The sequence below is a fragment of the Leucopleurus acutus genome (assembly GCF_964270905.1).
Source record: "Leucopleurus acutus genome assembly, chromosome: 18".
Classification (NCBI taxonomy): Eukaryota; Metazoa; Chordata; class Mammalia; order Artiodactyla; family Delphinidae; genus Leucopleurus; species Leucopleurus acutus.
In genome coordinates, this window is record NC_139160.1 from 76,657,979 (window position 1) to 76,729,832 (window position 71,854).

The window sequence follows — 71,854 nt, forward strand, 5'->3', positions numbered from 1 at the left end:
CTACCTTCTACATGTACACAGAGTATAATGTATATTATCAACAACAAAATTATGGGCTCACTCACAAAGTCCCATTTTTAGAATGCATCTATATATGTAATACAAAATTAGAAAAACCAATTCTCTTTTGTGTAATGTGAGACAAGCAGAAAGCAGTCCTGATAGGTTATTTTTATGTGTTGCTACTTTCATCTCACTCTTTTTTTTTTTTTTTTTTTTTGCGGTACGCGGGCCTCTCACTGTCGTGGCCTCTCCCGTGGCGGAGCACAGGCTCCGGACGCACAGGCTCAGCAACCGTGGCTCACAGGCCCAGCTGCGGCATGTGGATCCTCCCGGACCGGGGCATGAACCCGTGTCTCCTGCTTCGGCAGCGGACTCTCAACCACTGCGCCACCAGGGAAGCCCCCTTTTATTTCTTTTTCTTATCTGATTGCTGTGGCTAAATCTTCTGAAACTATGTTGAATAACAGTGGTGATAGTGGGCAACCTTGTCTTGTTCCTGATCTTAGTGGAAATGGTTTCAGTTTTTCACCATTGAGAATGATGTTGGCTGTGGGTTTGTCATATATGGCCTTTATTATGTTAAGGTAAGTTCCCTCTATGCCTACTTTCTGGAAGGTTTTTTTTTTTATCATAAATGGGTGTTGAATTTTGTCAGAAGCTTTCTCTGCATCTATTGAAATGATCATATGGTCTTTCTCCTTCAATTTGTTAATTTGGTGTATCACATTGATTGATTTGCGTATATTGAAGAATCCTTGCATTCCTGGGATAAACCCCACTTGATCATGGTGTATGATCCGTTTAATGTGCTGTTGGATTCTGTTTGCTAGTATTTTGTTGAAGATTTTTGCATCTATGTTCATCAGTGATATTGGTCTATAGTTTTCTTTCTTTGTGACATCTTTGTCTGGTTTTGGTATCAGGGTGATGGTGGCCTTGTAGAATGAGTTTGGGAGTGTTCCTCCTTCTGCTATATTTTGGAAGAGTTTGAGAAGAATAGGTGTTAGCTCTTCTCTAAATGTTTGATAGAATTCGCCTGTGAAGCCATCTGGTCCTGGGCTTTTGTTTGTTGGAAGATTTTTAATCACAGTTTCAATTTCAGTGCTTGTGATTGGTCTGTTCATGTTTTCTATTTCTTCCTGGTTCAGTCTCGGAACGTTGTGCATTTCTAAGAATTTGTCCATTTCTTCCAGGTTGTCCATTTTATTGGCATAGAGTTGCTTGTAGTAATCTCTCATGATCCTTTGTATTTCTGCAGTGTCACTTGTTACTTCTCCGTTTTCATTTCTAATTCTATGATTTGAGTCTTCTCCGTTTTTTTCTTGATGAGTCTGGCTAATGGTTTATCAACTTTGTTTATCTTCTCAAAGAACCAGCTTTTAGTTTTATTGATCTTTGCTACAGTTTCCTTCATTTCTTTTTCATTTATTTCTGATCTGATCTTTATGATTTCTTTCCTTCTGCTAACTTTGGGGTTTTTTTGTTCTTCTTTCTCTAATTGCTTTTGGTGTAAGGTTAGGTTGTTTATTTGAGATGCTTCTTGTTTCTTAAGATAGGATTGTATTGCTATAAATTTCCCTCTTAGAACTTCTTTTGCTGCATCCCATAGGTTTTGGGTCATCATGTTTTCATTGTCATTTGTTTCTAGGTATTTTTTGATTTTCTCTTTGATTTATTCAGTGATCTCTTGGTTATTAAGTAGTGTATTGTTTAGCGTCCATGTGTTTGTACTTTTTACAGATCTTTTCCTGTAATTGATATCTAGTCTCATAGCGTTGTGGTCAGAAAAAATACTTGATACAATTTCAATTTTCTTTAATTTACCAAGGCTTGATTTGTGACCCAAGATATGATCTATCCTGGAGAATGTTCTATGAGCGCTTGAGAAGAAAGTGTATTCTGTTGTTTTTGGATAGAATGTCCTATCAATATCAATTAAGTCCATTTTGTTTAATGTGTCATTTAAAGCTTTTGTTTCCTTATTTATTTTCATTTTGGATGATCTGTCCGTTGGTGAAAGTGGGATGTTAAAGTCCCCTACTATTCTTGTGTTACTGTCAATTTCCCTATTTATGGTTGTTAGTATTTGCCTTATGTATTGAGGTGCTCCTATGTTGGGTGCATAAATATTTACAATTGTTATATCTTCTTCTTGGATTGATAATTATGTAGTGTCCTTCTTTGTCTCTTGTAATAGTCTTTGTTTTAAAGTCTACTTTGTCTGATATGAGACTTGCTGCTCCAGCTTTCTTTTGGTTTCCATTTGCATGGAGTATCTTTTTCCATCCCCTCACTTACAGTCTGTATGTGTCCCTAGGTCTGAAGTGGGTCTCTTGTAGACAGCATATATATGGGTCTCGTTTTTGTATCCATTCAGCCAGTCTATGTCTTTTGGTTGGAGCTTTTAATATATTTACATTTAAGGTAATTATCGATATGTATGTTCCTATTCCCATTTTCTAAATTGTTTTGGGTTCGTTATTGTAGGTCTTTTCCTTCTCTTGTGTTTCTTGCCTAGAGAAGTTCCTTTAGCAGTTGTTATAAAGCTGGTTTGGTGGTGCTGAACTCTCTCAGCTTTTGCTTGTCTGTAAAGGTTTTAATTTCTCCATCAAATCTGAATGAGATCCTTGCTGGGTAGAGTAATCTTGGTTGCAGGTTCTTCTCCTTCATCACTTTAAATATGTCCTGCCAGTCCCTTCTGGCTTGCAGAGTTTCTGCTGAAAGATCAGCTGTTAACCTTATGGGGATTCCCTTGTGTGTTATTTGTTGTTTTTCCCTTGCTGCTTTTAATATGTTTTCTTTGTATTTAATTTTTGACAGTTTGATTAATATGTGTCTTGGCGTATTTCTCCTTGGATTTATCCTGTATGGGACTCCCTGTGCTTCCTGGACTTGATTAACTATTTCCTTTCCCATATTAGGGAAGTTTTCAACTATGATCTCTTCAAATATTTTCTCAGTTCCTTTCTTTTTCTCTTCTTCTTCTGGGACCCCTATAATTCGAATGTTGGTGCGTTTAGTGTTGTCCCAGAGGTCTCTGAGACTGTCCTCAGTTCTTTTCATTCTTTTTTCTTTATTCTGCTCTGCAGTTGTTATTTCCACTATTTTATCTTCCAGGTCACTTATCTGTTCTTCTGCCTCAGTTATTTTGCTATTGATCCCTTCTAGAGAATTTTTAATTTCATTTATTGTGTTGTTCATTGTTGTTTGTTTGCTCTTTACTTCTTCTAGGTCTTTTTAAAATTTTTCTTGTATTTTCTCCATTCTATTTCCAAGATTTTGGATCATGTTTACTATCATTATTCTGAATTCTTTTTCAGGTAGACTGCCTATTTCCTCTTCATTTGTTAGATCTGGTGGGTTTTTATCTTGCTCCTTCATCTGCTGTGTGTTTTTCTGTCTTCTCATTTTGCTTATCTTACTGTGTTTGGGGTCTCCTTTTTGCAGGCTGCGGTTCGTAGTTCCCGTTGTTTTGGGTGTCTGTCCCTAAGGTTGGTTCAGTGGGTTGTGTAGGCTTCCTGGTGGAGGGGACTAGTGCCTGTGTTCTGGTGGATGAGGCTGGATCTTGTCTTTCTGGTGGGCAGGTCCACGTCTGGTGGTGTGTTTTGGGGTGTCTGTGGACTTATTATGATTTTAGGCAGCCTCTCTGCTAATGGGTGGGGTTGTGTTCCTGTCTTGCTAGTTGTTTGGCATGGGGTGTCCAGCACTGTAGCTTGCTGGTCGTTGAGTGAAGCTGGGTGCTGGTGTTGAGACAGAGATCTCTGGGAGATTTTCGCTGTTTGATATTATGTGGAGCTGGGAGGTCTCTTGTGGACCAGTGTCCTGAAGTTGTCTCTCCCAGCTCAGAGGCACAGCACTGACTCCTGGCTGCAGCACCAAGAGCCTTTCATCCACACGGCTCAGAATAAAAGGGAGAAAAAGTAGAAAGAAAGAATTAGTAGAAGTAGAAAGAAAGGACGAAGGGAGGGAGGGAGGGAGGAAGGAAGGAGGGAAGGAAGGAAAAAGAAAGAAAGAAGATAAAGTAAAATAAAATAAAATAAAGTTATTAAAATAAAAAAATAATTATTAAGAGAAAACAAACAAACAAAAAAAACGGACGGATAGAACCCTAGGACAAATGGTGGAAGCAAAGCTTTACAGACAAAATCTCACACAGAAGCTACACATACACACTCACAAAAAGAGGAAAAGGGGAAAAAATCATAAATCTTGCTCTCAAAGTCCACCTCCTCAATTTGGGATGGTTCATTGTCTATTCATGTATTCCACAGATGCAGGGACATCAAATTGATCGTGGAGCTTTAATCCGCTGCTTCTGAGGCTGCTGGGAGAGATTTCCCTTTCTCTTCTTTGTTCTCACAGTTCCCTGCGGCTCAGCTTTGGATTTGGCCCCACCTCTGCGTGTAGGTCGCCGGAGGGCGTCTGTTCTTTGCTCAGACAGGACGGGGTTAAAGGAGCCGCTGACTCGGGGGCTCTGGCTCACTCAGGCCGCGGGGAGGGAGGGGCATGGAGGGCGGGGCAGGCCTGCGGCGGCAGAGGCCGGAGTGATGTTGCACCAGCCTGAGGTGCGCCGTGCGTTCTCCCGGGGGAGGTGACCCTGCATCCCGGGACCCTGGCAGTGGCGGGCTGCACAGGCTCCCCGGAAGGGGGTGGTGGATAGTGACCTGTGCTCGCACACAGGCTTCCTGGTGGCGGGGTGGCGGCAGCAGCAGCCTTAGCGTCTCATGCCCGTCTCTGGGGTCCGCGCTGTTACCTGCGGCTCGCGCCCGTCTCTAGAGCTCGTTTAGGCGGCGCTCTCAATCCCCTCTCCTCGCGCACCCCAAAACAATGATCTCTTGTCTCTTCGGCAGGTCCAGACTTCTCCCTGGAGTCCCTCCTGGCCAGCTGTGGCGCACTAACCCCCTGCAGGCTGTGTTCACGCCGCCAACCCCAGTCCTCTCCCTGCGCTCCAACCGAAGCCCGAGCCTCAGCTGCCAGCTCCGCCCGCCCCGGCAGGTGAGCAGACAAGCCTCTCGGCCTGGTGAGTGCTGGTCGGCACCGATCCCCTGGGTGGGAATCTCTCTGCTTTGCCCCCCGCACCCCTGTTGCTGTGCTCTCCTCCGGGTCCCCGAAACTCCCCCCCTCTGCCACCTGCAGTCTCCGCCCGCGAAGGGGCTTCTAGTGTGTGGAAACCTCTCCTCCTTCACAGCTCCCTCCCGCTGGTGCAGGTACTGTCCCTATTCTTTTGTCTCTGTTTATTCTTTTTTCTTTTGCCCTACCCAGGTACGGGGGGGTTTCTTGCCTTTTGGGAGGTCTGCGGTCTTCTGCCAGCGTTCAGTAGGTGTTCTGTAGGGGTTGTTCCACGTGTAGATGTATTTCTGATGTACTTGTGGGGAGGAAGGTGATCTCCGCGTCTTACTCTTCTGCCATCTTGAATCCCCTTCCTTTGCCCATTTTAAAATCAGGTTATTTGTTTATTTGCTATTGAGTTGAAGGAGTTCCTGACATATTTTGGGAATTACCCCATATCAGATACGTGGTTTGCCAATATTTTCTCCCATTCCATAGGTTGTCTTTTCACTTGGTTGGTTGTTTCAGTAGATGTGTAGATTTTTAGTTACATGCAGTGACCCTTGTCTGTTTTTGCTTTTGTGCCTGTGCCTTTAGTGTCATATCCGAGAAATCACTGCTGAGACCAATGTCAAGAAGTTTTTCTCCATGTTTCCTTCTAGTTTTATGGTTTCAGATCTTACATTCAAGTCTCTAATCCATTTTGAGTTAATTTTTATGTATGGTATAAAATATGACTACAAAATTTAAAAGCCTTAACCAGGACTTCCCTGGTGGCGCGGTGGTTGAGAGTCCGCCTGCCGATGCAGGGGACACAGGTTCGTGCCCCGGTCCGGGAGGATCCCACGTACCGCGGAGCGGCTGGGCCCGTGGGCCATGGCCGCTGGGCCTGTGCGTCCGGAGCCTGTGCTCTGCAATGGGAGAGGCCGCGGCAGTGGGAGGCCCGCGTACCGCAAAAAAAAAAAAAAAAAGCCTTAACCAAAGAAGTATTCGGCTAGGAACATTCAGCAAGATGACTGGGTATGAGACAAATTTATGCAAAAAATTCTTTCATATTTACAGTATTGTTAGGAAATGAAAGGCCCCACCCGGCCTGGGGGGGGCGGCCTGGCCCAGTTTCACCCCCTCATCAGCCAGCACCGGCAACCGCCCCACCACTGGCTGCACTTACGCCCCCATCCGGAGCCTGTGCCTCCTCCCCCGAGGGTTTGCTGCCTGGATCACCCTGGCCCTTCACTCTGCTCGGGCTGTTTCACTGTTCACGGTGACTGTACCGTCTTGTCCCCGCGGTGCCTGACTAGCCGACGCCATCACCTCCATCAGAACTGCCCCCCGCCCCCACCACCCCCCTCCTCAGCTTAAATCCCAGCCACTCCAACCGCTGCTTTGTCCAGCTGGCTCAGCTGAACTGTAACGCGGTTCAGCTCAAAGTCCACTCGGCCCTTCTGCCCAGGGTCACCTATGGCTGCAGCCACAGGTTGGGATGCCAGTGTCTCTTGGAAGCCACCTGCCCAAGCTGGGGGCTCACAGTTCACCAGAAACGAGCGCCATCAGGGGACCCACCCCTTCTCACGTGCTCACCTGGGCCTCCAGCCTTCCCTCCTGTATCTTCCATCTTCAAACTCTCTCTTGATGTCACGTCCGCTTCTCCCTACAGCCTACTTCCTGGCTCCTCTTTTCAGGAAAACTCTTCAGAAAGGTTTCTAATTGTCTCCAATTAGTCTTCCTCCATTCTCTGTTGCTCTCAGTTAAAAAAATTCAATCTACAGAAAGGCCCAAAGAGCAATTCAAAGAACCCTGTCTAGATCCCAGCATTTATCCCTCAGTTGCTGAGGTCTCATCGGCCCAAACGCTAACGGCACAGTTGATCCAGCAGTTCTCAAACTGGGATGAGCAGACTCCCCAGGACCCGGGGACCATTTCAGGGACCCAAAAGGTCACAGCTATGTTATCAAGATGTGAGTTGCTTTCTCCTGTGTTGACAGTTGCAGTGGCTCAGAAGCAACGGTGAAGCCTCAGCAACGACTGTCCTGACTACCACTATGTTCTTCACTGCTGTGCAGTTAAAAAAGGCCAATTTCACTTAAAAATGTCCTTGATGAAGCAAAAAATACATATTACATCTCAACCACTGAGTACATGTCCTGTGATGAAATGGAAAGCACGTGGAACAAAGTACAATATTGCCTCCAGGGAAAGCACTTGCCTGGGTGGTTGTGTTACAACGTAACCAGTTGCTTTCTTTCTAGAAACATCATTTTTATTTAAAAATAATTGACAATGGTTATTAAGACTTTATATGACTTTTTATGTTTGGCAGATGTGATTTAAAAGAAGATTAACCAAGTGAGCCTGTCACTTCAAGGAAAACAAATGACAGTATATGTGGCGAATGAAGTCAGCTTCGGACTTTTATAGTTAGTGATATTAATGAGTTTTTCTAAATATTAAATGAAATGTTTCAACATCTGGAAGGTCTGCGGACCTCAGTTAAAGAATATTTTCTGGAATTCCCTGGCGGTCCAGTGGTTAGGACTCCGTGCTTCCACTGCAAGGGGCAGGGGTTCGATCCCTGGTCGGGGAACTAAGATCCCACTAGCTGTGCAGTGTAGCCAAAAAAAAAAAAAAAAAAAGGAAGATTAAAAAAAAAGAATATTTTCCAGATAGCTAAGGCATGATGTTATAAAATCATGCATGATTAGCCGTCCATTCAAAGTACAAAGATAAACAGATTTAATGTAACTGACTACAAGAAATTCATCCATATGGTTTCTGATTCAACATTGAACCTTTATGAAACCATTGCTGTAGAAACCACCTCTGCAGAGTTTTGATTTTGTATCTAATACCCATGATCAACTGCAAAGGCTATTAAAATACCTCTCCTTTCTCAATTACTACATACTTCCACACATTTATAGAGACCTTTCTCTCACAAGTGTTTTATAGTTTCCAGTGTAGAGGTCTAGAACACCTTTTAAGACATACTCCTAGGTATTTTATGGTTTTGACGTTACTGTAAGTGGACTTATTTATTTCACTTTCCAGCTGCTTGCCACTAGTATTTAATACAAGCACCTAAAAGGCTCTTCAGACCAAATGTTAAGAACCAGTGAACTACCGTGAGAGTTCAGCATGAAATGAATTTTGGTAAGTTGAGCAGAGCAAAATTTGAGCTTATTCTTGGTCAACGTCAAAATGATGTCTGCAGTTTTTAAAAGTATTAGAACATTTGTTTTCTTCTTAAAGTCCTAATCAGCTCAGCCCAGATCTTGTTTGAGTTTCGTCCCATTCACTCTCCAGTCCTACATTATTCTGAAGCAAATTCCAGGCAAGACAGAATTCCAGCGTAACAATCTTATGTATTTCTAAGCACTTTATGTCAGCGACTTTGAACCACAATGTATCATGCACCCACTGAATTACAGAGGTTGCCGAAATATAGATTCTATGCAATATTCTTATCCCCAAGAAGCAGTCATATTCTCCCCAATTCCATGGCTAACCAAATGTTCTGACCTTTAGCGTATTTTAAGAGATTCATTTAATGTTTTCCAGCAAATATTAGTTCACCAGGAAGTCTCTGAGATACCTTCAAATACAGTCCACGCAGGGAATGAGAGAACGGCATTAGGTTTCCTCTGTCTTGAAACTCAGCCACTTGGGTGGCTTCATGATCAGTCCCTTAAAAAGGTTTCCGAGGTCACCTGCGTCCGGGCGTGATGACTGACCCTGCACGGGAGAAGGCGGGGGTGACACGGCAGATGTTCTGACTTCTGCTCTCAGCACAGAGTAATTTTTGTGACAATTCCAAAGGCTCGTGCTCCTTCACTTGGTCTAGCAGGTTTTTCCATCACGTACAAAAATAAACGTTTTAAATAACATACTAGGCATGCCAGAATGGCTATTCTGTTGCCGTTATTAACTCTAATTTATATACTTAAAAGGCTTACATTTATTAATACGTGCCAGCCCAAAGAAGTTTAGGAAACTATGGTTGTGGTCTTTTATGAAAATAAGCATGCAGGGACAATACTGTTAGCTGACAGCAATTTATACCTCCCCCTACCCCCAAGAGAGATCCAGTGAGAGTGTTCATAAAATTAGAGCATGTGAACGAACCAAAAGCGGTGAAAAGGAGTACATGGGAGGATCAGAAGAGTAGATGGACTCTTACAAGCAAAATGAAAGGCAGCAGTAGAAGTCGACCTCTCCAGTTCCTCCCACGGGCCACCCTCACGCAGGGAAGCATACCCAGAGACACATCGGGCGTGAGCGTTTGTTTATTCCATGTGTAAAGGACAATTTAAAAACAAAATGTTAGTAACACTCTGAGAACATTGGTTTTGTTCATCTGACACATCCTCTATCTTCACCAATTTTTATTACAAAAATCAGAAAAGTAAAAATTCATGACAATATTTGCACAGTGTAACCACTAGTTGCCTAAACAAAAGCTAATTTCTATAAAACCATAAACTTAATGCAGCTTTATTAAGAGAGATTTAAAATTCCCTCAGTTAACTGGATATACATAGTGGTATATATTTTAAAGCAGAAAACCCCAAAAAACAAAAACAAGGAAAAAAGAAAATATATGTCAAAAGAATCAGTTAAATATTTTGACCTGACAGTCCCCTACAAAGAGTAACTTCCACTACATATAGGGGAAACCATTATCTGTGGTAAAAATCCTAGAGTCCGAGTAGGAAATGTGGAATAAAAACACATCAAATCAGAAGTCAGTCCCAGGCTGCAGGTGCTTTCAGTGAAATCCAGGGCAGTGAGCTACACCATTAAAGAAGGGACCACTCATGTCCCCAAACCAATACGTGTGCCTACAAGTAAGACCTTCACCACACGGCACGTAGCAAAGTTATCAATGAAAAGACTTTGAAAAAGACAAACGTTCTTTTCTTCATACAAATCACTGCAAGAAATCTTTGTAAGGCTGTACCTTGCATAGGGAAAGAGCTGTCTTCTGTCAAAAATTCTACTGGAAAGAGTAAAAGCAAGCTCTTCAAAATGATGCCCGCGTGCAAAGGGGTAAGTTACCAGGCACCTCATTCACTGTCTGCAATCTATCCTGATCAGATACGATTTAATTTGACGGAAGGAAAAATGGCGATTTACGGTGATGGTATTCAAGAGAAAATATTGAGATTGGCAGCAGAAAAATTAAATTTCAAAAGTGCACCGTGAGAGAGGCCCCCACTGTCCCACGGAGAGACACGTGTGTGCTAAATAAGCCTACCTGCGCTCATGCTAGGACTCAGCGAGAACCTGCCGAGTAGAGTGCACTTTCTCAGAAAGCTGAAGTGTAAGAAAATAGTACAAGTTGTGGCATTCCTTCAGGTTGATGCTACACTAGCATTCGGAGTTGGTTAGCAGGAGGCCTCATGTGTCCAAGCGGCGGCCTCGGCCCTAAGAGCCGTGGAACAGGTGCATGGTGCCCAGGACGGCGCTGTCGTGCCCCTCCTCCAGCTTCACGGAGTTGGAGTGCTCTATCACACTGCTCAGCTCAGGGATGCTTTCGGCAGTGTCTCCAAACCCGTGGTAGTGTCCGTAGTGCAGGTTCTCCCCGATATCTTCCACCCAGGAAGGCCTGCTGGCTATGCAGCTACTTGGACTCCCGTTCAGGTGCAGAGAGCCGCACATCTCGGGGTTAACGCTCGTGCCCTTTTCTGGCTCTTCAGTCCCATTAACACAGGGAGAACCCTGGCTACTCGGAAACGGCGGTCCTGGAACTAGTCCACCGCCAATTCCATTAGGTCCTGTCAAGCACTGGTCACTCCTGCTCTCCATCCCACTGAGCTGTGTCGTGGAAGGGAAGTCCAAATGTCCATTGATGAGACATCCATTTGTCAGTGTATTCGATACGGAGCTACTGTTTTTCGTATCTGCATTAAGAAATACACCTGTCACCAAAATTCAGAACCAGAGGGGAGGAGACAGTCTAAAATGCTTCATTCCTGCTACTGTTTTAAAGGATTTATTTAGTTTCCTTTCTTTAAACAAACCAGTTCCTCTTGCAAGGCAAAAAACGGTGCATAAGTGATTTAAAAGTAAAACACAACAGAAGCGTTTGCCTGGTAAGATAGGAAACATTTATAGATTTCATTAGTGCTGGGGAACCAAATGAAAGAACTTCAGCTAACAAACATACCGCATGAAAAACACCAACAGCACTGAACTGTTCTCAGTTTAAGACTACTTTGGAGAGCAGTTTTAAAAATCGTCACGTGTGAAAAAGTCCATCAGAACTGACCGTGTTCCCACAAAGGGTTAAAATAAACCAAAAACTTCTCCAGCTTTTAAGAAATTAAAAAAAAAGAAAAAAAAAGAAAAGCAGTTGATGAAGCATGTGAATTAAGGAGGCTCCCGGGACAAAGTCTGACAGCGTCACAGGAGGCTCCTCAGAGCGCTTCCTCCAAGCCAGGGACGCGCACACAGGAATAGGAACAGGGAGCGCTTTCCTCAGCAACACTCGAATCCCACAGCACTTCTGCAAAATGCCACATAGCACCGTGAGACTGCAGGAAGAACCATGAACCCTAATGATTCCATGCATACAGTCTTGGGCCAAGAGCACAGTTCTGAAGAGTTTCTTCTGAGTTCAGCAATTACAGTGACTATGATCTCCAAGGTTCCACTTTCAAAAACCATAATCTGCACATATAGACATCTGTTAAGAGGGAGGTGTCTTACGGGAAAAAAATGTCAATCACAAAACGCTTGGACACATGGGAATAGGCAATTACAAGATATTTTCTGTATAGTGAAACTCAAGAATTAATATTCATGTGCACAGGAATTCACAGAACAGTACAGAGAATGGTCTAAAATTATGACTTGCTTAATGATGTTAAAATTTACCCCAATGTTCTGCACTGTTCAAGTAAAGTGTGACATTAAATACAGAAGCACTGACTCTGTAACCTCTAGAATGAGGACACACAGGTGTGTGTCCCATGACCCTTACACCCCGCACACTATGACCCCCGACTGGCACCCAGACATAGGTTTCTGTGTGTCCTGAAAATCTTTCCGATGACAAAAAAAATCACATCTTGTTCAATGAACAAAAACATCTTCTAAACATTCTATTAATCATCAATTTTCTGGCAGTTTAAGTGACACAGTTTAACAGCCGCTATAAATTCTTCAGCGGATTATGGATTATTTCTTTGCAAATTGAACGACAGATTTTCTATTTAGTTAAACTTAAGGCTGGAGAACAAGTGTTTCAAGAACTAAACATGAGGTAAAATTAAAAATAAAACAAGTTATTCCCAGGGAAATACTTATTTTTTCCCCCAAATAAACAGCTTTTCCTGGGTAATAAAACTCATGAGTAGGATGTTGACCTTGATAGTTAATAAGACAACTATACTACTACTAACAAAGATAGAAACTATATTTTTAGGTGACTGGGCCTCAGAAATCCGAGTTAACTAGACGGATGCTTTTTTGTTTAATGGTCACTGCATGTGTATCATTCTTCTCTGGTGCCCAGCTAAAGTAAATTAGCTCCATTATGCATTCTCAAAATCAAGGCTAGTTGTAACCCCATGTCATTATGAAACATCTAGTAAAACTGAGCATGAGAGCAGCAAACCTCCCAGAGACTGGCTACGACCTACGGCTGCTTGGTCAGACCCGCACCTGCCGACGGTCTGCAGGACCGCCCAGGGCCGCCCATACACTCTGTTCCAACGTGCCTTCCAGGACTCGCCTCTTGCACCCCAACCCCTCGCCCACCTACTGCAAGTGACCGCTAGCAATTCCATACCTTTTGTTTATTCAGTCAGAGAGTGTTATAAACGCAGTGATGAAAAACATGGGGAATGCTTACTTGGCACCTGTCGTATGGGATGAGTTGAGTTTAAACGTTGGCCTTTTCAACGTTAGGTTCAAGAGCGGCATTAAATTTAATCCGAAAACCGAGGGAATTAATGTTTGAAGATTAAAGAGTGATTACTTCTGCCTTTTTAAAAGCATGTAGCAATGACATTTTTTAAAAAGCTGGCTTTGAGTTCTGTTATTTATCTTTAGCCAAGATCTTTAAATGTATTATCCACTCAGAGTTTCCCTTGGAAGATCTACCCATTTCATTTAAGTATTTGGCAAAATGGTGACTCCATCTGTAACAATTCTGTAGCTTCTAGAAAGATGTACACATTTTCTTTTCATCTTAGTGAACAAAAATGATTTTTTTCATGTACCTCTGGGAAACAATATATATAATCTTTTATCCCCAGTAAAGAATTTAGCATACAGATATAATAATAAAACTTTAAAAAAAACAGTAGCTATTTCCAAATATATTAACATATTAAGAGAATGGCTAAAATGTTTTCATGGTCACCTAGATAAAAGAATGGTAGAGGGCTTCCCTGGTGGCGCAGTGGTTGAGAGTCCACCTGCCGATGCCAGGGGACGCGGGTTCGTGCCCCGGTCCGGGAAGATCCCACGTGCTGCGGAGCGGCTGGGCCCGTGAGCCATGGCCGCTGAGCCTGCGCGTCCGGAGCCTGTGCTCCGCGGCGGGAGAGGCCACAGCAGTGAGAGGCCCGCGTACCGCAAAAAAAAAAAAAAAAAAAAAAAAGAATGGTAGAAAAAAGCATTAGCTAAATGGCTAAATCTTTACTCTAAATAGTAAAAGAAACAAAGCCCTTACCTTTTAAAAACCAAAAATGACTCTCAAGTGTTTTAATATGCCGCCAATTTAGCGCAGAAGTGTGCTCTGTGAGACACGGCGCTCAACATCTTAGCAGATTCAGAGTGAGCGCCACACAGACCAAAGCGACCAGGAATGCCGAGTCAGAGATTTCACAGTGGCCTGACTGGTTAGAAGTCAAAACCACAACATCTACTAGTTCTCAGTGTTTACAGCCAGACATTCCTTTTGCTGTTTATCGCTTCGAAATTACTAGCAATAGATGTTCGTTTGGTAGAGTCACCCCAAGGTCCTATGTCAGAAAATGAAAAACGTGAAACCTCATTAAAATTAAACAAGGCACCCTGAGGAAGTCTCAAATCAAACTAGGAAGATGGCACTTACATTTCCCATATCCATAAATGCACCAGAACACTCCTCCTCATAGCTACAAACTTGTCCAAGATATGCAGATTATAGCATAACATTCTTTAAAACACCGGACAAAGCGCAAAAACTGCTTGAGCGAACGCATGTTAGAAGTAACACGCATACTGGTTCTTGCAACGGCAGGGGGTCTGCATTGCTGAAACAGTATAGATTTCTATTTCTTTCGGTCCAACAGAACCACCCTCCTGCTGTTTGGTGTCTTCGACCATTGGACCGCTGCTGTGGCTAACAGGAAACTGTCCACTCCCACCTGTTACAAACTCTCTATCGACGTGCATGCTGTCAGCATCGTCTTCCGCCTCGCCATTCAGGAGCGGCATGGGGTCATCCGAGCTTTGAGCTGCACAGAAAACAAAGGCAATTTTAGGTTCCCTACACCGAAGCAGAGGACTTTAACACAGATGCTTCTCAGTGCTTCTGAGCACTGGAGGCTCCAAAACTGTCCGGTAACTTTACAATCTACGGATTATTAACGGACTTGGCACACTACCAAGAAACGTACTTTCCCCAGCAGAAAACAATTCCTCAGATGTGCAGTTTCGATGAAAAGTCATGGCATTTCAGATACCTACTTGAGATTTACTTGTCGGCATAAATTTTCATTTAGGGCTGTTATTTAGACAATGTAAAGCAGTTATACAACTCAGAGACATTTCTAGCTAGTTTTAAAGATTCAGGACACTCTACGTTATGCCCCCACATGTTCCTTCAGTTGTTTTTCATAAAGAAATGACAATTCTTGAACAACATAAAAACCATTAAAACGGTCCTCAAATTTAAAAAAAAGTTAACTTATTTCATTAACAGAAAATTAAGTAAAAGCCGAGATCAAGACAGGTTTGTCCAGTACCACCCGAGAGCAGCTCTGGCCCTCTGCACCAAGATGCAACGCAACTGGAAACACCCACTAAACGTCTGGGTTCCAAGACATTTGGGAAGGACGCTACGCACGCACCCTTCTTATGAGACTCCCACTCCCGCATCTTGGAGAACAGCTCATGTGCACACTTGGCCACTCCTCCAGGGGTCACATACCCTGTGCAGCAATGCCTCCTGCGCCCCCGGGGCAGCCTACTTCTCGGGAGCAGCCACTCTCATGCAGCGTATGGCTCTCCAGTCTTAAGAAGCACGCATTTTTACAAAATTGGATCCAAAGAAAATCACTTGCATGCCTCGCCTTTATTCACTTACCATGGCATGAATGCATCCCATCAAGTAAATTCAAAAGGATCTTTCAAGTTGAATAATAACCCACTGTATGCCTGGATTACAGTTCACCCACCACCCAGCTCCCCACTGCGGTGTGGGTGGCTCGTTTTCTTTCCCATCATGAATATACCATAACTAACATCCCTATAAACGCACCTTTGCATACACTTCTGGTTCTTTTCCAAGATAAACTAGAATGATTTCTGGGTCAGAGGGTATATACAACAAATAAGTAACAACTTTCAGTGTAATTTCTTTCAAATAAACATTTAAAAACAGAGAGACCTGAACTGTGCAGCTTCAATTACTTCTAATTGTGGACACACACGAGTCATTTTCAATATAGGAATGAGCATATCAGTTCCAGAGTATTCTCCAAACGGTTGAAACAGTTTTAAATGAGAAGAAGTCTTAATAAAAGAGAAACACAAATTCTCAATGATCAGTATATGGAAGAAACAGAAACAGAGCCGTGTAATTTGTGCAGTTGAGAAAAAATCTGCACAGGTATGAAGCCAAAAGCACCCTACAGACGGAGGTGATTTAAAGCCAGAGGCGGCAACTGAGGACTTCAGTCTTGTGAAGCTTTTCTTAACCCTCCACAGGCCCCAAGTCAGTGATAGGCTAGGCTCCATCTTCGCTATGAAACAAGGTACTTTCAAAAAGTCAGTGGTAAACAGGACGTCTTAGAAAATGGGGGTGGGGTGGAGGGCTGGGAGAGGGATGTTCCAGGTACTGGTTGACAGAAGCCTCACAACCTTCAGTGCTCGGTCAGTCACCGCGGAGATGAGGGGCCTGCAGTAGCAAGGCCCACGTTTGATGAGCCAGACCAGGCAGTTTACTGAGAACCAGTGCAGGTTATCGGGGCAAAGCCACAGACGTCCTCATACAAAAGGTCAGACTTCACTGGGGATACGGTGCAGATAGCTTTATGTAGCCATACTCATAACGCCTGGTTTTGTTCAGGAATTCAGGGCCCGTGTTCCTTGGGGAAAGTGACATCTAGGTTACAGCAGCAGTTTCAGATCTCTGAAAAGCAGGTTTTAAAAAGAAAGCTGACAGGTGAGACACGAGGACCCCCCCCCTCCCCCAAAAGTGCAACAAGAAAACAGCTTCATGAAGGCAGGGAATGTGTCTCTTCACTCCCCAAGCCCAGTGCCTGGCAGTGTTCCATCGATGAATGATGCCCAGGCTCTAGCCAGAAAAGGCACACACACAGAAAGCAAACAAAACTATTAAGAGTAACGAGAGTAGTCATCTCAGGTCAGACTAGCTATAAAATGAAAAAGGACAGGAGGGCAGACCTGCCACTAGGGGGCCAGACGAGCTGGTGGCAAAGGGAGGGATTTTCAAAATAAAAGCGGGTATAGAGGAGCGGGCACACCACCACCTTAAAGCAGAGACTGATCCCTTAACCAGAGGCCTGCGCAGTGCACGAGGGACGCTATCCTTCTACACGCGTCTTTTGTTCATGCAGGCAGCTGCTCACCAATAGAGCGGGATAACAACAAAACAGACCAAAGCTTTCAGATTCTAGTAAAGAAAACTCTTGAACGTGGGAGGCATATGCTAATACAGACAGCCTAGAATTTAATTACCCTCTCCGTAGATATGCAATCTTTGCAAGGCGTTTTTCCCATACAGTCTCCATCTGCCGGGATGTGCAGCCACCTGGCTGCTAACCTAGATGCCTAGAACCCTGGGTGATGTATTTTATACCGACACCTTCATGTCTTTATTTCTAGCACCTGGAAACGGGAAGGGCTGAAACAGCTCAACGGGAGCACTGAGGTTGTAATCATTTACCTTTTAAAACTGTACTATAAGCCATGAAATTAAAATTGGCCTTTCAGAATTTTGAAGGACACTGCATCTGGACTCGACTCCTTTCTCCACAGCCACGGAGCACGCCACCTGCGGCCTTTTCTCCCAACACACCTATCGCCATTGCCAAAGGAACTACCGAAATATTCCAGGCCGCGTCTGAGAAAAGTGGCTTGTAGACATTTCAGAAAAAAAATTTTCTTCCAAAAGTATCCATTTTGATTCTATTTGTTTTAGAAAAGCAGCACTTTCCCTTCCCATTTTCCTATTCCAGTTAAAAGGAAAAATTACCGAACGTTGGTTAAAAGCGTCCTTATCTTTTACTTTGACTGCCAAAGCAGGTATTTGTTGACTAGACATGACTTCAATACACGTTAGACGATGCGTATTTATGACAGAAAATCACCTAGGATTGGCTCAAAATAAACCCTCCCAGTTTTCTTCCCCTAGAGGTGGAGTCATGACCAGGTGTGACCACTGCCTAAGAAGCCCCTCATCCTTGACCTTGGGGCCAGTAAAGATGCTCCATTCGGGAAGGTGCCCAGGGCAACACAGAAACCCGCATCTGAATTTTCATCTAAGACTTGAAAAAAACTCCTAAAGCCAGATACCAGTGAGATTCTAAAACTAAACAATTTCTGATCAAGGAGTTTTAAAACATAGGAAAAGCCTTCCTTAACTTTTAAGGACAGGGAGGGTCTGCAGCATTCCAGAAACGGTACCATCAAGGAAGCTTATTTCCGTGCTGGCTGTGGGTCAGCTCAGGAAGACGTGCCCTCACTGTACAAGCGGCACGCCGCTCACGCCAAGATGCAGAACATGCACACAACAGGATTTTGACTGCCAGGCGCACTTACAATGCACATCTAGGGCTCGTGAGAAACGCCTCAGCAGACTTAACTTTTAAGACAAGGAAATCTCTTACGAGGCGAAAACCAGTCTACACAGTCCTGTGCTTTAAGATGTGAACACTTAGTTAGGTAACAGGGCGCCACTACCTAGACACAACCCACACAGCTGACACCATGCGATGTGCGAACACTGTCAAGCACTTTCACTCAGCGTGTCAAGTGCAGCCTGGGGCCTGGGGACCGACTAGTGGCTCACGGTCCTCTGTGCCTCTTGAGGGGGCCAGTGCAGGAAATCCTACGTGCTGACCCACAACCAAGGTTACCTCACACCCCTCTGGCCTTCCCACTGAACTGGGAGCTCTGACCATTGGGGAACCCTGTTCTCCATGAAACGAACCAGGAAGGAAATGTTTCCTTAGTGGTTTCCCTGCATTACTAATTACAACTGTTCTCTTCTACTATACAGTACATTTTACCCAGATAACTACCTTCGCAAAGAAAGGTCCTGTTAAAATCACACCACCACATAAAGCCAGTAGGAAGGTGGTTCTACCACACAGTGACCTTCCGTGGGACTCCTGCCATGGCCCCAACTGCAGCAGACTGGGGGCGGGGTGATTCAAGAGGGCAGGTTAGTGAAGGTGCCAACGACACGGAGCAGCAGTGACAGTTGTGGAAACACTAACGAGGGATCTGGGGTTCTGCTAAAAGAACACGGAAGGGAAGGCGCGTGTGACACCGACCACCCGGAACAAAGCGTGCCAGGACCTGGCCCTGGCCGATTCCTGCTGCAGTTGCCACAGTGTGCAGAGGACGAGGTGCACGAGGTTTGCTGAGCTCAAGACTAACACGGAAAATCACCCGGTTCTTAAATGTCATTCATTCAGACTGTATTTATAAAATGCTGCGTCTCTGGGTACTGAGATAAAACAATCATTTGTTACTGCAATGCAATTAGGAATGTTCTCTGGTCAAATTTTTAAAAGTAAATACAGCCATTTACTGCAAGTTTGAGAACACTAAAGATACACGAGACGTTACTGAAGTCTTTTGTGTATGTCACATACATGGAACTGCGTTACCAATTTGATTTCTGTCATCTAAAGTTTTAAGTCATTAGCTAACCTGTATCACTTAACAGGCTCGTTAAGCCACACCCATCCTCCTTTCTCTTTTTAAGCCTGGTCAAAACGAACAATCCGGAGCAGAAAGTGGAGGGAGATTCTCTATGTTAAATTCATCCTGGGGATCATCTGCTGAGCAACTTCCTACTGCTGACTTGAAGCTGAGTCATGCTGTACTTTTCCTAAACGGTGTTTTATATTAAATACCTAACACGTGACATATGAGATGCTAAGCTCAGTAATACATCTATTTGACTAAAACAAAACCGTGAAGTCAACACGTGAGGTCTGGTACCACCACAGCCTCCTACTGATGGCAACTGTTAACCCCAAATAAAACTGTAGGTTCCTGGGTCAGTTTGTAACTCACACTGCCTCTCCCCAGTGAACACCCTGGAGCTGCACCCCAACAATTATGGATTAAAAACAAGATGAAAAGTTTCTCTCACGGATGGGAGTGGCATTCTTCTCTATCCTGGATCACTGATAATTGGGACAAGTTTTCCAGGAATACATTTGTGAATAATTGCAGTTACTCCTTAAGATTAACTAGAATGCTAACAGACCTAACACAAATTTTACTGAGCAGCTGAAGTCCCGAGGTCCACCTGTCATTCCATCCTGAGCAAATGGTTGGTAAACAGGGAGGAAAAGAAAACCCAACCAACCCAAAACCTAGTTATATACTGATACTTCCCTGCACCATCCTAAGTGAACAAAATCCATACCGGGGAAAATACTACCCCAAAGTACTTTTCATTTATATCAACCACCCACATAGCTTTGGATTTTCTTTCACCTTCGAGAGGTCGCAGCCACAACTATCACATCTGTGTTCTGACCAGAGTGCATTCTGATACTGGTGTGAATGACCACATGAAAGGCATTTAAAGTATGTCTGTAGTAAAACTTGCTTCCAAGGACAGTCTGTATTTGAGCGGAACAAATTATCACTGCATTACATTCTCTTACATCACTAAGGTCTCCATGGGAAAAATTACTCCGATTACCTTAAAATATCTGAAAACAGTTTATTGAGAGAGATGCTACTCTCTATGGAGAGGAGTAGGTTAACTTTCACATTCGTGATTCCAAACTTAAAGTTAAGAGTCAATTTTACAGGACACATACATCTTTAAGAGTTGGCTTAGCCAGAAAAATTTCTGAAAGTGATTGCTTCTGTGAATATATATTCCACACTAAAAACATCAATATGTGTAGTTATTAAATTCTAGTAAGACAGAATAGACTAAGCTTATTGATAAGGTCCACGCTATGCATTTATGTTGCCAAGATATTATTCCAGGCATCTCTTTTTAAAACAGCAAACTTAAATTGCGCTCCCCGCAAAAGATTTAAAATTTCTCTAAATACTTTTACATGTGAAGTTATTCAAAGATGTATTTTATATGCATATGTTACACAAGGGAGTAAACACATATTTTTTTACTCTGGCATTAGAACTAAAAACTTATCTACAAAATGAGTAATTCAGAATGAGCAAAACCTCAAGCTCACACATTTATACAGCAAATCAAAACAAGATGTCAGAAATTAAATGAAAATGAACTAAAGCAACATACAAAAAAAAAAAAAAAACCCACACACATACCAAAAAACCCCAGTCACAGAATGTAAATAACTATACAGCTATTGAAGCCAACTATTATTTCACTTAGAAAATTCAGGCAGTTGGAAAGAAAAACCTTGTTTTAGTAATTGAGGGTTACTGCCCCAATACCCCATTCACAGTATGTCATGGCAAAAAGAAAAAAGAGAAACCTTCTCCCAGAGAAAAGAAAAAGGAGTGCAGCGGCAAGGGTGGGATGAAGGCCCATCTGTTCTGCACGCGCATCCACACATATGCACAATCCTGAGTGACGTGTGGGCTGAACCTCAGGGGCCAGTAGCCACGCGAGGGCCCGGAAACAGGAGCTGAGAAGTCAGGCGCACGTGCTGAGGGTGAGAAGACCCCCGCTCTCTCCACGTGCACTGGAGCAGCACTGAGGCTTAGGTGTGCGTAATCACCCCCTGCAAACTCAAACGCCAGGTTGCAACCCCATTTTCTTCTCAACTGGCATCCTCGACCTGAGCACTAAGGGATGGGCACTTTGGGAAAGCTGCACTGTGAGTTTCATGTGCAAAACACCAATCTCTAACTCAGTCAGCCAAGATGAATCCCTGTCTAGAGGAGGAGAATAAAATCTCCCAAATACCTGCATGATTATTCAAGCCCTATCTCTGCACCCCCAGGGTCTAGGAAACAAGTTCTTAAGTTTTAGGAATCCTTGGAAAGGCATGAAAGAGATACTTCAATAAGAAGATACTGGCCAATTCAACCCAACTTAAAACCTGATGAGACTAGTTTAAAACTCTTTAGGTACATTTGAGTCTTCTTAGAATGTTAAGTGACATCCTTTTTAAAAAACTAAACAGAATTTAAGATTTATCCTATACACTAACATGATATGGACACCCGTCCAATTCTTGCATGAGGTCGTAGAGTGAAGCTAACAATACCATCCCCAAATTATTAACCAGGCATTAAACAAAACAAGGAATATTTTTTGAAGTTTAGACATACCTTCAGGTTGTGCATGTGATTTTTATACCTTTCTAAAATCTATTAGGCCCGTAACTTACAAAAGCTATGAATCTGAGAAACTATTACTTTTAAGTTCATACATTCATTTCTATAGAAAAGTCACATAATCACAAGTTTTTATACTGACCAACATTTTAGAAGTTGTGAAGGAGATGATACAATTTTACTGACTCTGTAGGAGAAATGTTTTTGTTTGGATAGACTCCAGTTACACAAAAGAGGCACAGCACTGGGAAGAGGATAAAGCTGACACATTCAAGTCAACTGAAACTAGCCACTCGGGTTTTGCTCAGACTATACATGTATAGTTGTTGTTTTTTTAAAGCCAAAGGGCAAACTTCGTAGTTATCTCCGGCAAAGTTAACTGAGTGCATAATTTCACCATGATTACTTTTCACCGTCATCTCTAAATTTCCCTTTCCATGTAAGTTTGCTAAATATAAATATTCCTGCCAAGCTAGTAATTCTTAATTTTTTCCCCCTAAATGAAAGGGAGAGTTTTTTCCTCAACCGTAAAGACTAGCTGACTCTGCTTATTTACAAACTCCGAAACCATCTAAAGATAAAAAGGTGGAAGAACACTTAAAACTAAAGTAACTTACCTTAGAGACTTAAGTCCTCAATGTCAAAGTGGCACACCAGGCCTTGCTGTGACAAACACACACCACACTGTGTCCAATGCAAACATCTACCCTCCCAGATGTGAAATTATATTTTACTATCAGACCAACAATTGTTGTAAGCCCAGGAAAATTCACAGGAAAAAAAAAATGAGGCACGGGGGCAGATTTTTTTTTAATAGTTGTATTTCAAACAGGAACAACAAATGAGAAAAATCTAATTCATGGCAGGTAAACCTGGGTGTGCAGAAAGTTATATACACACATTTACACTTCAGCTGTCAACACTGCCCTCTCATATCCTCCCCTTTCGTTAAATGGCCAATCTTCAAAGTGGCAACACAGGAAAAACTCCTCCATCACTGCACCAGAGTCCTCCGGGCACAGTACCCCTTACGTGAAGGAGTCATCTCGAAGGTGCTTTCAGCCATAAAAAAGAAAACATGTTAAAGAAAGGAAACCAGTTTGCTCTTTCCCACCCACAAAGTGGTCTCACCTGTGGTTCTAGCTTTCTTTACTCCAAAGGGTTCCGAATCTTCCAAGCATCTCTTGCGATTTGTTCCCACACTAATGTGATTAGGAAATACATTCGGATGGCCCCCATTGAAGGGGCCACCGTTATAGAAAGGATTCAGATGACAATTCTGGAGGTTCAAGAGAAACTGGGTACACTCTTGGAAACCCTGGGTTTGAGCAATGTCTGCTGCCGTCAGGCCACTGGCATTTCTCAGGCTGTACGACACAAAAACACTGAATTACATCCCATTACCATTTGCATCTGGTCTCTGTTCCTGCTGAACTGACTAACTATCTGCAGGTGATATGAAAGAGCATACAGATTTACAGCAAGTCTGAATTAAAGAAGGAGTTACTCATCCTAGCTCTGTAACTAACTTCTCTCTTATGCACATTTGATTACTAAGCAAGATTTGGGAGATAGTAATTTAAAAATCAATATACTAAACTTTAAAAAAAAGGCATCTTCCTATTTAACTTCTCAAAATCATTTTTTATGTTAGTCTGAAGAATATAAATTTATGCTAACTTCAGACTTAACCTGAATTCTATATTATCTGCACTTAATTTTAATAATCCATTCCTTTAGCTCGAGTAAAATCATAACAAACAAACATGTACTGAATTGTCCATGGCATTTATAACAATTGGCTTCCTAACAACAAAGGCAACTGGCTTAACGACAAGCCAGAATTTGTGCTAACATGTGACACTATAAGTGGAAGTTTAGAAGGATGTCCTGAGACTAATTTATCATCAGACTGGAGATCTGAAAAGCTGAGTTTTTTGTGTTTTGTTTTTTGGCCTTAGGAAAACTTGCAGAAGTTCAGAGCATTTGAGTGGGTGTTTCCTTCTAATACTGTCCTAGGAACTCATCCCCCTAGGCTGAGTCCTACCATCAGAAAGAATCAACATCATCCTGCGTGGCTAATAACATTAACAAGTAACGGTCCGATGTCCTCTGCATTAGCTAAGAGTCAGACTAAATCAGAAGTGGTGGCAGAATATAAATGAAAGCTCTAAATAAGATGAATACGAAAGAACCAGTTGAAATTGTAAATCTTAATTAGGAAACAATAAAAACTGAGGGAACAAAAGCAACTCCACGTTGAAGTTCCCCTGGAAGACAAGAAAATACACTGCTCTGTGAAATAAATCTGTAAAAAGCAAGACAGGTTGTTAGCTGCACACTGATCCACTGAAACTGGAGAAGCACTGAAGGGCCGAGGCAGTACCACACCTCCCGGCGAGCTCTGCCACACACAGTGCAGCTGTGACCAAACACAGGCCTCGTCTTGTTCCCGAAAGAACAGGGCACAACCCTGGATGCTTTTTCCCTAGATTAACGTGAAAGAAAAAAAAAAGCCATTTCAGGGAGAAAACTACAGAATCAGGGACAAATAAGGATTTTCCATTTTAAACATAACAATAAGCCCTGTATTCCTATTTCCAGCCATCATACGCAGAAGGTTCCAAACTCAGAAATGAAAAATCTATATACTTTTGGACAATCACTAAATATGTTCCCACTTTCAAAAGCATGAGATAAAGAAATGTATCATACATTTTGAAGAAAGGCAAAAGCCCAAACTCAATCTGATCAAATATAAAAGAGACAAAACTTGAAAATCCCCAAAACCAACAATATTTTCTTAAAAATATAAGGCAGCTGTGTGCAGGGCTACTGAGAACTAAAACTGACATTTTTATTTGATTTCATGGCTATGACTTCTGATAAACATTATTCTAAAATTTCACAATATTTTGATATATGAATTAAATAGAGAGGAAATATGAAAGTTTGGGTAGAGTGAGTTACATTAGTTATGTGTATAGAAAATGATCACATACTTGATTTTTAATATCAACATGTTATAGAAATTTAACATTCAAGCAAGTGTAAAACTGGATAATTTTTTTAAATGGTGTATTACATTTTCAGAAGATATCATGAGTGAATGGTCCAAAAAGGTCTACTCTATCAAGAATGTGAACAGAATAAGTAGCTGCAATAAAATTAAAAAGAAAATTTAACTCTACACAATTTGAAAAGACAAAGACCCAGAACATAAGCAAAGTTTAAAAAATGATCATTTCTATAGATAAATATGAACTTGCTCTCCAAAAATTAAAGAATACAGAAACGAGAAGCTGCTGCTTAAAATCAGGACAAATAACGCTGACATGACAGTAAAGATTACTCCTCAGTGGATGATAAAATAAAGAACAGCACACAGATTTTTTAAATGGCATTTACCACCCTAAATGCCAGTTCATGAAGAAAGCTGAGATGCTCAGGGAGCATGCCAACTTTTCTAAGTCACTGAAAACAAGAACATCCAAACTACACTCAATTCCTTTACTCTTAATTCAGAAACTGAACAGTAGACTGAATCTGAGTTCGAATAGCAAGTTTACTGTTCTTCCAAGGAAATACAGCCTTAAAGAGAAAGAGCAAGTGCGCGCCAATATCCGGAGGCCACAGAGACTGTAAATGCCTGAGCGGGAGCGCCTGCCTGCACCTGAGAACACAGGCAGCGTCTCCTGCCCGTCTCCAACTACCACGAGTGGTCCCAACACTTGCACATCACTCGGCTTGGACGAAGCCAATCAGATTTCCAGGTGGTGTGAAGTATTATCTTCAAAACTCGAAAGCACAGTCGCTAGAGTCAACTCATGCTATGTACTCCTCATGTGTACCAAGCAAGTAAGAACAACCACAAGCCGAACTGAACTTCAGCTGGTTCCTCATATAACTGAGGGATCCAAAGAGAGATCCAAAGGGGAGTTCAAAACATTCCAGAAAATGTATGGACAGATATCAGAATCTGGGACGTAAGGTAACTGGAAAAATTAACTGGGAGATTATAATTTTGGCACTATCCCTACAGTAGTATTATTAGAAACAGGAACATACAGTATCCCTTCTCCACTTCTGGTGAAACTACAGAAGTTTTCAACTATATTATTTCTCAGTTACTAAGGACTGAATGTAACATTCAGTTTAACAGCGTTTATGTTCCTCTAAAGCAGAAAGGTCCATTAATACCTGACCCTGGAACAGGCCAGCAGAACCGCCCACTTCCCTCTCCTACCTCTGAATGTTTTCCTTCCCATCTCCTTTCCTACGTACCCACACTCATTCCTCCTTTCTTTACCTGTAGTTTAACACGCTAATTCTGCTCTGCTCATATTTAAAACCTTGCAAGTGGCTCTGCAATCGTATGGTGCACAAAAACTGGGTGGAAAGGAATGACTGGGATCACCAATCCGGGGCAGGCACTTTTTCTGTAAAGGGCTGGACAGCAAAAACTTTAGGCTCTACGGGCCACAGTCTCCGTTCTCTCGTTTTGGCCTGAAAGCAGCCTTAAATGATGTGTGAACACAGCATTGGCTATGTTCTAATAAACCTTTAGTTACTAGCACTGAAATTTGCATTTCATATATTTTAACGTGTCATGAAATATTATCCTTTTGATTTTTGTTCAACCCTTTAAAAACATAAAAATCATTCTTAGTTTATGGGCCATACAAAAACAAACAATGGGCTGGACCAATTGAGTAACATTTAACCAATAGATGATACTGGTAACTAGTCCTCTACTCTTTTTAAAAAAATTTTATGTTATAGAAGTATGTTGATTTACAATGTTAATTTCTGCTGTACAGCAAAGTGATTCAGTTATACATATATATATATATATACACACACACACATTCTTTTTTATATTCTTTTCCATTATGTTTCATCACAGAATGTTGAAGATAGTTCCCTGTGCTATACAGTAGGACCCTGTCGTTTATCCATTCTATACACAGCAGTTTCAACTGCTAACCCCAAGCTCCCAATCCTTCTCTCCCCTGTTCCCCCTCGCCCTTGGCAACCACAAGTCTGATCTCTATGTCTGTAAGTCTGTTCCTGTTTCGTAAAAGTTCATTTGTGTCATATTTTAGATTCCACGTGTAAGTGATATCACATGGTATTTGTCTTTCTCTTTCTGACTAGTCCTCTACTCTAAATAACAGATACCTATGGGTTCCTGAAAACTGTCTCTCTGGTAATTTTCTGCACTATTCAATTCAAACAAAAAAATAACTTCTTAGAAGTTGCCAAATCTGTTAAATCACAAAATGTTAAATATCAAGAGAATATCTAAAGGTAAACTTTAGAAGAATGTAAATTAAAAGACCTTGAGAGAGCATGTAGAAGAAATAATCATTCCTACTCCATCTGAGTGTTTTCTGTTAAAAGTTCTAAGTGTCTTACGACTGAATTAGGTGACGTGCTTAATATGAATGAGGCGGAAACTGTCTTTACAGGTCTGAATTCCTTCAGTCACTTCTTAGTAAGCAGAAAGGGTTTTCAAACGTATTACACAGAGGCTGAAAATCACGTGGGTTTCTAGGTGAAGAGCAGCATAAAGAATAATTATGCGGTATAGTTCTTAAAACACTTTAACAAAACAGGCTCAGGCCTTTAAATGCATTTTTAAATATATGCTCTCCTATTTGTTAAGCATGTTTCAATTTTAACGTTTTAAGAGTTGAAACAGTTATCCTGGTTAAAATGTATCATCAATTTATTAAGCCTTCAGCTCTATTTAGTGTTACAAGTTTAAGCAGATATTCAACCTAAGCAACCCTCCATGATTTTCCTAAAATCCAATGGGAGCTGGGCACATGAATGTGATTTAGGATTTTACAGGTTCTATGATAATTTCACATTTGAATTTGGTCTTTTCTTCTGTTACAGTACTTTTAAAACAGTCAAGCCTTCACTCTTCAATCCCGAGGTATTCACTGCGGGTGTGATATGGCCACACTGCACTCACTGCTGGCTACTCCTACCAACCCGAAGTGAGGGGCTGCTAAAGACAAAGTTAATCTGAACTGTGGTCTTCACACGCTAGTCCAAATGGAAATTTTCAGTATCTGGAAGATACTGTTCAAAATTACTCTCAAAAACTGTATTTTGTATGAGAATTGGGGCACTAATGAAAGTGTACACAATACTTTTAGACTAAGTCTTTAAAAAACACACATGAATTTTGTGCCTTTGGTTTACTGCACTCGGGCAGATGACGTCTCATCTAAAATGTACCTCTGTCCATTTCTGACAGCAAGAAGCCCCATGGGGGACGTGCTGTGAGGTTGTTCTAAAGCTCCAGTTCACCTTTCTGGTCCCCTCTGGTATCCGTTTGAAAAATCTTTGTAAATGGGCAGAGATTTAAAAAAATCAGACGCCAGTCAACTTGATGTCCAAACTGGGTCTAGTCTGTTGAAGTTTTAAAGCTGACTTTCTTTAAGAGTTGACATGATCAGATTCTTAGACTAGTAAAAATCAACTTGCTCCAGTTTGTCACGGAAGCTATGACAACCTTCACCGAGACTATGAAAAGTCACTTTGGGCAGGCTACCCATTTTCTCCCAGTAGTTCCTAGTGTTCTTTCAAAATTGCAATATGAAAACATGGGAAAGCATAGATTAATATTTACTGTGAATTATTTATCCTGCTGAATAACTGGCAAAATAAACTTTTTTAAAACTTTACTAAAGTTAAAACATAAAGGCTCATATACTATATTTTCTGTAATAAAATTCTGAATAGAATGTTAAGACTTCTTATACCTAAGAGTGTCTCCCCAAAGAACTTTAAAACAAAACTCCACTCGGCCGCCAGCTAATCCCCCATCTATTTTCCACTTATAGTGTCACAACGTCAGAATATGAGAAGCCGTTCTAATAAGTTTTTCTTTTTTTTTTTTAATTTGCAAAACCACGGATCAGGAAGTATCTGAAATATACTTTTCAGAATCTGAGTTGTCACATCACCTTCAGGATGTTTTCTTTTTTGTTAATGCCATGTGACAATAAAAGATGACCACAATTTTCATATAAAGAATATTTCTGTTAAAATTCTGATCTCAACTTAACTATTGTTAGTTTACAAGTAAATAGGTAGATATCATAAATTAGGGTAAGCAAAGCATGCAAATCTAAAGAATCTATATCTGAACTCCTAGATTAGCATTAAAACCAATCACCGCAACAAATACCTCAACAGTATGCCTCGAGTGGAGAAAGGAAGCCATACTGAACATTCAATGCCACAACTGTAAGGTTTTCGGAGAAGCACCTGTGGCAGTTTCAGCAGTTTCTATATGGAATGCTCCCCCTTTCTAGGATTACTTGAAAAAATCAAGTCAATTCGAATTACGTAGCTGTAAAACATTGACATGTGTAGTTTTTACAGATTCAGAATCTTCTGTGTGATTTAAAACGGGCAATGGTTCATAAAACAGGAAACTTAAATAATAAGGGATCACATATTTGCAGGCAACATTTTGATTAAAAATACATATACATACATGAGGTGCAGAAGCACATTTACTGAGCGTAAGCCATTGTCATGTGACCACCTTGACCAAGAGCTATTGCTCTAAAACACTGCCTTTTCAATTACTTCTAGTAATTTTTAGCATGAAGCCAATTTAATTATGTCAGTTATTTCAACAAAAGTTTAACAGTATGGACTAAAAACCATTAACTCACGATTCTGGTTACTTTAAAATTTGGTATGCTGTATCTCAAATACATTAGTAACTATTCCTAGATGGAAATAAGCAAATACATGGAATCATTAAAAAAAAAAAAAGATAAAAAAACATTACTAAATGTCCATTTGTACAGACAAAACATTACAAACATCTAAAATTTCTTCAGTAAAAGGAAAACGTGTATTTTTAACCCTTTGGTATCCAAACTCTTAAATACGTAATTATGAAGACTTTCTTAAATATATTCTTCAGGTAACAATAGGAAGAAACTATTTTTTAAAGTTTCTACTTGAATAAATTTGGTGCCAAGTTTTCAATTCAAGTTCAACATTACTGAGGACAGTTTTATGTTGCAACTGAACCCCAGCTATGTTTGCATACATTAAAATATAACAGCATCATTCAAAGAGTCTGAGGAAATGTTTACCCTGCTCCCACTATAATTTAGCAAAGGAAAAGACATTTGAATTTAGAAATCATTGGTTTTACTTGAAAGCACTATATAAAAGCAGTGCTTAAACAAATATTAAAACCTATATATTATTCAAGCTGTTATGAAAAACAATCAAAATTCTAAACTGAATTTGTCAACAACTCTAGAATACTGTCAGCCTGCTATCTATCTGCTCCTTTCCAGCAGGCAGAACTTCATCAGCTATCTCGGGAAGTAATTCCTCCACCTTGCCTGCAACAGTTTAATAAAAGGAAAAATGAGCCAGGAAATTGCAAGATCAGACAAGACTGCTGTAGTGACAAGTAGGTCAGGGAGGGAACACTAGGTCAGGACTGGAATGCACAGGATCCAAGATCAGAAACCACTAATTCAGAGTTACACTGCTAATAAATTTCATGGTTGGACTATTATTCTGAAGGGCAAATAGGTGAACAAATGAAAAGAAACCACAAACTTCAAACACGAATAAATGTCTAATGAAGTTTGCCAAGGGCAAAAGCTGCAAAACAACTTCCGACACTAATATTACATATGCTCATCACATGATTTGCCCTAATGAAAATTTTGCTTCTAGACAGAGCTCTACGGGTAAGCAAATAAAGGTGGGTCATAAACATGGACCAAACTAAACCAACTCCATTTCAATTAAGAATTTTTAAAAGTTCAGCAAAATACTTTCTCCTGCAACATTCAAAAGTCTATTATGACCACATTTTAAGACTTCTGTTACTAAAGCCAACTGTGTCTATTTACTAAATTAGGCAAGAAAGATTTTTTCAGAGTGAATCACTGAACTTGCTTATATATAAGGTTATAGATGCTTCTCCAGCTATCTGATGATCATAGTTAAGCTCCTCTTGGGATGAAAATAATTAAGTTAAAATATATGTAACCCACTGGAAGATCTGGTTACCACAGAATCAATGGCTTCTACAGAAATGCTCTCCTACAAAAAGCTATGGGACTTTGCCACAACATAAACACTGGCACCTGGTATAATGTGGTATTAAAATGGACTAGCAAATTGGCCTTAGATGCAAGCAATTCTGAATCTCTAAATCCCACTAAATCCCTTTATTTCTACTCTGAGGCATTAAAAAAAAAATCTACTTTTATATCTGGTTGATATGGAAACATTCTCCACTACATCTCTCGAGAAAATACAGACAAAAATAACCAAAATCAGTCAGTGCCAAAATACTAAAAGGAAAGATAATTCAAGGCTAGAAATGTGTACATTACAAAGTTGTTTGTAAAAGGTCTTTTTTAAAAAATTTATTTATATATATATAAATTTTTCTTTTGTAAAAGTAAATGCAACACATAAACATTCAGGATTGATCCCAATCTTTTGGATTCAGGGAGGAAACGTTTGATTGAATCACCATGCAGGTTACATTCATCTTCCACTGGCATGACTAGAGCCCCCAAGTCACCTGAACAGAACAGTGCCCAGCTGGCCTGTGGGAACACAAATAGGCTCTCTTGCTTCTCCTCATTGGTCACATAAAAGGTGGTCTTAATTATCAGCAGACAGCAAATTTTCAAGAGTCCTTCTCTGAAATCACATTAAAACTTAATTTTATATTGTTACTTATTTGATCATCCAAAAGAAAAATAAGGCAACAACTTTTCCATGTTACTATATGTCCTTCCTCCAATCAAAAACCCTTTGTGTGTAGCAAGTAGCATTCAAATCCTGGCTGCAATGAAGAACTGAACTGCCATATAAGCGAAGTTAAGGATGATGACAGTTTAACTTACTTAATAAAAACTCCCTACTTGAGAAAAAAATGAGAGTGAGAAGCGTCTGTAGAGGTTTAGATCATTTAAAGTATACAAGCATTCAGTCTGGTCACAGAACTGACACTTAATCCTGTGTGTTTTTATTTTTAGATGTAAACGGTGGCAAGTAACAATGACAATCATATAAGGAGAAACAAAACCTCACATGAAAAAGAAAACTTGGCACCAAAACTCAAGATGTAAAATAAGAGAAGAAAAAGAAACTCCATCAACATACTCACGTGTGGTGCTAGAAAATGTGCTACGATGCACAGCAGCTGACATGCGTTATCTTACAGATGCAGCCTACATTGACAAGTAGGTTATGTAACAAACCATTCTAGCCACAGATGCCTGGTACGCTTGCCCTCACCATTATCTACCCCATGACCAAAAAAGCAGCAACTTCAGATTTTGGCCACTTTACGTAGCAAATATATAAAAAGCAAAGTAGGAATTAACAACAAAATTATTAATTACCACCAAGTGTGATAAAATACTGATACAAGACAGCTTTTAATCTGGTCACGGAAAAAGGAAAAATTTCCACCAACTCCTAAACACTATAGCATGTCATATTAAAATTAATAATCTGGCTCACTTTGAACTGGGAACAAAATAAGTTAACTTCAAGTAAGTGAATTAATTCTGGGCCCCTTGATGATCTTAAAAGAAAAAGGCATTTTTATTTGCTAGGACTACACTTTACCATATGAGCAACATAACAGGAAACAAATAAAAGATCTAAGTACCATAATTTGGGGGAATCAAACTATTATTTGTTGGTAGACTAAAAGTGTTAAACTATAAAAATGTGCAGAATAGATATTAAAAAGCAATGTACAATTTAGCTTACTGGCGAAACTGACATTTTATCTAGATGTTAAAACTAAATAACCACATATACAATAGCAATAAATAATGATTACTTGTGCTCTATCTCCAGGCCAAAGACATATAATTTTAAAAATTGCTTTTGGCTAGGTGGCTCAGGCTAAATATTTCTTCTAAAAAATATCTGAAAGTTCAGTCAAGGGAAATCACCATATGCAGGGTCTTGAGGGAGTGGCTCTTATACTGAGAAGGAAAAACAAACTGGCACTCGAGGCCATGCTCAGTCACACTTGGTGGGAAAGAGACACTCGAGGGTCCTGTAACAAGGACAGAATTGTAAATAAAATGATCTCATTTTAAAAAGACACCTATTAAAAAAAGGACATAGCGCAAGAAAGATATTTATTGGTTCAAAGGATTAAACTATCCATTGAAGTGAATAAAACTAACATCTTAGTAATAAAATGCTCAGGACCAATTAGAGTACTGTTTAGAAAGATAAGTCACTGAAAAGATCAACTTCTAATTATTCATTATTTCAATAAATGACAATTAAGGAATTTAATCAATTTTATGACTCTGTATTTTATAATCAAAGCTTCTGTTGTTAAAATTAAAGATTTAAGTTTTAAATCTAAAAAACAGCTAAGAAAACTGCATCTACAATGTTGCTTTAAAGCAATGCAATGAGAATCATCTTGATGTTTTCTAAACTGTGTAATATATATTCATATTATCAATTGTTTTTACGTTACCTTAAATTATAACTACATATGAAGTCACAAGGTTCCCTGCAATGTAACAGTTAACACAGGTCATATTTATAACACTAAATGGCTACATAAGTAAATGATCCAAGCCCAAACTAATGTCTAATCTTAACAATAATACTTAATGAAACAGAAGCTAAGATACTAAGAGCCTAATGATAGCCCTTGGTATCAGACAGGCCTTTCATTAACCTACATGGTTCTGCTGTCCAGGATCTGTTTTCAATATTTATTATAATACAGAGTCAAACCAATGAAGTGGAAACCAAAGGGTTAAACTAAGTCAGTTTTGTGGGTTTTATTTCTCCCAAAGTCTAAATTTTCATATTGCCAATTAGAATAAAGTGGTTTGTAATTAATTTTTATGAAATATTCAAGACACTCAAGGTAAAACAAAAAAGCTGATATTATCATAGTTATTCTGGTTATTACAGCTCTATAGCTTACACTCAATATTTAAGGGTGAAAACCGCATCCATTTTGTTAATGCTGTGAACTGCAGAAGAAAAATTTTTACAATGAATCTTTAAGAGAAAGTTAATACAAATGAATTAAATACTGAAATAAACGTATAATGCCATGGCTAGCTAATGATTTGCATACAAGATCACATTTTAAAATTAATACACTTAAATGTTAATACTGTTCTCTCAAGCTAGAAATTAGCCAGTTGATGTAAACTGGGCTAAAACAAGGATATTCTAAAATAATGCCATCAGTATCAAAAACTCAGAGTGAGTTTTTAAGTCTTTAATGTGTACAGTTCCATTTTACAAGGAATTATAAAATCACTGAACAATCATAACAGGTTTTAAAACATAAGATGTTCTCATATCTGCTAAAAGATGAGGAAACCATCTTTTTAGCAAAATTAAGAAAAGCTAACTGTCTGCAAGAATTTTTTTGAGCCAGAGAGGCCTGAAAAGATATTCTAATCCAATTCGAGGCACTCATTCTGAAATTAAAACTTGGCAAAGTTTGAAGACTTGCCCACAGTGACACAATTAGTCAATGGTAAAGTCAACAATGCCAGGCTCCAAATTTAATGAGTTAACTGTTCCTTCCATCCTAATATACTCTCTCTCTCACGGCAAGAACGCTGAGGCTGCTGGGATTCAGCCCCTGCTGCTAGTGGTCAGCTCAACTCACACAACAACTTGCTCACTAACGCCAACTGATCTAAAAAGCAAAACTCTATTACCAATATTGAAAACGAAGCTCAGAACTTTTGCTTGCTCTAGATCCTGTCTCTAAACACAACACCCTTGACCACATCTTTGGCTGGCAAGAATAAATGAAGATGCTTACTCGGCATGAGCCCCGTTAGCCACCAGGGCACTAATGCAGTCCAGGCTCCCAGAGCGAGCCGCCTTGTGAATAGGAGTCTCGCCCTCACAGTCCTGAAACAACAAAAAGGAAAGCATTAAGATCCATACAAGACTTCCACATTCTAAAGTTAATTAACAAAGGCCATGTACCATCTCATTCCTCTGAAATAGAGTTAAGGTGAGCCAGATCTGAAGCAGAACACAAAGAAATGTAGACATGAAGAGAAAATAAAAGCAGACCAAGGAAGGAGCACGTTCTCCTGAATTCTTAGGTCAAGAACAAAAAAACCATGGGGCCTCTCCAACCATGACAGCACGTACACTCTAGGTGGCAATTTAGAAATAATTTTTATGATGGATCACAGCACAGATGCATATAACACCCAAAATTATTATCCTCAGACCAAAAAATAGTAATCAAGGCCTAATAGCTAACGTCTGGTCTAGTCCACCCGCGTTCACCTATGTCCACCACAGGAGAGCCTGAGTCGATACGCACCAGTGCCTGCCCTGGATTTTTTACCTTGAGCCTGAATTAGGACTATACTTTAGACAAGACAGCTAAGGTTAAAGGATCAAGAAAAAAATGGGAAGGGAGAACACAGGGTCACACACAGGCAGCTCTGTATACAACTCAGGCTGTTCTGTGATAGGGGACTTTGTTCAAGGACTTTTAGAAAGGATGCATCAGAACCTGACTGACCCTTCAGGAAACAATGTTGAAGGAGGCATAGGAAATGAGCAGACTCGGGGAAATGACTCTGAAGACTCATACAAAAAAAAGAATTACTTTACACTGTATGAATGGACCAAAAAAAAAATGTGAAACACAATTTCATTCATAGGCTCTCAGGTAAAAAAAGAAAAGGTAAAGAAAGATACAGCGATTAAGAGAAGGAAGTTGTTTCCATTAGAAAAACTGATTTAGGACTTTCTGCCTCAGAAATGCCAACTGACTAAGCAGCAACAGTTCCTGAATCACTCACATCCCATCATCACTGAATGCGAACTTGGCAGTAGAAAACTACACATAATTAAGGGATAAAGACATAAAGCAGGAGTGGGGCAATGGTGCACAGTGCATGGCACCTGGAAATATTAACTCACGGGGGGAAGACTGAGGTGAGGACTAAACTAGAAAGGAGTGGTAGAGCATTTCACAGAAAAATATAATATGAAAGACTCAACCACTTACTGGAGGGAAAAGTTATGTATAAGCTCAAAAGTGATGTAAAGTTCCAAACAGAATAGTCCCAATTTTGAAGAAAGAAACAAAATCATGAGGCTATACAGCGAAGTATCTAGTGAAATCAGACTTAAAAAAACAAAAGAAAAACCTACCCTATTGTCTGAAAAGAGGAGGGAAGGGAGAGAGGAGGTACATAATAAGGACAAATAAAAATTACGTACACGTATTGCCAGGAAAAGTAGAACTAAGATTTAGGTGAGATTTTGACAAACACCACAAAAACTCAAGAAAACCAAAAAGGATTTTAAAAGCTATCTTTGGTACAAGAAGAAAAATGTTTTCTATACTATTTCGAGAACAGGGTGGGATAGCAATAGACGCCAGAGAAAAAAGCAAAACTACCCTGCTCCTGTTTTGTGTTATACGAGGAGACTATTTAAGCTGGGAAGGGCAGAATAAACACTATTTAAAGAAAACTGCAACCAAGAGAATGAGAGTAAAGAGCCATTTTAAGGTTACTCACATCTCAAGTTCAGACCAGTCATATTTCAAAAATACCAAATAGTCTGTAATATGATTCTAGAACTATTGCTGGCAAACTCTGAGTCATAAAGGACAGTGGGAGAGGTGCCAGAAATCTGAAAACGGACAAGTCACCTTGAATTTTAATTAAAACAATCTTACTTCTAATCTAGTTACAAGGAACTAAAGGCAATACCAAATGCCAGCCGAATTCTAGAAGGGTCACTAAAGAGATGACGTACAAGAAGTGACAGCCACGGGCAGCCACCACTTAAAATCTAACTTCACTTCCTCTCTGGGTAAACTTAGAACACTGAGCCTCCAGACAGCACATCTGAGCTTCAGCAACCCCTCACGCCAACCTTAGATATGGCAGAGAAAGTCTCCATTAAACTTGAGGAAAAGGAACTTAGAATGGTAAGAAACTAACATGCCAAAAGAAAAAAAGGTATGCTACAGTTCAAAAAATTATAGGCACGCAAAGAATAAGAAAAACCTGCATCTAGTTGCATAAGTTTATGTGGGAAATGAGAAAACCTGTCCACCTTGAGATGAGCCAACAGAAAGCCTATGGGGCCTCAGGGTCAGTGAGTGCCTGTCGCAGCAGTCCAAACCGACAGCCGAGACTCGGACGGGCCGAAGCTCCGCACGTGAGACCACAGCTAACCAAGGCCCTTCCGGGAGCAGTGCCAAGACACTTAAGAAACCCAAGCGGTACCCTCGTACGTGAGAGGACGTGCGGATGCTGAGCCAGGTGGGCTGTTTAAACACAAGAGGAGAGCTGTAAGGAGAGTGGGATCTGGGGACTCTTGCCCTGGGAGCAGAGTTGAGGAGGGATTTCCACGTGGTGCTGTCTCGAGCAGCTGGGGGAAGGAGGAGAATCTCAAACCTTCTACCTGTGGAAAATACTGAGCTGCTATAAATCATTACATGAAAAGGGGGCTTCTGGGTTTAAAAAGATTTGAAAAGCAGCGTTACACAATTTCTTTAGATCTCTCTAAATGTTATGTAACAATTTAATGAAAATCACCATATAGAAAATTTATACTTAAAACTCCACATGAATACTAAATATTAATTACTGCTACTCATGGGCTATCCGTATTTTATTGACAGGGAGATTGAGTTACAACCGGTAAACCACTTGTCCAAAGCCAGAGAGATGAGGAAGCAGGGTGTGCCCCTTCTACCAGGAGAAAAGGGGGTGGGGGGAGAATCCACGAGCAGGAAGGAGACTAGTGGGGACAGGCGACGCCTAGCACCACAATGGTACAGAGTCGCCCACTTGTAACTCCTGAATTCACGGACCAAAGCAACAAAGCAGTAGAGGAGCACACGTGAAAGAAGGAAGAGTGGAGGGTAGCAGGTGACCCAAAGAGCTGTCCCACATCCAGCTTGCAGCTTAGTAACAGAAACAGGCCTAAAATCCAGGGTTCTCCTCACGCGCCCTTCCCACCCAGTCTCTTAAAGAGAACAAACTGCCCCCTTATCCCTCACCCCCCTTTCTCACTGACCCTTGTTTTAAACCACTGCTAGAACACCCTTCCTCAATTCGGTGTCCAGGAGTCACTGCCTACAGGACACCTGGCTACTTCTCTGCGTCTGACCATCATCCCCACGCCATACCTGAAGACAACTCGTGCTGCTCAACCTGCTAACGCTACCTGAACCACACAGATGACTGCAGATGACTTAACTGCCATTCTCTTGCTGGAACAGATGTGTTCTCACAATTATCTGTGGAAACGGAGCTAAGGCAGCTGTGAGCAGAGGAGCCGGGAAACCGAGGCTCAAGGCCAGGCTCCTTCACTCACCAGCTGTGACCTTGGGCAACTCACCGTGGGGCACAATAAGTCACATACAGGCGAAAGCACTCTGAACACAAGACATTGCTATGTGACGGGCCAATTATCCACAAATAACTTCATAAACATAAGTTCCAGTTAGCCCACAGGTAAAGATATCAAACTCTAATTAACGCCTCAATTTAAAACTCAACACCATGTAATTAGAACTGGAAGAAGGAAACAAAAACCAACCACGTCAATCATGGGCACTCCCTTACCGACCGCGTCAATCATGGGCGCTCCCTTACCGACCGCGTCAATCATGGGCGCTCCCTTACCGGTTTGTTAATGCTGGCTCCTGCTTGGATCAACCAGACGAGGCACTGAGGATGTCCCCCAAAAGCGGCGATGTGGGCTGGGGTCTGTGCGTAACGGGTGGTGGAGACATCCAGTGTGGCTCCAGCTCTCACTAACTGTATTAAGCACTCCAACTTGGAGAACAGCAGGAGGGGGATGAAACAGGCATACACGTCAGTATACTATTAAACGTTACACAGATAATCTAAATTCTGTAATGGAGATGAGTGACATTTCTTGTTAAACTTTTTTTCTGTTTAAGAAAACAAAGTTAAGTCATTCCTTCCCAGTATCATACAAATTTTAAAAGGCTTATTTAAAAGAACATTTTCCCTCGTCCTTGGAAAACAAAGTTGGTACACAGGAATAGAAAGTCGAAACAACTGACACTATACAAGTTTAAATATTTTGTTTTTCCTACAACTGAAAAAGCCCAAATCAATATAATACTGTAAATCAACTATACCTCTGTGTTTAAAAAAGCCAAAGTCAGAAAAGACTAGATTGCATATTCACAGACTTTTGTCAGAACTAAGCTTTGCCACTTGCACGCTCTATTCTAAAGAAGAAAACTGTTAAAGGGATTGGTCGGTAAACCCTTCACGGGCAAAGACAATTTTCTGCAGCCTGCACTGGCCGCGCTGGCCGCACTGGCCGCATACTCGATTGAGGCCCAGCTCCAGATCAGCTCCTTAGGGAAAAGATGTGTGGAGCCAGGGAGAGGGCAGCGCTTCGGCTTTTCATACTGTTTGTACAGACCGCCCCCTCCCATCAAAGATAAAAAGGCCTAGAGCACAGGTGAGCTCTGCCCCTAGCAGGTGACTAAAACAAAAAGGCACAGGAGTCAGGACAGGACTTTGCAGGCATCGGTACCATATTAGCTTCTGGAAGAACCAGCACACTCAACAAATATTTAGCAAGTGCCTCCCGTGTGCCAAGCACGGCGGGAGAAGGCCTGCTGTCCTCAAAGGTTTACACTGCTCCGCCCAGCATGTCCTCAGGGTCCCGTTTCCCTCCCAAAGCACAATGCAGCTGGCGAAAAAGCTCTCACTGCCAACAATTCTCCTCCTGAGAACAGACCTCAAGCGAAGAACAGCTACACTCGGGTCTCACCCCGTGTCTCTTATCCTCTTTCAGCAATTTAAGCCTCTCTCTGTAAAGGACAGATCACCGCCATCAACGTTTGCGAGATGAACGCTCACAGTTGGTGGTACACTGATTTTTAAAACATGACCTGTCCTCCAGGAGTCTGCATCTGAGGGTAATGGCTGATAAAGAGGTACCACTTTGGTATATTTTTATCTATCGCCTTTATCAATGTACTGAGCGAAAAACGACGGCCAATCCTAGTGATGAGGTGAGCAGGTCTCAACCCCAACAAAAACGAAACAAGGATGAAAATCGCTTGGCACGCCAGAAGCGGTTAGTCTTCACATCAACCGAGAGCTCCCTGGACTTAAAATTTGTTACCTGTGGGTTGGATGTGGAAAACCCGGTTTGGAATTCTGTACAGATACCGTTCAGTGCGACAGCTGGTAAAGGCAAGGCGTGATCAGAGCTCCTGAATAACGTTCCGTCCTCCGGGAGCGGGAGCGGGAGCGGGAGCGGGCAAGCCGCAGAAAGAGGTGAGGACCCTCGTGCAGAGCTGGCACGTCGCTGGGAACGCGGCCTGAGGGCTGGGAGGGGTTCACAGCGCGGAACGCTCGCTCGCTGGCTGGCGCCCAGGCTGAGCACAGCGAACGCGTCCAGGCCCACAAACGGAGGGAAGCTGCGGGCAGGGTGCAGGGGCACGGGACCGGGAGCCTGCGCTCAGCCTTTGCGCACAGACCGAACGATACTTTCTGCGGCCCTTCTGTATCCAAGACTCTCCGCTCACTGTGATAACGACAACTGAACGCCCTGAAGTAAAGGCCTCTGGGTGCAGCTTCTGGTCTCGGGGTTCACCTACCGCTCGCCTTCTACGGAAGCAGAGACTCCGTGAATTCTTCCCGTAAGATACACAGGCGTGAAACCGACCGCTCTAAGCGCTCTCGGCTCCTGTGAATCCCGGAGATGCCCGAAGCAGCCTCGGACTGGGACACAGTCCAAGTAACCACTTGTCACGAGGCCGACGCATTTCGCAGGACGCACCGGATGGTCCTACTGGGCGTCCTTCTCCCCCAGGGTTGGGAGGATCGGCATCCCGAGGGGGGCCGTGCCTCCGCCTCTTACGAGGGCGCCTGTCCCCAGGACACGCAGGCACAGGCGATGCTGGGACGCAGCGCTCTGAGCGTTACCTGCAGCTTACTGCAACAGTGCACACGGCGGCCTCGGCGGGGAGGCCTGCGTTCCAGGGCAGGGGCGAAGGGCGGCAAGGAGGGCGCTCTCCGCCTCGCGCGTCGAGGCTGCTTCCCCGAGGGCGCTCGCCCCGGCGCCGGGTGCCGAGGGGAGCAGCGCCGCGGGCCGCGCCGCGGGCTGTCGCCCAGCCCCGGCCGAGGGCGCAGGCGGCCGGCCTCTCACTCCCTTCGCTAACGTAAACCCGGCTTCACTTCGCGAGCGCGCTCAGCCCTGCGTCGCCGCGCCTCGAGCGGAGCGGAGCGGCCGCGTCAGGCGCAGAAAGGTAACTAAGCACAACACAACCATTCCACCCCAAGACGGGCCGCCTCACCACCATCCTGCCGTGTCTCCGCAAAAGCGTTTCCTCCTCCAACCCAGCCCCATCCTGTCGGGGCGAAGGCCCCGAACGGGGCTCTCCACGTCTGCGTCACGAAAGCCGCCCTGGACAACAGCACCGCGCACCTCCCTCTGCGGCCACCGCTGCCAGCGGACAACCCCCTGTGCCGCACGGGCGAGCAAACGCCGCCGCAGCTCCTCGGAATTCAGAGCAGCGCGCCGCCCTCCCAACCTCGTGACACTTCAAACACCACACGTTCGCCTAAGCCGGGCGAGCCGAGTCCCCAGCGCACGGACATTCCACTCGGAAGCCCCCGCAGCTCGGTCCGAGCGCCACCTTGCCCCGACCCAGCCGTCGGGGGGCGCCGACGGGCTGAGCACGGAAACCCTCTAACGCGACCTTCGGGCCGCGGCGGCCTCACGCCCGGGCGTCCCCGTCGGAGGGGCGTCAGGAGGCCCCGCGGCCTTCCTCACAGAGGTTTTCCTCAGAGAGGCTCCGGACTCCCGCGCGCCGCCCCGCGGACAGCGTCTCCGCACCTCGACCCGAGCCGGCCGCCGCGGGAGGCCCGGCCCTCGGCACCGCCGGCGGCGAGGAGCCCTCACCCGCCCGGGCGGCGCCTCCGGGAAGCCGCCGGCGTTCGAAGCTCACGCCGCCGCACATGCGCCCCGGGCCCTCTTCCGCCCGCGCTCCCGGCACCCCCCGCGCGCCCCTCTGGGCCCAGACCGTCCGCGCCGCCGCACATGCGCCCCGGCCCCTCGGGGCGCCTTGGCGGCCGACCCAGCTGGCGCCCCGCGTTCCCGACACGCCCCGCGCCCCCCACGCCTCGGCCCCCGCCTTCCCCGACACCCCACGGCAAAACCGCGGAAGATGGCGCCTTAAAGCGCCCGCGCCCACCTTGCCGAAGTGCGCGGCCCAGTGCACGGGCGTCCAGCCGTAGAAGGAGTCCTCGGCGGCCAGGTGGGCGCGTGGCGTGTGCTGCAGCAGCGAGCAGAGCGCGGCCAGGTCCCCGTCGCGGCAGGCGCGGTGCAGCGGGAAGCGGAGCGACAGCAGCTCCTCGCTGGAGAAGCCCGCCTCCACGCCCGCGCCCGCTCCCGCCGCCGACATGGTCCGTCACCGGAGAGCGCGGGCTGGCGAGCAGAGAAGACACGCCAGTCAGGACCCGAGAGGCCGCCGCCGCCGTCCGAGCACAAAGGAGCGAGGGCAGCACCGCCGCCGCGTCCCGCCGGCTGCCGAGCAGAGCGCGCACAGGGGCGGGGCGGGGCGGGGCCTGCGGCGCCAGGACTGGGGCTGGCGCCGGGAGACGCCGGGCCAGGAGGCGGGGCCTGGGCCGTCGGGGGCGGAGACCGGGGCCGTGGGGCGGGGCCTACTCCTGGAGCGGCGGGGAGGGGCGGGGGACCGGGCCAGGAGCAGGGGGCGGGGTAAGGCGGGGTGTAGGGCAGGGGACTGTGCCAGGCCGTTCCCGGTGCCCTGCAGGCGGCGTGGGCTCTGCGCCGCGCCTCCTGTCCAGACCCCAGGCCCGACAGTGTCCCGATCCCCCTTGATAAAAAGCTCCGGGAGGCGCATGTTTGGGGTTTGGGCCCGGCCCTCTGAGGTTTTGGCGGCGCAGCTCCAATTCGCTCAATTAATCAGGCGGGGCGTCTGCGGGGACCTGAGGGCAGTTCCCGCGCTTTCTGTCCTGCTTGTCTGGCGAGGTGGGCTGCACGTTTTCGAGAACCCATGGCAAAAACACTGAGAAACATGGCAGTATGCAAGGAAATACTAAATTCTCTTTCAATGATCGAGGATCATAGATTTTTTTTTAAGGTATTCTTTTCTGATTATCAGTAATTTCACTGTCAAGGGATACCCACTATTAACGTTTATGGCTATTTCCTTACAGTACTTTTGTAACCTTATGGTCTGTTTCACTTGTATATATTCGTTTTCCTTGTGTATATGGCTTTCCTTTTTTCTTCTGCAAAATTCTAAATCACTGTAATTCAGCTTTAAGTAGGTAACCAGATGTCTGGGAAGATATTGATGCATACGGTAGCACATTGCAGCATGGGTTAATAAAACAAGAAATTAGAAACCTACCGCCTAGCAAAGGGAAATTGTTAATTTATGGTATAAATATGCAACACGGTCATCTACTCATCACACAACAAATGTGGGTTGAGTACAATAGTGGATGAAACACTGGGAAATGCTCCAGACACAGCAAAGGAGAAAACGTAGCGGGTATCTCACCTTAGTGAGCAAGTACTCATGGATGGGAAGTGCGAACGAGACTTAGAACCTGTCTCCCATCCGTTAGATGAGGCAAGAAAGGAAATTTCAGTAATTCGAGCAATACTTTTTTGTTTGGACCAAAAAGGTAGAAGTATGCTATAAACCCATTTCGAGCTTGGTCCACTCCAGAATTCAATTATTTTTCTTTGTAAACACCATGATGCTTTTAATCTAATTATCTCTTTAAGAGGTATACCTGGGACTTCCCTGGTGGCGCAGTGGTTAAGAATCCGCCTGCCAATGCGGGGGACACGGGCCCGAGGCCTGGTCGGGGAAGATCCCACATGCCGCGGAGCAACTAAGCCCCTGCACCACAATTACTGAAGCCTGCGCACCCTAGAGCCCGTGTGCCGCAACTACTGAGCCCGCGTGCTGCAACTACTGAAGCCCGCGCACCTACAGCCCACGCTTGGCAAGGAGAAGGCACGGCAATGAGAAGCCCGCACACTGCAACAAAGCGTAGCCCCTGCTCGCCAAAACTATAGAGAAAGCCCGCACACAGCAACGAAGACCCAAAGCAGCCAAAAAAATTATTTTTCAAATAATAAAGTAATAAATAAAATTTAAAAAAAAGATATATACCTGGGCGATGACTTCCACCCTTCCTAGGAAAGAGGCAGCCCATTTTGCAGAAGGACATAAGCACACCTTGTCATCCATAATAATGAGAGGGGAGTAATATTCCTTACCCTACCTTCTGCGAATGATGAAGCCAAGGCAGAGATAGGCCAAGGAACTTGCTCAGGGACAAGCTGCCTGCCTGTGGCAGAGCTTAGAATAATATCCAGACCAGTTTCCAACCCACAGTTAGACTTTTTTTAACCTTGAGATTTATTTTGCATAAAGAGTCCTAAGGTCTCAGAAAACAAAGCAGGTTACAGTGATAGGGTGCTTAGAGTTCATCCTTCCTCAGCTAAGATGACTTTCCAGTTTCTCAGGGCTACTCGGACCATATACATATTGAAGTAGCTATCTAGAAATAGATTAATATGATGATGGACCTCTAAAATATGCTGCATGGTAATTGTGGGTATGAGAACGATAAAGGGCAGTCTAGGGAGTACTGCTACAGTCAACAGTCCAATTGCTTGGTCCCAGGTTTTGCCCAACTCTTATAATTATTACTAATTACAGATTTTCTTTAGGACTGTTGTTTTTAAAGAGCTCTAGGGAAAAAGAGTGCCTTCATGACTCACATCCTTTGTTTCTTATTAGATAAAGCAACCATAAATAAATGACAAAGATTCTCTCCTTGACCGAGCTCTACTCAGGATCCCCTGAGTTTCAATGAGGCCTCAACTTTTGGACTTGAGTCTTCATCTCAGCATTGTCCAGTTCTAGCAAGAATCCTGCCAAGTTGGTTTGGCTAGAATCCCCTGGCCCCCATCTCTGCTAACCCTCCAAATCCAGTTGGGTTCTTTGCCCTCCCACCACCCCCAGATGACCGCTCACCCTGGCTTGCCTTCAGCCAGAGTCCTCTTAGGTCGGTTTAGCCAGAACCCTGGATGTTTAGTTGACCCTAATGGCTCCTCTTAGTAACTCTCCATCCACCGACACCCACCCTGCTCCTTGGCTGTGAGTTCCCGCTTGCCCATGTGGCATTCAGAGTTCAGTCTGAGCTCTTTCCTCTACTGCAAGAAAAAAACAAGGTCTCACCAGTCCCACTGCAGGGGTCCCTACACCCATATGAGGCCCCCTCTTGGATCAAGTCCGCCTTTCCATGCTTTAACAAGTGTCTCTGAATAATGTCTTCTTTAACAGCGTGAAATAATTTTTTTCTTTAACGTAAGCAAATTTGGGTATTTGAAGATATGATTCAAATACATGATGGAAAAGAGAAAGATTCAAAACTCAATATATGTATTAGAAACAAAACCCAACTCAAGCCTGCCTTTATGATTGGCATTGTGTTTTCCAAAAAAGGATTGTGTGGTGAGGAATTGCTCACGTGGGCAGCGCTCAGTGGAAGGAAGCTCCCGTGAGAAATGCACAGAGGGGTCCACACACTTGGTAGATGGCGGCGGGACTCTTCTGAGCGCGGGGAGGAGGGTCCACTCTGATGGTGCCCTCAGCCTGGCCTAAAAGCGGGACCAGAGCCCAACTGTTCTGTTCTCTCTGCTGCCCCTTCTCCCCGCCCCTACATCTCCCACCACGCTGCTGAATCCATCTGCGAAGAAGGCAAATCTGCTTAAAATTGGACGTAAGAGTCTGGGTCCACTTGGGCTACCGTCAAAAGTACTGCAGACCAGATGGCTCAAACAACAGAAACGTGTTTCTCACAGCTCTGGAGGTCCGTGATCAGGGGGCCAGCTCTGTGGGTTCTGGGGAGGCCTGTCCTCCTGGTTCACAGTTGCCTTGTCTTGTCCTCACGCTGTGGACAGCGGGCCCCGTTAAAACCTCAGTGCAAATTTGCTGAGTGGTGATGTGAAATGCAGGCTAGACTCAGATCCGTTGGCCACTGCTTTTCAGAAAGAGAGACACGCCCTGGACCAGGGATCTTGGCCATAACCAACTTTAAGGTTCTGGAATCTTACTGCTTGTCCTGTCTTACTTATATCTTGTTAGAAAAGTGATTAGCACAAACGTTCTTAAAATGAAATAGAAACAGAAGGTCTGCGCTCCCTTCAGAAGCAGACTGTGAAAGCGGAACCATGGGGACAGAGGGTGAAGGTTTGCAGAAGGGAAAGGAAACAGCGGGCTGGCCGGCCAGCGCCCAGAGATGGGGGCAGCCGGGTTGGGCTGCGGCTGAGCAGGGTCCTGCTGGCCGCTGAGGATGACCGCTCGCGCCTCCTGACCCCATGACCTTTAACTTGGCAACCACACAGTCTGTTAAAATGTCTTAGCTGATTCCTTCATTTCCCAGTGTTATCACTGGAGAGAAAAGCCCCAGTGAGTCATGGCTAATATTAAACGTGCCCGGCTGTCCCCATGGGCCCTCCGTGGAGCAGGTTGGGAAGTCCCTGTGTGGCCACCCTGAGGCCGGCCTTCCAGGCAGAACCACAGCCTTGGGCGGAAGCTGCTGACAGCTGCTCGCTGGACCAGACCCAGGCACCTGGTGCGATGGATGTTCGTCACGTCTTCCTCGCCCGTCCTGACACTCCCACTGTTGAATTTATTCTTTAAGAATGTTCCAGAAACAAGAGCATGTAGCCAGACAGGAATCTCTGTTACCGAGGAGAGTGTAACCCTAGCCCCGTGAGGAAATAACGGGAGTTAGGTTGTCAAATTAAAAGTACTCTTGCCCAGGAGGCCAGGTGGGAACAAAAAGCTCTAGTCACTTGGTCCCAAGGTGGTCTCTACCTGGAAGACCAACACGTGGGTTCCTCTTTCATCCTGCTACCCTGGAGCCCTGCACCCCGTTCCTGGGAGCATGGGGGGGAGGGGGAGGGAGGCCCGAGCAGCGGTGGCCCCGGACACTGTGGCTAGTACTCCAGCCCTTCGCCCTTTCTCTGTGTCTGTGGGCGAGGACGCGTGAAGAAAGTGTATTAACGGGTCTCCTTGCTGGGGGAGCATTTCTCAGCCAGTTGGCTTCATCTCCTTATTCATTAAAGAAGATAAACTTTACCCGAGCTTGGCAAAAGGGTCCTTGTCAGGGTCAGTGGAGGTTGTGGATGTGAAAGCGTTTTCAGATTGAGAAGATCTAGGTTACTAACTGTTCTCCAAAGTATCTTTATTATTTTCCCCACTGCCAGCAATTTATAAACATTTCAGTTACCAAGTCTTCCTGGTATGAGGTATTACCTACTGCTAGATGTTTTGTTTCTCTTGAAGACTAAATTACAGTGTCCAGACCCCCGGGGGTCTTGTTGTCAGAAACTGGAGCCACTCAGAATGTGCGCCAGCTGCCCTGAGTGTCCCCTCGGAGCTTGCCTGTCTCCTGGGCACTGCTGTCCTAGGGCTGCTGGTGTGACAGCACTCTGACCTGTGGCTGAGAGACACTGCTCTTCCCTGGCCCCTTCATCCCAAACATAGGGTGGGCCCTTGCTCTTAGCTCCTCAAAGCACAGCAGAGAGCAGGCTGTCGCCTCCGTGGACGAGGGACGAGAAGAGAGGTGAATCCAAGAGCTCATACCACGCTCAAAAATCTAGTTCCTGTGGATCACACAGAAATGTGAAAGCAAAAGTGAAAATGGCTCAGAAGGAAACAGCAGACCATCTTTACGGCGTCAGAGTAGTGAAGGATCTCTTAACAAGACTCATGAAGCAACCCATAACAAGAAAAGGACAGCTCTGACTATATTATAATTGCTAACTTCATTTTGACAAAAGGCACCGGAAACAAAGTGAAAGATAAGTGGCAGACCGGAGGAAATAGTTTGCAAGTCTTTCAACAAATAAAGCATTCGTATTCAGCATAAAGAGTCTACAAAGGAACGAGAAAAGGTGAACAACAAAAGAAAGCAGGCAAAGGATGTGAAAAGGCAGTTCACTGAAAGGAAGTGTGTGTATCCAGTAAGCCAGTGATCAGGGGTTTCTCCTGCCCTGCTGCATGGATCACCACCGTCAACAGGTGAGCTGGCTCAGTAACGCTAGCGCGATGCTCTGCCTTGGGACAACAGCTCTCTTCCCCATGCGTACCTTTTCAGCCACTGCTTGTCCCTCTGTTTCCTTTCATAACCTAACTTCAAAGCATTTGCATAGTTATTGCTTCAGGTTCCCTCCTCAGCCCATTCCAGCTGGGTGTCAGCCCCCAGGACCCCCTGGAATAGCCCTGGTCAAGCTCAGCACACCAACCTTCCTGTTGGCCAAGCCTGTGATCAATCCTCCATCCTAATCTTACCTACTTGGGCGCTCAGCGGGTTGGCCCTCAGCGCCTTTTCCAATCACCCTGATCTCCTGGCTTCCGTGACTCTCCAGCTCTTCTGTTCCACCTCCAGATATTCAACAACCCCAGACCTGGGTCCTAGACCTTTTTTTCCTCTCCATACTTCCTTCCTAGGCAACGTCGTCCCATCCCATGCCTTCCTATACTGTTTATGTCTTATGATCCTTAAGTTCACATCTTCAGCCCTGACCTCTCCCTCAGCCCTGTCTTATAAATTCAGTTCCCATCTGCATTTGGATCTCTGCTAGGCGTCTCCACGGATGCCCCAGATGAGATGCTCGGGTCGCCCCAGACCTGCTACCCCCGCTCACCCCCACTGGGTTCTCTGCAGTGGCTCACGACCAGCACCAGGGTCAACACTCTCCACTCCCACACACGCCCTCACGTGGGTCCTGGTGGCCCTGCCTCCAGGGGCCCCCCTCCCTTCCTCTTCCCCTCCTACCACCCAAGCCATACTCTCTCACTTAAACCAGTGTGACAGCCTCTCCGCTTTTCCTGCCCAGCAGCCAGATGATCTTTTCAAAATGTAAATCTAACAACAGCACTGCCTTAAAACCGGCCAGTACCTTTTCCTTGAATTTAAAATCCAAATGGCACAGACTTGGAATGTTAAATTGTATTTAATTTATTTAAATTTGAAATCTCAAACTTGATTCAGTTATTGGGAAAATGCTGAGTATTTTTAAACAACCTGAAAACAACTTGGTTACGGGTAGCTTCTCTTTCGACTACAACTATCCTGAAATCTAAAGGCAGATCAGATATTCCCAGTGAAAATCGAATTCTACAACTGAGATGTGCTGCAAATGCAAAGTGCACCCTGAACTGTAAAAACTTAGTAAAAGAATATAAAATATCTCACTAATAACTTTTAATATTGGGTACATATTAAAGTTATACTATTTTGGACACATCGGGTTAAATAAAATAGATTATTCAAGCTGGTTTCACCTGTTTATTTTAGTGTGGCTAGTGGAAAATTTTAAACTACATATATGTACCCTGCATTTCGTGCCTGTCGGTCAGCTCTGGCAGGTTGGAAGCTAATCTAGCAATAAATCAACGGAACTAGCTGAGGATACTTTTCTACTGAGGGAAGACTACCGGTTCCTTTGGTTAAGCACCAGTCTTGACCGAAGGCCCATTTTCTTCTTTGGAAAACTGTCTGTTCAGAGCCTTTGCCCATTTTTACTGGGTTATTTGTCTTTCTATTATTGAGCTGTAATAGATCTTTTTATTTATTTATTTTTAAATTTTTTATTTTATATTGGAGTATAGTTGATTAACAATGTTGTGTTAGTTTCAGGTGTACAGCAAAGTGATTCAGTTATACATATACAAGTGTCTATACTTTTTCAAATTCCTTTCCCATTTAGGTTATTACAGAATACTGAGCAGAGTTCCTTGTGCTATACAGTAGGTCCTTGTTGTTTATCTATTTTAAATATAGTAGTGTGTATATGTTAAGCCCAATCTTCCAATTTAACCCTCCCCCCCAATAGATCTTTTTATATTCTAGATACAAGTCCCTTATCAGATAGATGATTACAACAAATTTCTCCTATTCTGCGGGCTATCTTATTTTCTTCATGATGTAGCTGTAGATATACATTTTAAGGTATTTTTTTTTAATTGTGGTTAGAAAAACCATAACATTGAATTTACCATCTTAACCATTTTTAAGTGTACATCTCTGTAGCGTTAAGCATGTTTACATTGTTGGACAGCAGGTCTCCAGAGAACAGGAGCTCAGCTCTCTGCCGGGGACCCAATGCGCTGACTCAGCTGTTTTGGATGCTGTCGCTTAGACTGGGGACACTTTTGTGTGATCAAAATATTAAATCATTACACTTTCAGGATTTGGAAACTGCTGTACTTAGAGGAGTTATAAGGTTCAGAGGCGGACCAGGGGAAGGTCAAAGTCAAGCATCTCATTAACCTACAGAAGGTCATGAAAAGGACTTGTAATATCTCGTCTTACCTGGGGGCAGCAGGGCTGTGTAAATTGATTACATCTATACATCCTGATTGGCAAAGAGCGATGGTCATGATTTTAGAACATTTAGTGAGAAGACCCTGGCCTCTGGATTAGAAGACCTGCTAAGGTATTGTGTCCACCACAGGCCATGTGATGATGTCACTTAATGTCTCAAGTGGAGGTGACACCTCCCTCTCAAGCACTGTGGTGAGGGTTCAATGGCATTGTGTGCATGGAAACAATTCACAAAGTACTCTAAGAATGTTGGCGAGGCATTCTGGGCAGAACACTGTCCCCTCGAAATTCACATGTTGAAGCCCTAACACCCAGGAACTCAGAATATGGCTATATCCGAAGATGGGCTCTTAAAAGGATGAGTAAGTTAAAAATGAGGCCATTAGGGTGGGCCCTAATGCATTCTGACTGGTGTCCTCTAAGAAGAGATTTGGACACACACAGAGGAAACACCTTGTGAGGACACAGGGAGAAGACGGCTGTCTGCACGCCAAGGAGAGAGGCCTCAGGAGGAACCAGTGCTGCCCTTGATCTTGGACTTCCAGACTGCAGGCTGGGAGACAATAAATTTCTGTGGTTTAAGCCACCCCATCAGTGGTACATTGTTATGGCAGCCCAAGCAAACTAATACTAGAGTCAAGTAGAAAAAAAACCAGAAGTAACGACTCTGAAACATCCATTTATTGATAGGGAGCTGCAGAATGATGCCATAGAAATAGGAGAGGCTGGAAATCAGAGCTATTTGTTTCCTGCTCGGCCACCGAGTTACTTGGTGACTCGCGAGTCTTAGGACCTCTCTGCGCCTCAGCTTCCTCGTCTGGGGTCTCCGGGTTGGATTAAAGGCCTCATTCTCTGATTCCAATCCCCCAGTCCTCTATTTTACAGTCATATTGGTGACATCAGGGAACGAGGGGAGAAGGATTTTGTCTGTCCTGAGAAGAGTGCACAGCCGGCAATTACAAATAAGATGGTTTAGTTTGATCCAATCTCCAGCTGCCTTTATAAGTGGGGTTTTAGAACAAACACCAATCCATTGCCAGGTCTGCACCTCAGAACAGAAGTTCTCTCTCCTTGGTTGTTTCTAAGGCAGGATTCACGACCTTCTCCAGACCCACCTCTCCGGAGAAATGGGGGCAATCTCACATTTTAACCCAAATATCACTTTCCAGCCTGCTCACCTCCATGTGCTGAGCTCAACCACAACCAGAACCAGTTTGGATAAGAAGCCATGGAAGACACGCTGACAGTTGCTGAATGAAATTTTTCATCTTCTCCCAGAAAATGCTGGTGGGCCAAATCCTCTGCAGCTAAAACACTGATGGTGCAAAGTCGGGGCCAGCCCCTAGAGCATGTCCATCTCTCTGTGCCACAGCCAACGTCATTCTGATAAACCAGAATTCCAGTGCAGTGAAAATTACTTGAAAGTGGGTCATTCCTGGGGATTGGAAGGCTTTCTTCTCTGTAGAGATCTTGGTTTCACTCAGGGATCAGGTGCAAAATACTTAAGCACCCTCAGGGTCGGACCGTGGCCACGCGGCCACGGGGAGGTAGGATGTCAGCCCCGCCTCTGTGAGGGTCAAACCACGTGGCTCCCTGGACAGCTGGTTCAGCTCCTCACGACAGAAACCCAGTGTGCGCTTTCTGAGCCTTCACAGAGCAATGGAATGTACTCTGTGTGTCTGCGTACTTTGTACACGTGCTTGTGCACCTTGCACGATGCTGCGGCAGGAGGGGGGCATGGAAGGGATGGCTGGCAGGACTTCATAGGCTCTGGTTCTTCACGGACAGATCAGACAGACGTGATAGTTAATTTTATGTGTCCACTTGACAGGACCACAGGGTGCCCAGATACTTGGTCAAACGTTATTCTGGGTGTTTCTATGAGGTTGTTTCTGGATGAGATTCACATTTAAATCAGTGGGCTGAGTAAAGCAGATTGCCCTCCCCGATGTAGGTGGGCCTGATCTGAGCAGTTGAAGGCCTGAACAGAACAAAAGTCTGACCCTTCCCCAAGTAAGAGGGAACTCCTCTTGCCAGATGGCCTTCCAACTGGGACCTCAGCCTTTTCCTGCCTTTGGACTTGAACTGAAACATCAGCTCTTCCTGCGTCTCCAGACTGTCAGGCTTCAGACTCAGACTGGAACCGCACCATCTGTTCTCTTGGGTCCAGATGGCCAACTGCAGCTCTCAGGACTGGTCAGCCTCCGTAATCACGTGACGCAATTCTTCACAATTATTGTACAATCACTCTTTCTATATTTATATGCACATCCTGTTGGTTCTGTTTCTCTGGAGGACACTGGCGACTGCACAACCTCTGAGGTTATGTTTTTCTCAGAGCTCATCCTGGTAGACAATAGAAACTTTGGACACATTTTTCAGGCTCAATTAGATTTTAATTTCTTTTTTTGTTTAAGGAAAAAAAACACACTGCCTCTAACTTAATAGTTAAATAGGTTCATTTTATTTGGCACTCCTTGAATAAAACGATTCTCCTTCACACAGAATGGTTAGTAATTCTATTTTGTTTTTCTGCCTGGAGGCGGCGGGTGAGTGAGCAGTCCTGGTTTCTCAGGCTAGGTTCTGCATCCCCTTGTGGTTTTTGCCTCCCTCGAACAAACTTTTACACTTCTTTCTTCTTTGCTGGAGAGAATTTCCTGTTTGGAAAGAGGAGATTTTCTTGAGAAATTCTAGGTGTCCCTATGAGCCTGCATTGCCTCCCTGCATAGGCTCCCACGGTTCACTCACCCCTGTGAGCCCCAGTGAGGCTGGGGAGTGCGGGACCAGGGGCAGCGCTGATCCCCTCTTTTGTGGTCCTTGACGCAGAACAAATGCCTTCCTAGGGCCGCTTGAGGTGCGGCCCTCCCACAGGTCTGGGTGGGCGGGTATGTGTGCAGACCGTGGGCTCAGCACTCAGCTAACATCACCTCGTTCAATCCCCTGCACCCCAATGACACGGGTGCTCTGAATACCTCACTTTGAGGACGAAGACGCTGTGCCTTAGGGTGTGCCCAAGGTTACCCCAAGGTCACAGAACTCACTGGGGGCCCGATGGAGATTTGAACCCAGCTTGGGGCGCTCTAAATCCTGCACTCTCAACTGTTACCCAGCCCCACCAGCTGGGAGTCAGAACAGCACCTTAGTGAGTCCTTTTCAGTTTCCCCAGAGGAGCCAGGGGACTGGAAGGACACGGGAGAGGTGGGCATCCAGTGGGGGAAGGAGGCCGGCTGGGGAGTTCTGAGTTTAAGGTGCTGGGCGTCACCCTGGTCGGGCTCAGAGGATGTTAAAGACGCAAGACAGGGCTTCCCTGGTGGCGCAGTGGTTGAGAATCTGCCTGCCAATGCAGGGGACATGCGTTCGAGCCCTGGTCTGGGAGGATCCCACATGCCGTGGAGCAACTAGGCCTGCGAGCCACAACTACTGAGCCTGCGCATCTGGAGCCTGTGCTCCGCAACAAGAGAGGCCGCGATAGTGAGAGGCCCGCGCACCGCGATGAAGAGGGGCCCCCGCTCGCCGCAACTGGAGAAAGCCGTCGCACAGAAACGAAGACCCAACACAGCAAAAATAAATAAATAAATTAATAAACTCCTACCCCTGCCCAAAAATAAAAAAAAAGACGCAGGACAGAGCCCCAGGTGACCCGGGCGTGTTTGCATGGAGGGAAGTGGGGCGCGTGGGCTGAGGGGAGACGTCCAGTGAGCCAGGAAGGGAGAGAGCCGGCAGGGAGGTGGGGGGCGCCCCAGACGAGCTCTGGCCCCAAAGTCCAAGGCGGGGAGGCCCCACTTCAGAGCAGCTGGGCCTGTGCCTGGCGACACCTTGAACCCCTGGGAGGTCCCAGCGCCGAGCCTGGAACCCCGTTCCCAGGGGCGTTGAACCGAGGACAGGATGGAGGCCCTGCTGTCTGAGGATGATGGGGGCCTGGGGGAGCAGCCGATGGGAAGCGTCAGGACCCAGAGGCTCCCACAGGCTGGGCCGCTGAGGCCCCCTGAGCCTCCCCAAGGCCCTGGGACGAGGGCTCGGCGAGGGCGGGTAAATGGGTGGTAAATGCCGGGAACTGAGACAGTGCCTGGCGTGAGGCAGGTGCTCGGGGCTCGTCAGGTGAGGCCGATGGCGGGTGACAGGTGCGCTGGAGGAGTGGCCTGGAGCCTTCACGCGGCTGCCAAGTCTACCTCGGAGAGGCCGGGGGGGACAGGAGGCCAGCCTAGGGGAGAGGCTCATAGGAAGGCTCCGGTGACAAGTGTGGGCCCAGGGCAGGAGGCACGGGGGAATGCGGGGACCGACTTCAGCGGTGAGGGGGTCGTAGCTGGAGAGGCCTGGGGGGGGGGAAGCGGGGTCCCAGGCGGGGTGGGGGGCGCCTGCAGAGGCGGGCGCATCCGACAGGCCGCGCGGGGCCTCCCTGGGCCCGGTCAGGGGGGCAGGAGACCACCGCACGTGGCTGTGTCGTGGGGCCCCGCGTCCCAGTTCTTCCTGGGAAAGAAGCACGGCCTCGCTCGGCTCAGCGGGAAGGGAGGCGATGCCCGCAGGTGGCCCAGGACTCCTGCAACGCGCACGTGGTAGGCCAGGAGACCCCTGCACGCCCACGCTGGTGCCCCCGGGACGGCGCCACCTGCTCCTCCAGAGCTGCTCTCAGGGCACGCGGGGCCCTCGAGTGGACGCCTTATGTCCCTTCTCACCAGGGAAGAGAATCCCAGCACAAGGACCCGTCCTCCACACTTATCCATCGCCGCGTGGCCCCCAGTTCCCTTTACCTAAAGCCTTCTGAAGACTTTCAGTGATTTTTTCCAGAGCTGCTAGGCTTTTAATCTGATAAAGTATTTCTTGGTCCTCTTCTGTAGGAAAAATTAAGCACAATGATCAAGATCAAGAATTACACACAGGGCTTCGCTGGTGGCGCAGTGGTTGAGAGTCCGCCTGCCGATGCAGGGGACACGGGTTCGTGCCCCGGTCCGGGAAGATCCCACATGCCGCGGAGCGGCTGGGCCCGTGAGCCATGGCCGCTGAGCCTGCGCGTCCGGAGCCTGTGCTCCGCAGCGGGAGAGGCCACAGCAGTGAGAGGCCCGCGTACCGCAAAAAACCCAAAAAGCTGACTTGGGCTGTGGGAGGAAGTAGGAGGTGGTCGAGCAGTAACTGCAGGTAAAAGGTCCCCAGGGGAGGTGACACTATGTAGCTCAGGCTCCATTCTGTTGGCACTTTCTCACGGCTGGAAGGTCTGCATTTCATGAAACTTTAAAAAAGCCCAAGTGGGAATTAGGTATCCTCTTGGTGCTCTAAGTCCTGTGTAAGGTCTGTGTCATCTCTCCCGACGATCACAACCGAAACCTCCGCAGAGTTCACATAGGAACGACCTGAGGCTTTGGAGAAGAGAGCAGGTGTGGAAACATTACCCACGAGGGGATGAATTTCATGTGAATGTGTTTATTTCTCTCCTGGCTTTGCCCCAAGGCTCAGCCTCAGTGGTGGTGAGATGCTGTGGCATGAGAACCAAAACTCAGATAGAAATCCATCTTCCTGGCCATAGGAAACAAGCTAGGAGTCCCTGGGAGCAGAGAGTGCCTGAGGGAATTCAGGAGGGGAGAACGCAGGAAAAGTGGATTTCCTAATTCTATGTACGGAACCCCGCAAGTCCCAGCCTCATCCTCGAACCTGTATATACACAAGACACTCAAACCACCAGAGCAAACACTTTGAGAAGTGAAAGATTTGTGGGACTTCCCTGGTGATCCAATGGTTAAGACTCCGAGCTTCCACTGCAGGGAGCACGGGTTCAATCCCTGGTTGGGGAACTAAGACCCCGCATGCTACGGGGCCAAAAAAATAAAGTGACAGATTGAACCACCACCCACGCACGGCAAGACAAAATATACCATGTGAACCTAATCGGGTGGAATGATGGCTAAAATAAAAACATCAATGGTTCTCCAGAGGATTAAATCAAAACAACATAATATTTACAATGTCTAGGTTTGATACCCGACATATAGGGACCAGGAAAATATCACCTTGTTATCACAAACAGCACATTGTTAGGATGGGAACAGTGTTCTTGGTAGCTTTCTGTAACCTCAAAGTAAGAAAAAGTTCCGAAGCATGCTCATTCTCCACTGTGAAGTTGTTCCATTACCTGAGTTTCCTGTCTGAACCTGCTATTTTTACTCTCCCCCGTGGTGCACTGCCTCCTTGCATGTTTCGTATGTGAATTATAAGCTCATCTCTGGTGGTGTTTTTGGCTGAGGAAATCATGTGTAGCTTGGTTGAGGTTGTTTCTTCAAAGTAGTTTTGCACTTGTTTCTACCAAGTGTCTCAGCAGTGTCAATGCCAGGGCTCTAAAGCTATGTTTCCCAGCTTGACCAGAACATGCTGAAAGGACCAATTCAAACCATACCCCCCTCCCCCACACAAGCCTGTGTTTATAAACTTTCAGGCAACATCAAAAGACAATTGACCAACTGGGAGAAAATGTTTGCAACGTACATCACAGACAGAGACCAATATCCCTCATGTATAAAGAATTCTTAAAAATGAAGGTATAGAAGAATGAGAAAAAGATGTCAACGGATAATTCACAAAAATATATAAAAATGACCCATGAACATGAGATGTTCCCACTCATTTATACTTAGAGAAATGTGAATTTAAACAACTCCGAGGTACCATTTCTCACCTGTCAGGTTGGCAGAGATGGAAATGTCTGATGATTTACTCTGCAGCCCAGGCTGTGGGGAAATAGGTTCTCGCATATGTTGCTGGTGGGGACAGAAACCGGCGCAGCCTCCTGTGGGCTGTTTGGTGGTTCAGACACAACCACACACGCACTACACTCATCTTTTGACTCAGCAATCCACTGTAGCTGTCTATCCTGAAGATACCATTCCAACAAAATGAAAACACACACGCTTCAGTTATCCATCTCGACACTGTTTGCAAAATATTGGAAATAAGCTGAAAGCCCGTGCACAGCGGGGTGGTTGAATAAACTGTATTAACGTCCACACGGTGGGGAGCTATGCAACTGTAACAAAAAACATGAGGACGCTTTCTACAAACTAACATGGAGCGCTTTACAATATATATTGTTAGGTTAAAAGAAGGAAAGTACAAAATATCTACAGTGTGTTACCTTTCATGTAAGAAAGGAGAGGTTATGAGAAAACATACATGATCGTAGCTCAATAAAGTAGCTTAAAAACACTGGATAAGAAGATATATACTATGATGGTATTATGCTAAGTGAAGTAAGTCAGACTGAGAAAAACAAGTACTTTATTATGTCATTTATATGTCGAATCTAAAAAACAAAACAAACAAACATAACAGAATGAAAATAGACTCATAGATACAGAGGACAAATGGGGGGTTGCCATAGGAGAGGGGTGTGGAGGATGGCAAAATAGGGGATTAAGGGGCACAAACCCCTCGTTATAAAATAAATAAGCCACAGGGCTGTAATATGCAGCATAAGGGATATGGTCAATAATACTGTGATAACTGTTTAGGGACAGATGGTTAATAGACTTGTCCTGATGATTGTTTCATAATGTACTCAAATGTCAAATCACTATGTAGTACACTTGAAACTAACATAATATTGCATGTCAACTGTATTTCAATTAAAAAAGAAAACATACAATATAAAACAGTAAACAGAATAACCTTGTACCCAAAAAGCAGCATTTTCATGCACCTGCTCATTTGTGTCCAAGACAATACAGGAAGGACAAGCCAGGAAGGAGTGAGGCTGCTTAACTACAGGAGGCAGGAGGGGACGGGTGGAAAGCAGGGGGCGGGGTGGAGTGAGACTTCCCAGTGTCCTACGTTTTCTGTTAGAACCAGGGTCACGTTTCACACACTCCAGAATAAATAAGTGAGATCAACCATGATGGAGAGGGACCCAAAATGGAATACAAACCCCAGATGGAACATTATAGGTAAATAAGAGAACCCCATGGAAGGGGATGGGAAGAAAGGAACCAGTAAGGAACTTTGGAAAGCAGCACATGACGGTATACTGTAAGGCTGAGAACAAAAGTCTGTACACAGCTCTTGTCTGATAGGAAATTTGTTTTTCACAGGGGTGGGCATATGCTAGGAAGTCAGCAACTATTTCCTGTGATTCTAGGACTGAGCAAGGGGGTCAGCTCTTGTGACGTCTGAGAGCCAGGTTTCTGGCTCAGTTCAAAGGAGAGGATGAAGCTCAGAATTGCCTGGTGGTACACGCCTGGGGTCAGTGGGCTCATCTGAACAGATGGATGTAGGATAGATGGATCTGTACGCACAGAAATCTTCCTGGCTTTGTCCATTGGAAGGGCCTGGAAACAATGACACGCCAGGAGCAGTGAACACTCCCAGCCCCAGATCTTGACTTCTAACTACCATTCTCCAATACAAGAGACCAGCGCTCTTTGGAGACATGGCTGGTCCCAGGGCTGGGCCAGGGAAAGTGAGGGAGGAGCCTGGAGTTTCTTGTGTTGCCAGAAAGCTAGAAAGTACTCAGAAGCGATGGCAGCATGCCAAGCCCCCAAGAACCAAATCTGAGAGTCCGAGAGACTAAATATTAGTGGTTTGTTACCCACTATCAGTATCAACTATCAGTAAGTTCACACTGATGTAAACACATAATGGAATAAACAAGTAAATAAAAGGAGGAGAAAAAACAGTTCTTCCTTACAATAGAATTCTAACCAATAAATGTAGAAGGAGAGACGACAACAGAAAATCACCTTTTGGCAAATACTACAGGGATAATTTTTGCAGGTAAGAAGCAAAGGATGCTAAATAGGTGAAAATAGGATGAGAAATAAGATATTTTCACAGTCTGAAAGTATCTCGCCACAAGATACAAATTATTTACAAACGCAAAAAATATTAATTTCATTATGGAGAAACCTGGTATTCGCCATCTTAAACAAGTGATGAAGTGAACATCCCTGGTAATGAGATATGTCTGCATCACATCTTTAACATTCTTGACCAAAATGCGTAACCTGGATCTAGTCATGGGGAAATTTCAGAGAGACTCAAATTGAAAGAGATTCTACGAAAGAACTAGCCAGTTCCCTTCAAGGTCATGAAGGGCAGAGATAGACTAGGGAACTTCCCAGATTGGAGGAGGCTAAAGGGACATGAGAGGTAAATGCAATGTGGAATCCTGGATGGATCCTGGAGCAGTAAAAAAAAAAAAAAATTTAGTAAGATAATTGGCAAAATTTGAATCAGGTCTGTAGGTTATTCGATAGTATCACATTGATGGTAATGTCCTGGTTTTCGTGATTGTATTTGAGTTGCTTAAGATGTTCACAGCAGGGGATGCCATGTAAAGGGAGCACAGGAAGCTGTGCACATTTGCAGGTTTTTTATGTCTAAAATGATTTCACAATGGACACTGTTTTAAATGCTCACATTGTCCTTGTTTTACCCACGCTATTGTTCCCCAGACACGCTGCCGCGCGTGTCTGTACACTCGGGATTACGGGCGCGCACACAGCAGCAGCCCACTTCCATTTATAAATAGCTGGAGACAATCTGCCTATCGCCGAGAGCACTCTGCAAATAAATACCTCTGTTCAGATGCACCATCATAATCTCTGCTGAGGGTGACAGCCCTCCATCCTGCTCAGCAATTTCCTGCTGCTTCCGCTCCAGCCAGGGGGCTCTTCCATGAGCCTCGGAGACCTCCCCTGCACCCATGGGTCACCCACACCTCCTGCCCAGTGTCACCGCGCCCTTCTTGGAGCTCTCCAACCAGGCTTCTACTGTGACCAAACTAAAATGCTAATAAGGCTTTTATCTCCTCTTGCAAACCTCCAACTACCTCTTCGCACCATCTCCTGTCCTGCCTGGGGGTCAGTTCCCCGTCTACCTATACCCGCTATGGATACAGGGTAATCCCTCACTGAGCAGTGCCTCCTCTTCTCCACCTGAAAAATTCAGGATACAACTGAGTAATTTTATTCTCTAGCTGGGAGAGGCGCGGTCTACTTCACCACACCCAAGCTCTTGCTAATGTAGGAGACCTTCACTAGCTGAATCGCGCTTAAAATAGTCCAAACGATGAAGATGAAAATGCCGCCATGAACACGATGTTCGGGCAACCTTGATCTGCCCTCCACCAATGCAGGACTTTGTTCTCGTGACACCTTTCCTCACGTCCTGCAGCTTTGGGCTTACAGCTTTTCAGGACATGGCTTACAAAGAGGAGGGGCAGCGGCTAAGGGACGGGTCTGCCTGCGTGACAGGGAATCACCAGCGCTGCCTGTGTGCTTCTAAATCCATCACCTGCACCTTGCAAGTGGCCACTACATGCACGTGCTGTTTGCTCGCTCCAAGAAAGCCCTCATGCCGTGGACACGGGTCCTTCGAGGAGCACAAGCTACAAGCCTTTCCGAAGACCAAGGGATGGACCCCTTCGCCATCCAGTCCAAGCAAAAGCATTTCCAACGTGCAAGGAGGGGCAGGCTGTTGACCCCGAGGTGCCTGACTTGCGGTCCCCTGGCCCGAGCATTCTTTTAGGAGCCAGAACAACAAAGGTCTAGGTACCCAGCCTTGTAACACGAGGAGGCTGTTCAAAGCCAGTGTCTCAGAACCAGACGCGCCATGGCAGCTCTGCCGGTGACAGCATCACTCACTGGAACGTGGCAGAGGGACACGGCGTGGCAGGAGGGGGACGCTGGGTCTGGCCCCCTTCCATTTGTCGTACGTGGCTGTCTGTCTCACGTACACGTCACGGCTGGCCCGGGCCAGTGAGCAGTCCCTGACTCTCACGGGACAGTGGCCATTTGTCAGGAAGCTTGTGGACCCAACAGATTAGTGGGCCACCAGCTGCCGCTGCTCACGGGGAAACACCTGAAGGGCAGCTTCAGGGTCTTTGCGCAGCAAGCACAGTGAGCAGCCCTGAAGTCGCCACTCAGAGCTGCTGCGGGGATGGATGGCCGCCCCCCGTGGTGCCCTGGGCCCCGGTTCCATCGGGGGCCACATGCCAGGACAGAGTGGAGCGGCTTCTTCACAGTGTCGGCCCAGGGCCCTGCCCTCTGTCCCCACGTTCCCTCCTAGGCCAGCCTTTGCCTGCCCTGCTCCAAACTCATAACTTATCTCCGTCTTCTCTTGGTCACGCTTGGCAGTTAGGAGCAAAACAATTCCATTAACAGATCCGCTGGCGGTAAAGCCTGGCACCCACCTCAGGGTCTGGATGAATCTACTGTGGTCCCAGCAGCTCAAGGAGCTGCACAGGGGGGAGGGCCCCCCAGGCCCTCAGGTCGGTCTCAGGATTGAGGGGCAACCAGGGACGAACACAGCGGGGGTGTGGTCCCCTCTGCAGCCGTCCGTGCCGTGCGACGGGTTTGGGAAGTTCATGGTCGCTCTGAGGACCCTGGCAGGCCTGCGCTTCCTCTGATGCAGGCTCCCTCACCCCGTCCTCTCTCCCTCACTCCTGACCCTGACTCAACCCCTCCCTCGACTTGATCTCAGCCTGTCCCGGGATGTTAGGTCCGTCCTCACTTCCTCCCACTTCTTCAATGAATTCGATGCGTGTGATGCAGAGACACTGTGTCCCCAGGCCAGTCCAGCTTGCAGCCGGACCTGACTCACCCTGTAACCTCTCCCAGTGTGGGCCCACCACCAAAGACATCCAGCTGTATTTAATTTATACCCATCGGGCTCTTTGCAGAAGTAACGGAGCGGGACGCACTCAGAGGTGTTAGGAGTATTAGCTGGAACTGGAACCCTATTCCTGCCCAATCTTCCAAACACCAGAGGCTGGCTCACTGGAGAGACTGGGGAACAGACTGAAACGCAGGCTCCCGGGCCCTGCCGACGGAGAAGCTCGGGGGGGCCCGGGAATGAGAAGCTGAGCCAGCTCCCCTACCCCGTGACCTGGTCTCGCCTCCATGGCCCAGCTCGGGACCCAGCCGGGAGCCCCAGGAGCTGTGCCGTGCCCCCTTTCCTGTGCTTGGTCTTTACGGCAAAGGGAAGCTCTGTTATCCCGCAGGATGCTGGCCCTGCAGCCTCAGAGCCTTGGCTCCCTGGTCTTTATTCCAGCAAGTTCATTGGCTGGGGAGACGCTTTTCCCATTCCTTGGGGCACCCCTGGGGGACACTCTGGGCTCTCCCTGTCCCGCCCACTCCAGGGAGGAGCAATGACCGGAGTAGAAGTCTGGGGAGGAACGGGCAGAACCGCAGCACCCTCCTCGGCTGGGGCGTCCACCTGCTTGCGGGACAGTATGTCTGTCCAGTGGTCCTGGGTCAGACCCACAGGCAGGAGGTGCAGGCTTGGGTCCCTGAGCCCCGACAGAGGCGGGAAATCTGCCCGACCCGGGGGAAGCAAGCTCGCTCTCTAATCATGTGTTCATCCCCAGTGAGGGAGGCGTCTCTGCCTGCATCCTCCTGTCTTCCCACCTCGTCTGAGCTCGGGGCCGGGGGGACCTGCCCGGCTGCATTTACCATTAAAGAAGAGTTCATTTTCTTTCCTGGCAGAGAATTGATCTTCATGTTGCATCGTCTTAGTGTCAGTCTGATAACTTATTTTAATACGGGCTTCTTTGATGAACAGCATGGGAAAAAAATGAGGGAAAACATAAATGTACACTCCCGCGAAAGTTTTCATCCATACTGTACTTTAAAACATTAGCTTGGGATGCTAACACAGTTTTCAACTTCTACTGAAAACGTGCTCTGGCCACCTAGTATGTAAATAGTCAGGCTTCATCTGACCTCCTTGAACCCAGCTGTTCAGCAGATGTTCCATGAGCTATTGGAACTTCCATCTGGATGTAAAATTTCAAGAAAATGCTGAACGTCCCTGCTGCTGAATGCGTTTTCACGCGCTGCGTGTAGATTTCTGCCATGCTGCTCTCTCCTGAGCGAGGGTCAAATGCTCCGTCTTGGGTCTCAGGGTGCTATTTGACTTATCTGTGTGCATTTGGACCACAGGAAGCTGCACTTTGGGAAAGCACATTGTTTTGTTCACTACTAGCTCTGGGGCCTCGGGCCAGTCCTCTTCCAGACCTTACTTTTATCCCCTGTCGGATGGGGTCGTAGTCACTGCCCTGCTCTCAGAGGTTTAGGTGAGCATCAAACGTGCTGGGTGGTCGAAAGCTCCTATTTCCGTACGCCCCGGGTTCCCGCAGTGGCTAAACGCCACCTGCATCCCAAGCACGAGGCCCTTCTTGCACGTGCACCCAGAGACCAGCCGGGATAAAGGGACTTGTCTCTGCCTGTGTAGGTGTGACCTCCCCAGTCTAGGGAAGATTACAGCAGATGTTTGGGACGACTGTTTCATCCACATCTCCATCTGCTTTTGCCCCAGAAGTAGCTGGCCTCAAAGAATGCGACCATGATGGGATTGTGCATATGTACCACAGACCTCTAGGAACACATGTAATTAGGCTTTAAGAAATGTGTACTTGCTTTTTTTCTTTGTCGGAGTCTTTGTCGATGTTGGTGGGAGTCTTTGTGTTTGAAGAAATGATGATTTATTTGGCTCCAACATCTCTCGGACCAGAATTTCATCTTGGAAAAAGCACACAAGGACAGTTAAACCAGCAATGCAAGACCCTACCTACATGCTTCTGTTCTACGCAGACCTAAGGCAGGCGGAGAATGCTGGACTGGACACAGGGACTCAAGGAGCTCCGTGGAGATGGACCTGGTTTCTAAAGAACCTTGTCTCGGGGGGGAAGACCACCGCCTCCCTAAATAAGTTCTGAAAACCTGAGATCATCTAGGTACCCTGGACAAGAAACATGCCCCCGGAGATACGATGCTGGAAACCCGTCCCGGGCAGCGTCGTAATTCTCCTTCCCGCCCCTGCTGCCGTCTGTCCCCTCTCTGAGACTCCTCCCTCTAGCCATCCCCCGGCAGGCAGGCACGAGCATCTTTCCTGATTTCTACCTGATGCGGCAGGGTTTCCTTCCTGTACATCCTCTGACCTCTGCCGGGGAGCTTCTAACATAGGTGTCCTGGACTGTGTGTCGGGCAGCCCCGGACCACACTCTGGTTCTGCTCTCACTGGCTGTGCTCTTACACATGTTTCTCTTGAACCTTGGGTTTTCACGTCTGTAAAATGGGGTCTGTGCTTATCTCATCGGGATTTTTACGAGGTTCAAATGAAGCAGGGCATGTAGGGACCACTTAATATGGACTGGGATGGGGTTGAGGCTAAATGAATACACGGCAGCGCTGAGCCCCAGCTGTGAGCCCGGTGGTCACGTGACTGGCCATCCACGTGCTGGGTTTGTATTGACTCAAGCCCTGATTTTCCTGGTTCAGCATGAAAGTCCCAAGTCCCGGGAGCCCCTCAGTCCCAGCCAAGTTGAAGCTGTCGGCTGGTGCCCCGGTTCCAGCTCACGTGGAGACACACGGAAAGGGGAGAAGCCCGCAAGCACCACAGGAAGCAGAGACTTCGCCCCACACACGGGGCCAGGCTCTCCCAGTTCTGTGGCTCCCTCCCCAGAGAGCCTGAGCCTGGCCAGGGCCTGGCTGTGTGCACCCAGGGGCGCTCTGAGACCCCTGCAGCCGGGGTGGGGGGTACAGGATGTGCGGAGCGTCTGGACCTGCAGCCCTGCTTCTTTCCGATGACCTGGCGGCGGCCCTGACGTCTGGAGCTGTGGACGCCCCCCGGGACCCCGAGGCACAAGCTGGAGGGCCGGCCAGGGCGACCTGAGGGGCGCGGCCTCCTGGTGGGGCTGCTGGGGACACAGGAAAGGACCCCGCGGGGCGGGGTTCCCCACCCCCCATCCCCCCACCCCCGGGCTCTACTCGAGCGGACGCTGCAGCTGCTCCGCAGTACCTCCCCCACCTCGAGCCGGCCTCGGCCCCTTTGCTGGGAGCTACTGTGCAGAAGGACCACCGCTAAGTCCCGAAAACGTCATGGCGTCAGGCTAGACCGGGGGTCACGGGGAAGAGTGGACACTCAAGGGAACCACAAGCATTTACTGAGCACCTACTGTGTACCAGACACGGTCCAGGTGCTGGAGGGTCAGGGATGGCCCAGCCCTGGTCCCTGGTCTCTGTCGCGAGGCATCCAGCCGTGTGTGAGGGCAGGATGAGGTGTGCACAGACCTCCGGCTGTCACAGGGCCCCTACCCGGGGCTGGCGCGGCGGCCAGGCAGGGGACAGGGCTCGGCCGACCAGCGCAGAGAAGCGAGGCCTCCTGCGGTCAGTGTGACGCGCAGGACGCTGGGGTGGCCTCCGGGGACCCCCCGCGCCATGACCCGCAGACATCCTGAGAGGTCCCCGGAGCGGGTGGTGACAGCCCAGCTGCAGCAGGACACACTCCCTGCCGGCGGGCAGGGACAACCTCGGGTGAGAGGGGCCGAAGTCGCCCTCAGGGCTGGGGGCTGGGGACGCCCCAAAGGTGGGCAAACCAAGACCAAAAGCTGCCGGAAAGTTCCACACCTCTGTAAGTTGTGCGTATAATCGTAGCTGGAAGAACCCTCAGGTAGACATGAGCCGACCAGGTGTGCAAGGTGAGAAAGCGCTGTGGTTTTAAACCTTGTCCTTTTGCTACTTAAAATTTTCCTTTTTGAGAAATGAGATATTGAACGTGCAATCGGACGATGACCTACATAACAGAAAACACTCTGGCCGCTGCGTGAGCGCCCTGCAGCGCAGCCAGCTGGCCACCCAGACATCGCAGGAAGCTGACGCTGGAGGCCAAACACCCGCCCGCAGGGATCGGCGCCCCCCTGCCGGCCGGCCGGCCCTCATCAGTGACTGATGGCTTCCCGTGCTCCTCCCTGCTTCCAACTCAGGATGCGAGAGAGTCAGACGTGCTCCCCTAACCCATCACACGGAGCCGCTTCTGATCAGCACCTCCCCCAGGACACCCCTGAGCTGTCCCCCCAGCCCTCCCCCAGGACACCCCTGAGCTGTCCTCCCAGCACCTCCCCCAGGGCACCCCTGAACCCCCTTTCCCACCATGAGCTCTCCCCTCCCCATCTGCCTGAGTCTCTGCCACACGCCAGTGACGGTGGCTGACGCTGCGCAGCGAGCTCTCAACCAGCACCTCTGCTGTTCTCATGTGGGTCCCGTGGCTTATTTCCAGACACAAGGATTTTCCACTTCCAAGGCTCTCCACTTTCTGCCTGGGATGTGAGGGCGGGGCAGGGGCTGCAGTTGCCCTGCAGGGTTAGCTTGCCGAGCCCAGAAAGTCATCAGAAATCCCGGTGACTCCATTGTTTCTGACCTTTTCCCAAAGGTTGTCTGGGGCTCTGGGTGGTGGGCCGCCGGGGCGGAGCGGGTGCTGGTGTCGGACTCTAATTCTCCGCTACAGTAACTGTCAGACCCGCCGGGCAAGTGTGAGTCCTCGTCCTAGCCACTCCCTGACCTGGTGGAGCCGGATTCTCCCCGAGAGCTCAGCTGACCACCGTCCGGCCCCAGAGCTGCGCGTCCTAACCAGCAGCACCCTGAAGGGGGTCTCACTCCGCCGCAGCTCAGGCCTGCGCGGGCCGTGGGAACGTGATCCCAGCCTCAAACCAAGTCACCTGGCTCCACCTTGCGCGGCTGCCCCAGCTTATCTGGGACACACCCACCGACGGTCACCCACCCGCTCCAGGCATGGACCAGATGTGTGATAAGAGGAGCCTCCTTACCAAATCCTGTATCCATATCGTCATCCAGATTTCTTAAATCTGCTGGCTGTTCAGTGCCTGAAACTGGGGGGAAAAAACCCAATAGTTTAACAACGTTCCCTGAATTTGCACCGACTTGTCCGTCGGCCGACTGGCTTTTGCGGGGCCGACCACCTGCTCGAGGGGGAGGGGCCCTGCACGGGGCTCCTGGGACTCGGGGCCCGCCGGGAGGGAGGGGTGAGGACGGGTGGCGCGCCGGGCGCTGGAGGTGACACACCCGCGCTCCCGGGCCGCGCTCACTGGCGCCGCCCCTCGCGGGGGGAAGGAGCGCCGGGCGGGTGAAGAGGGACCCGCACGTCCTTCCGTAAAAAGCCCACGCGGCTCCCGTATGACCGGCGGGCTGAGGATGTGACGTGCGGAAGGGACACCATCACGGCCACCTGCCCTGTGCCTCTCTGGACGGGGGGCAGAGGCACTGGCCCCGCCGGCTCCTCTTCCGTAAGCGAGCGATTCCGGGCGGTCCGAGTCCCCTGGGGGAGCTGACCGCCGGCAGCCAGTCCTCCGTGGGGCCCCCGGGCTCCTGGCCGCCGGCTTCCCCGGCCTGGCCGACCTGAAGCAGCCTCGCGGGCCGGGCAGTGGGCGGGGACTCTGAGTGCCGGCCCCCCGGCAGCACCGCCCAGGGCTCCTCCCCCTCTTCTTAGGGCTGGGTGTCCGGCTCCAGGTCCTCCATTCAAGGTCAGGGTCAGCCCCTTCCTCCAGCCCCTGCGGAGAGCGGAGAGCAGACAGCCGCCCCCAGGGGCCGGCCGGGCAGGGCCCCCGTCCCCTCGGGGCTCACAGAGCGTTCAGGTGGCGCCTGCAGGCGCTCAAGTTCCAGCACTAAAGCAGGGACGACGCTGATTTTCCAACAGTTTTAATGATGGGCAATCTGCATACCGATCGGCTCATCTGCGCGCCCGCGGCTTCGAACAACACAGGAAACCGGCATAAAGAGGGCCGTGCTGTGATGACAATGGCTTCCCAGTGTGCTGACCTCCGTAAACGCAGCAAACAAAAGTACAGTCCTCTTTGGCTGCGACACTAACGAGTCATTACGAACGGGCACAGCTGCTCGTGCAAGCACTTTGTTAAAAATATTCTTCTCATTTTGTGTCTGTCCCCAATTATAGCGGAGCCATTGTGCCAGCCAGCCAGTGAGCGCAAGCAGAAGAATATTTACGTTCTGTGGTCTCGGCCGGTTTGCGGAGCGCACTGTCAAGTGTAGCCGCCTCGCCTGTTGTGCCTGTTGACGCCTCCTCCCCCTGACATTCTCAGTTTTCCACCCGCCCTGTGCCCGCTGTAGGATAACCGAGCTGGGAAGCCCTTGACGGTCACCTGCGGACGTCTCTGTCTGCACGAGGAGACGGACCGACTTGGGGCTGCGTCAGGAGCGCTTGGGTCAAGCCTGTGTGGGAGCAGCTCCCGCGGGCACCGGGGGCCCGGCAGTCGTGAAAGGAACGGGCAGCCGGGGGAACCCAGCGGTGTGGGGTGACGGCACGTCCCCACCTGTCACAGACCCTTCGACACCCCAGCACCCAGAGGATGCCGTCCTTGGTCGGCGCCTCAAAACTCAAAGTTTCTTGCAGGAAAGCAGCTGGAAGCAGTAGCTTCTTCGTAACGAGGTCAGGCAGGGGGACCTCCAGACCCAGGCTGGGCTGGGCCGCCCCCCTGGTAACTCTGGGCCCGGCCTGGGCCACGTCCTGCTCTCAGGGGAGACGCATGGGCCCTGTGCTGACTCTCCAGGGCCTGCTCGTCCGGCCTGGGAGCTGGGCCGGGGGTCTGTCGGGACCCCTTTCCTCGAGCTCGCCCTTGGTGACCTCTGAGGGGGGCAGGAAGGGGAGGGGGGAGCAGGGGGCCCGGGCTTGCAGCCTCCTGCCAGGAAGAGGGGGTCGGGGGGCCGCGCCCCTGTCTGCACCTGCGGCCTCCTCGGCCAGCGAGTCACATCCCAGCAAGGGGGGCGCGTCCACTGTCCCCTTCCTCAACTCAGAGGTCAGGACACAGCAGCCGGAGCCAGGTGGGGCCTGCTTGGGTGGGGTTCGAACCAGCCGCCTGTAAAGGACATTCTGAGACCTGGGGGGAGGCCTGAGTGTGGGCCAGTACTAGCCCTGCACGGGAGTTTTGTTAATTTCGTTAGTGTTTCAATGACACTGTAGGTATGTAAGAGAAAAATGCCTTTATCTTAGCAAGAAGGCGTTTGCATAAAATCATAAGACATCTTGGACGATGCTAAAATGCTCCTGTAACAACTAAAGTGTGTGTGTGTGTGTGTGTGTGTGTGTGTGTGTGTAAAACAAGATAGCAAAACGTATACGATTGAAACCGGGTGATGGAGTTTCCACGATTCCCCCACTTTTGGGTGAGCTAGGAATTTTCCGTAATTAGAAGTTAAAATATATAATGTACGCTACTCTCCCATGGAGTATTGGATCTGAACAAGCTTCAAACATAGAACACACTTCAACTTGCTCCATTCCCCCAGCAACAAACGGTAAATCTGGGGAGGCATGAAGGGGAGGGACCCCAGGAGAAGGCCATGGCCCGCCTGACTCAGCCCAGGGAGGCACCCGTTTTCTCCCGCCCACAGCAACGCCCCGTGACTGTACCCGTGGTCATGTTTATCGGCTGGAACTCAGCTCCCTGCCCGCAGCAAAGCAGCAGGACGAAGACGGCCACTCCTGTATTAGCCGCCATGTTCCTCCAGCTGCGGAAGGAGGACGCTCTCCTGAGGTCCCCTCAGATTCTCCCGCGTGGTCTCCAGGACACTGTGGAATGTCCAGGGTGTGTGACATCACGGCAGGAAGCGAGCCTGGTCCTGCCCTGGCTGTATGGGGTGACAGAGAGTTGTGCTCAGGGTCTGTAACTGGGAAGGAGGTGGGAGGCTGGCTGGGGCCTTGATCTAGTGGAGATCGCCTCTACTCACACCTGTTTCCTGTTCTGGTTCCTTCTTCAATCCTGGAGATCATTTGGCTATTTCCACAGCTCACCTAGAAGCTTGTTAGAAATGCAGAGCCTGGGACCCAGCTCAGATCTCCTGAATCAGAATCTGCATCTTCACCAGAGCCCTGGAAGATGCATGTGCACAGTGAAATTCTGACTACAGGCCATCTTTTTAAGATGCTACTATGGCTCTTGGGGGCGAGGAAAAAGGTTTCTTCCACCCCCTTAGGTCTGAAAGTTAAACTGGGTCTGAAAGTTAAACTGACAAAGACAGCATACACATTTATTAAATATATTTTACATGAAATGGAAACCTTCGTAAGGAAATGAAGGTCCGAAGAAACAGTTGGACCTGAGTGTTTTCATGCTGTGTTTGATGAAGAATGGAGAGTCGTGGAGGAATGTGGAAGGTCAAGGGGTAGGAGGTTAAGTGTCATGAACAGGGAGACTCAGCAAGGCCCGTTCTTTGGAATTCTTCTTGGGATCCATGTGTCTTCAGAGATGAGGATACTCCTTTCTTCTGGGTATAGGGTGGGCCCTGTTTCAGGGAGGGAGGGTAGAGAGGAGCTCAGAAAAAAAAAGCTTCTGCCTTTTCCTCAAATTCCTCAGCTTAAGCTATGCAAAACGCCATGGTGCCGTTAGCATTTCCCGAGCCCCATCATTCTCCCATCTGGAACTTTCCCAAGAAGACTCATAGTCCAGAATAGATTGTCCCCTGCACGATGACCCAGTCTCTCAGCCCTGCGCATATCTGTGGAAACAAAACAAACCGAGAATAGCTAACGGTTAGAATAAGCTTTAAATTCGCGTCCAGAGGACAGTCACTGGAGAAGATTCTAGATGTCGGGCTCAAAGCATCTTCAGATGGAGGGAAGACAGGCAGCCCTGACAGATTTTCCTGGTTTGCAGTGTGAATGTCTCTGATGATGTCATCAGATACTCTGGCGAACTTGAACTGAGTGGCCCACAGAGAAACAGGCATGGAGGTTGTCCACACGTGAGCTGCTGTGGTGAATTCTCTGAAGTTTTTATCAAATGGTCCAGCTTCAGCTGGCGGAGCTTTAGGAAAAGGGCCGTTTTTATTTTAGTGATTCAAGTTTGAGGGATGGGAAAAAATTGGAAGCATTAGTTTGGAAAGCTGTAGCCAGATATCGGAGGAAATGAGAGGAATTTGGGATCCAGTCCAGTTTTTATTTTTTCCAGCTCTGTCGAGATATAACTGACATATAATGTTGTATAAGTTTAAGGTGTACAGCATAGTGATTTTATATATGTGTTTAGTCCAGTTTACAGGTAGGTAACAAAACCTTAAAGACAGTAAAGTAATAGAAGTTAATACCCACAGGGGTGTGCTATAGTTTTCCACCGAAACATAATTTTTCTTTCTATAATCACCCCCGTGTCTATCAAAGAAAATCAAAGTAAGACTAATTTGTTTGCAAGGTAAGACTAGTCTCATTAAAATTGGCCCGATTACTTGCAGAAATACAGCAAGAATAGGGGATTTTGAGTTTACCTCACTGGAACTTTTCACAAGGGATCTCCGATTGGACTGTTAAAAGTCTCTTGAGGCTAGTAAGCGAAGCCAAGGGTCACCGTCCAGTTTTGCCTGCAATACCTATAATTTGGGTGAATCCTTTCTTCTAGATGTCCTCCGAACCTTCTAAGTTTCCTGGGCCTGCGAGGAAGTGACTCACCTGGTAAAGTTTGGAAACCCTGTAAGAAACTCACAAGGCTTGTTTTCCAAGGATCTGTATTGGCTCCATAAAATGAGCCTCAGTTCCTTAGAGCCGTCCGGCTACATCTGATCACGTGTATAGCTTGCATCCGTCTCAGCGTACTGAAAGTGATGCTCTTGGCTAGAAGTGCCTGGGGCGCTCACCTGAGCCCATGTTACCTGTGGCAAGGACCCCACAGATGGTTTCCCGACTGGAACCGATGTTGCAGCTGGACCGGTCCTTGTGGTTCTTATTATGATTGCAAGATGCACTTCAGCAGAATCCATGAAGGAACTTTAACAAGACAAAGTTTATTGCTTGCAAGTCCTGGCGGGTACATGGCCACACGTGGTCCCCCTAGGACCGCGCAG

General features: G+C 46.6%; 1 protein-coding gene across 3 annotated transcripts; it reads right to left on the reverse strand.

Moving 5' to 3' along the window:
• Window positions 1-9,319: 9,319 nt before the first annotated feature.
• On the reverse strand, window positions 9,320-42,352 carry ANKRD10 (ankyrin repeat domain 10). 3 transcript variants are annotated; one of them, XM_082859501.1, is made up of 6 exons: window positions 42,038-42,352; window positions 38,472-38,624; window positions 34,616-34,707; window positions 22,888-23,123; window positions 14,409-14,498; window positions 9,320-10,952 (listed from the first exon to the last, which is right to left on the reverse strand). In XM_082859501.1, the coding sequence occupies exons 1-6, from the start codon at window positions 42,245-42,247 to the stop codon at window positions 10,477-10,479; spliced, it is 1,257 nt and encodes a 418-aa protein (XP_082715627.1). In that variant the 5' UTR covers window positions 42,248-42,352; the 3' UTR covers window positions 9,320-10,476. The 3 variants fall into 3 exon arrangements, with proteins under 3 accessions (XP_082715627.1, XP_082715628.1, XP_082715629.1); XM_082859502.1 differs by having other exon boundaries at window positions 9,320-10,936; window positions 14,258-14,498; XM_082859503.1 differs by lacking the exons at window positions 9,320-10,952; window positions 14,409-14,498 and adding an exon at window positions 23,983-24,064 and having other exon boundaries at window positions 22,904-23,135.
• Between the last annotated feature and the right edge of the window lie 29,502 nt (window positions 42,353-71,854).

Excerpts from the sequence above, each read along its gene's own strand:
- ANKRD10 (XM_082859502.1), bottom strand. The coding sequence starts at position 42,247 with ATGTCGGCGGCGGGAGCGGGCGCGGGCGTGGAGGCGGGCTTCTCCAGC. Across the intron at positions 38,625-42,037 it reads GGGCCGCGCACTTCGGCAAG|TTGGAGTGCTTAATACAGTT; the intron begins GTGGGCGCGGGC and ends CTGTTCTCCAAG. Across the intron at positions 10,937-14,257 it reads CGTTGCAAGAACCAGTATGC|CTCCGTATCGAATACACTGA; the intron begins GTGTTACTTCTA and ends GAAAAACAGTAG.